Source organism: Rhipicephalus microplus, chromosome 4, assembly GCF_043290135.1.
Source record: "Rhipicephalus microplus isolate Deutch F79 chromosome 4, USDA_Rmic, whole genome shotgun sequence".
NCBI classification, from domain to species: Eukaryota; Metazoa; Arthropoda; class Arachnida; order Ixodida; family Ixodidae; genus Rhipicephalus; species Rhipicephalus microplus.
Window position 1 is genome coordinate 155,607,179 of NC_134703.1, and position 72,089 is coordinate 155,679,267.

At 46.7% G+C, this 72,089-nt stretch overlaps 3 non-coding genes across 3 annotated transcripts; 1 reads left to right on the forward strand and 2 right to left on the reverse strand.

Annotated features, from left to right (window-relative positions):
- Positions 1 to 13,778: 13,778 nt before the first annotated feature.
- TRNAT-CGU (transfer RNA threonine (anticodon CGU)) lies at positions 13,779 to 13,850 on the reverse strand. Its single transcript has one exon. It is a non-coding gene; the product is annotated as a tRNA-Thr (tRNA).
- Positions 13,851 to 65,381: 51,531 nt separating this feature from the next.
- TRNAT-UGU (transfer RNA threonine (anticodon UGU)) lies at positions 65,382 to 65,453 on the forward strand. Its single transcript has one exon. It is a non-coding gene; the product is annotated as a tRNA-Thr (tRNA).
- A 3,795-nt stretch (positions 65,454 to 69,248) lies between these two features.
- TRNAT-UGU (transfer RNA threonine (anticodon UGU)) lies at positions 69,249 to 69,320 on the reverse strand. Its single transcript has one exon. It is a non-coding gene; the product is annotated as a tRNA-Thr (tRNA).
- Between the last annotated feature and the right edge of the window lie 2,769 nt (positions 69,321 to 72,089).

A 72,089-nucleotide genomic window follows, 5' to 3' on the forward strand; every position in this document is an offset into this window, starting at 1 on the left:
ACAGACAGTGATTACTAAATGTGTAGGTGACCACCAAACATGTGGAATTCGTGGTCGCTCTGTACAGACAAACATTCATATTGCACGTTCAGTTCTTGATTGTATAGATGGTAGCATGGACCAAGTAGCCCTCCTTCGAGTAGACCTTGCAAAAGCATTTGATAAGGTACAGCATGCTTTTTTGTTCCGGCTCCTAAGACACCCGCAGTTGGGTGATGTACTACACAATGGTATCTCACTCTGTTATAAGAAGTGCAGAACTAGGCTAATTGTAAATCGCACACTTTCCAATATAATAGAGTTAAATTCATCTGTACGTCAGGGATGTCCGCTGTCACCTTTGCTTTTTGCAATTTATCTGGAACCATTATGTTTAAGTGTGCTTTTAAAGTCCAGCGTAAGAGGCTACTGATATGATGCTGGGGAAGTTAAAGTTCTAGCTTATGCAGATGACATTGCCTTCTTTCGCGCTGATAAACCCAGCGTTCAAGAAGCGGTCAACGATCCCGGCTGCGGCGGCTGCATTTCCGATGGAAGCGGAAATGTTGTAGGCCCGTGTACTCAGATTTGGGTGCACGTTAAAGAACCCCAGGTGGTCTAAATTTCCGGAGCCCTCCACTATGGCGTCTCTCATAATCATATAGTGGTTTTGGGACGTTAAACCCCACATATCAATCAATCAATCAAGAAGCGGTCAACACTACTTTACGTTTCTGTGAAGTCGCTGGCGCCAGCATAAATTTTGATAAATGTAGTGGATTCTGGCTAGGCATGTGGGCTACAACTCCTTGGGTTTTCGCAAATATTCATTGGAATGCGACTCCTATAAAATACCTTGGTGTGCCTCTCGATAACTATCATAACAGCGGCCCACACTGGACCGCTGCGATAACTACCATCCGCCGAAAGGTGGCAACATGGCACGGACGGGAGCTTTCAATTTTTTGCCAGAGCGAAAGCGTGCAATATATTCCTTGTATCGAAGCTTATTTATATTCTGCAGGTGCTGCATTGCTCTCGGGTACACATTCAAGCCTTTCATAGGATATTTTCCTGCTTTATTTGGAGCTCTTCCTGGGAACCCATAAGAAGAGACAATCTTTTTCTTCCACTTGAAAAGGGTGTATCGTAACAGAATAGAAAGTTGGGCGAGTTGGAGTATATTCATATTAAAAGAAAAGCGGCGCACAAAAAGACAGAGACAAAGAAGAGAACCACACACAGCGCTGCACTCACAACTGAAAGTTTAATCCGAGCAACAAGAATTTAAAAAGTAATAGCCGCGCATGACAAGTGAGGTACAACGAGATTAAATGATGCGCTCATTAGTAAAAGTGAACTCTTTTTTGTGCAATGTAACCGAGGTCTGGCTTACGCAAGCATCACGTGACTTGTTAATATGATAGGCTTCAGACACCTCACGGGTGAATTGATCGTGGTGCTTAAAAATAATAACAGTGTTAGACAGATCAGGTGTGCACCCACACGTGGCACAATGCGAAGCCAAATGAGAGGGCGTGCCGTTATGCAAAGAGAGATAGTGCTCCCGCAACCTTTTATTGACACAGCGGCCCGTCTGTCCCACATAATGACGGCGACAAGATAATGACGGCCACAAGAGTGTGGTTCTCTTCTTTGTCTCTGTCTTTTTGTGCGCCGCTTTTCTTTTAATTTGAAAAGGGTGGCCTCGGCTTTGTGCATTTGTTCGTGCGACAGTTGGTGTTGCGATTTTTCTACCTTAAGGATGTGTGCCACCCATTTCTATTAGCGGTTCTTCGTAACCGTCTATGTTACCACCTTCCTTTTATTCATGTCGCAACAAGCGTTGCTAAGGAATAGCCGTTGAGGGGATTCCTAAAAGAAATTGTTGATACTGTCAGTTTTTTGAAAGACAGCTTTACCTTAGAGTTTTTGTATACTATTGACAGAACAAATTTAACCGCTGCACTTGTGAATAACCTTTTCCCCGAACCTGTTTATCGAAAGCCATATTCGCTTCTGCCTGGTCACCATGTATTATTTCGTGTACGTAGAATGTGTATATCTCCTTCAGCGAAAACATTTTTTTTTACTGCACACTTCCACGCTGCCAGTGCAAACATGGCTGAATGAAAAATCAATATACGTACCCTGGACAGTGAATTGTAGACTCTGCAACCAACCTGAGACTATAGAGCATTGTTATATTCATTGTCGCGATGCTTTTTATTTTTGGGACACTAAAAAGAACGTTAAGAAAAGAACTTCCAATCACAGCCCATGGTATTAGGTTCCTTCCGTTCAAAAAGAGTCTGACTGATAGTACTCCTTACGACTTGTTTGTGTTGTTCGGACTTTATTCATTATGGAAAAGTCGCATTATCAATAGACACGCCGAGCCACCACGGTCGACGAGATCTGTCTTCCGAGAAGCAGCTGCTCAAGTGCGCAGTGTTGTCGAGACTTTTGACCCCGTTCCGGAGTGGCTTCCCGTTCTTGACGCTTGTGGGTGTTTGTCTGACTTCTGATGAAGTATGTTCTGTGTACTTACTGGTGATGATCTCATTCATTAAAGAAAAAAATTAGTGGCGTGGCTCAGTGGTAGCATATTGGCTGGCACCCAGCCGACTCAGGTTCGAGCCCCATGGTATCATTGGTACTAATATTTTTTTTTACTAATTTCGTGTGATGTGGTTACGGGCACCGGCGGGGGCGGCGGCAGACAACTACGGCGCCACGCGTGACCCGAGTTTTGATCTCATAACAGCTCTCGCGTTAAAAGCACGGTATTTAATCTTCTCCTCGGTCCTGTGGGTCAAGTTGTGGGGCCAGCTTAAAAGCTGGGCTTCTCACTGAACTCGACTTCGCTGTTTATTCGTGGCCACTTTGCAAGATACCGCTATGGCTCCCGGTTACCATAAGCAAGGCTGATCAGGTTCACCATTGACTAAAAGGAAAAAAATGTTTAGCCTTTCAGTAGAGACAACTTAAACACCAAAAACGATTCGTCACACTCATCGGCTTGTAACCGCTTCCACAGAGCAGCGGTGACGGTATATCCTTTTCGAAGAAAATTATTTTGCGGAAGCAGCAAATGCTTTCACCGGTCCACAAACAGTTTGCTAGTTCCCATCGTTAACTGCATCAACAAGTGATATCAGAATAAAAGCATGAAGTAGAGATGCAATAATATAGAGCCTCTGTTCAGCGTTTGCATGCTCTGCAATACTACAGCACAGGTCGCGAAAGCATCGCACAGGCGACCCGCACCGCAAAGAGCCTACAAAGAAAATGATCACAGTGGAAATGTTGTCGAAATTTTAGTCTGTTGGAACATTGCCTCGTAACATCTTTATTTTCCCTTAGGAACGAAATTGAGTGATTACTCTTTTGACGGAAGACACCGCCTTATCTGTTAGTTTTCCCAGCGTGCTGTCAAGAGTGACCATGGGGCACTGTCGGTAGTGTGGGGGGAGGGTGCTCAGCCCCCCCAACTTTTCTCAGTAGGGAGGCTAGCACCGCCCCTTGCCCCCCGTCACACCCGGCTGATACGCCTATGCACAAAAGCAATCGTTCATGTAACGAAGAAAGCGTTTGGGTCGCGGCGAGAAGGAGCTGAGTGCATTCTCCTCTATGTGCTCCATGGTCAAGTTCACCATTGTGACAGAGATGGAGGCAGTGTGAACGCAGATCGATGAAGGCGAAATGCAAACGGCGCCCGAGTACTTAGATTCAGATGCACGTAAGAGAAACCAAGGCGCTCGAAACTTAAGTCGGACACCCCCGCTACGGCGTTTTTTTTTTTGTGATCATATCCTGGTTTTGGTGTAGATAGAACCACGGTTAACAATTGTTGGAAGTTGAATAAAGTGTACAGGAAAACTAGTGCATGAATGATAAACTTCATTTTGTAACTTAGTTGCTTTTCGAACAGAAAAATAATGTCATTATTTAAGTCGGCTGTCATTTCTAACCAGAGGTAAATTTAGCCAAGGGGTGGCACACCGGGTGCGTGCTCCCCCCCTCCCCCCCCCCCATGTTTTTTTTTTCGCTATGGCGCACAGAGCACAAAATGACACCCGGCTACATGTGCCTGCCCAGTCCCCACTTCAAAACGAAATGGCCACCACCCCCCTTCTAAAAAAATGCCTACGTCGCTGTTTGTAACAATACTTACATAATACATATATAAAAGAAGTGTACAGTAATCTTGCTACTGTATGTCCGTCACGGTCAATCAGTGGATACGGTTTTCCGCTGCGCACTGACCCGAATATCGCCGGTTCGACCTCTCCGCGGCGGTAGCATTTCGGTAGAGACGGAGTTGTACAGGCCCGTGTACTGTTCGATGTCATTGCAATACAAAGAACACCAGATGCTCCAAATTTTCGAAGCTCTCCACTACGTCTTCCCTCATAATCACGTTGTGGTTTTCGGACGTGAAACCCCGGATGTTATTGTTATCATTATTAATATTGTTTGAATACACTTCTTCATTTGGCCGTCTTTACTCTGCATGTGTTCCTCACCACAAAGTCACACACAAATCTGAATGCCACGAGCCAGAGCCACGAAAGATGGCACGGGGCAAAAAAAAAAAAAAAAGCACTTGGCCGTAAATTCCAGTTCTTGCTAGTCGTGGTGAAAATAAAGATTCTCTCTTGAGAACTCCACCAGCATTGTTGGAGTATATATAGAAACAGACGTCCGGCTGTGAAATCGTCAGTTCGCATTTAATATAGCTATATTGCGCTGCATAGGCTCGCATGCAGTAATAATTAATTGATGGGGTTTCACGCACGAAAACCCCCACACGGATATGAGGAACGCCACACTGGCGGGCTCCGGAAATTTCAAAGAATCTTTATAGAAGCCACAAGCACTTAGGTTCCATCAAAATGAATGCGCCGCGACTAAGATTCGACTTTGTAACCTTTGGGTCAGCAGCAGAGCTACCGTAAACACAGGATCGCTATAACAAGTTTAGGTGGACGCGGTGTTTTCCGTTAAAAACTTAGGGATGTGGGAAGGGGGGCAATTTTCTAGGGCAGAGACCACTGGACGCAGTGAATGCAAAAATTAAAACGAAGTGCTGATCACACCGGCCTGTATTATTGGAACATCGGCTTTCGGAAAGTAAAGTTTAGGGGTAAATTCCATCGAATGATACACCAGGAGACTACGGCCTCCGCCATCACCCAAAACGTACATTTTCAATAAAACAGCTGCAGTGGCGGAGAATAAATGATTAGGGGAATGAGTGCTGAGGGGGAGGGGGGGGGGGGTTGCTCACTTGTGTCATGCTGAGTTGTGCTGTAGTGCGTGTAGTGAATGTAAGAATTCTTTTACTTACTTGGTCGCATTTTGTGGGAATTTCTTGCCCGTTTGTACTGATTTTTCAAAATTATAAACTTGTGCCCGATAACTCCTGTTCCGGCACGTGTGCTAAAGTATGGATAAATGAATAAATAAAATTAAATTACGGAGTGTGCGCCGCCCTCCTCTCAGTTTCAAATGTAGCCGTTACAGAGTTCTTTAAATGACAACAGAAAAAAGTCATCTACCGCACTTAATAACGTATTACGGCCAATGACGCGTGATTATGAGAACAGCAAAAGTAGACATTGAAAATTTTACAAGGCACTTCGCGTCTTGTGAAAGACATACGATTCGGGATAGTTCGTGATTTCAACGGGGCACACATAAGCTTACATATATATTCTCGTGACTCGACAAGCTATAAAATCTAGCGTTGCTCGTCCCCGCAGCTACTCCAACGAACTCTGGATATACTTGCTCCTCGTTTCAGTGAATGAAATAAGTGGCGTCTGTGCCATAACGTAAGTGATGCAGACATTGCAACGGACAATGACGTATATTCTTTGCATGCCCGAGTAGTCAACGTGTATGTTAAGCCCACGATATGAACACACGAGTTCTGAATTTAGATGAAACCGCAGACTCGTCAGACTTGGCTTCCGCCTACGCAACTACTCGCTGTTTCGCATCAGATTGATTTCCACTGTGCAAAATGAAGCAAAATTAGATAATTATTTATTTATTAAATTGCAAGTTCTTAGCTAAAAACACCAAAGTTAGACACACTTGCGAAGTGATGATCAGTCTCGTAATCTAGATTTAAAAATAAGTTTTTGAGCTTTTGAACGTCTTCGTTACCACTTAAAAACAATGTAGAGTTAGATCACCTCATGCTCGTACTGATCTAAAATGCACGCCCCGAAATAAAATAAGTTTAGATTTTCTGAAATGATATCACATATTTATTTAAAAATGAGATATTGCCTATCTTTGATGGTAACCCACATAGGTCGCTATAAAAAACAGTAAACATTTACGATCCATAGCAATATTTAGATGAAAAAGTACACTTGCTCCCCGTATAATTAATTAGGGCAAGACAAAAACTTTGTGGATTCAGAATTTTCATTATTAATTAAGACTAAAAAACCAAATTCACTCATGGTGGCAAGAAATTTAATCGTAACGCTAAATTAGTTTGGTAGATAAATTGTTGCCTGACCGCTTTGTTAGTGTTAGTTTAATTGACCATCATGGTTTGTTTTCACAAGAGAAAATTAAGACAACTATTTCCTTCCTTCAATTTCGCACCGAAACCCTGCAGCATGACGTCTAAGATCTGAATGTGTATGTTTTGGTGTTACAGCCGCGTTGCCTCGAAATTTCTATAGAATTTTATTTCATTATCTGATATTAGTTCCTCTACCACGAACAGTGGTAAATTTTTATGCCGATATGCCTAAAATTGCAGACGGAATTCGTTCGCGACCCATGACTCCACAGCAAGTTCATGCTGGAGGCCGAGGTGATGTCACCAGTGGCATTATCTATTTACGCCTTGTCTGATTTGTCAATAGGGTTTTTGTGGCAAAAGTAGAGCGTTTGGTGTTGCGGAGGGCGATTAACGAATACGGGTGAAACCATTTCACGTTAGTGTGCCTTTGTGCTGCTTGTTCATGTCCCGCGAAATTACCAACCGCCTCGCTGGATCACTCTAGCGATGCTATTTGGACGTCGCATGCACTGTATGGGCCGGATGAATGGATAGATGCTATGATACTCCCCTTTATAACGGAGCAGTGACATGTGTGCCACCAGCACAGGTAGGCAAAACTTGTGGAGCTTACTCCGACTCACTCATGAAATATATTTTGCGCTTTAGACTCACTCGGACTCTGACTCAACGAAAATTTTCCAGAGCCGGACTCACTCGGGTTCAAACTCACTGAAGCACTACTCACTCAGACTCATGAGTACGTTGGCCTAGAATTGGCTTTTTGGACCGTGGTGGGAATGCTTAACACTAATATATCAATTATTCGGTGCTCTTCTAGGCACCGTTTGACATTGTATCTTCGATAACGAGTCCTGAGTGCTTGCAAACCAGTAAGATCATTTATTTTTGGAAGAGATAACAGCATAAGATTATATATTTATGAATAATATACCTTGAAGTGTTGGTGGGGGAGGTCAGAACAACCCCCTATGGTAAAAAAAATATTGATATAGCGCATGAATGACATGGCTATTGAAATACCGGTCAGTGGACGTGAGTATAATTGTGAATAAAAAAAAGGATCATAGTAATGATGAATATGACTAGATAGGAGGCCCACCAGGCTCGCAAGAAAAAAAAAACGTAAAGAAAGCTTTCTTTTTGTTTTGGCCTAATGCCTTATCTACTTCGATTAAATCGATCCAATTATAAAGAAATGTATACATTCATGTTCCATCTCTAGGCCGCTTGTGGTAGAATGACCTTAGTTTCTGACTATCTCTGTCCTTTATCTCTACTTTTCTGCCACCTAACCGTCTCTCACTTGCTGCAAGAGGTGTTACTGTCAGCTTTAGAACTGACCACTCCACGGCGTCTACAGCAGTAGATCTAACTGCTTTGTGCACTGCACTTGGTGTGGTCAAGCGGGGACCACGGCAACAATAGTTGATTTTCAGCGACTCAAATGCTGCCCTACAATCTGTGCTCTCAGCACTGCGTCGCGGGCCGTATGAACAGCTTGTATTCGAAATTCAATGCCTTCTCCACACTTCATACGAGAAAGGGCACCATGTGATGTTTCAGTGGCTGCCAAGTCACTGCGGCGTCATGGGGAACGAACATGCCGATACTGCCGCACGGGCAGCTCTTGAGGGTACACGAGAAGGAGCCATACCACTTTCACGGACCGATGCTGCAGTAATCTTCGACGACTTGCGCAAAAACTCACGCTCTCAGTACGGTCCCACCAAGCAACCAGACCACCCAGACGAATCGCCAACACCACCTGTCCTCTTTGATGGCTCTCCGCATGCCCACAGGGCTCGACCGAAGAGAAGCCACCCTTCTTCATCGCTTATGGCTAGGGGTGGCATTTACAAAATCTTATTCATTTATCGTAGGAATGGCCGACAACGCTGTCTGCGATGCCTGTCGTTGCAAAGAGACGCTTCACCATGCACGTCCTGGGCGACTGTCTGTTGTATGACATCCAGAGACAGTCACTGACGTCCGTTCTTGCGGCGCATCGACAATAGCCAAATATCTGTGGACACTATGTTTTCAAGTGCCCGAGAGAAGACATTGCAAAAGAAGGCGCCAAAGCACTGTTGAAATTCCTACGCGACATGGACTTGAACAAGCGGCTGTAACATCAATGTCACACACCACGAAAGAAAAAACTGGACTATGACTGAGTGTGCGCGCGTGTGCTGCTTAATGTGCTGTGTTTATTTCTCTCCCTCTCTCCTCTCTATCTTTCATATCCCCAATCCCCCTCCCATGCGCAGGGTAGCAAACCGGCTGCCTATAGACTGGTAACCTCCCTGGCGTTCTTTTCCTATTTTCCTTCTTTTCCTCTCATTTGCTTCTCTCGCGAACGTGTTCAGCTTTCCATGGTTTTCCCTTAATCGCCATATTCAATAAAAAAAAACTCCGCCATATCCACGAAGTGAATGATGATGAGTGGGCGAAGCTCCGGAGGTAAACCTGGTAAACCATGAATCCTCTGTACATTTTCCCACTCGATTTTATTACATCGCTCCCCCTAGCGTACGTCGCCGCACTAAATCGAACAATTGCCTTCAACCAATGACACGCGCCATATGTGACATCATTCCTATTTTATAAGATCTCGCGTCTTTCATCAACTACAAGTACCGCTTTCTAGTTTATAACATCTTGCATCTTTTCATCATCAGCTACAAGTACCACCATCTAGTAAACACTACAAGAACTAAACGAGAGGTGGCTACATACAGGAGACGGTACCGCCATCTAGTGAACACTGCAAGAACTAAACTAGAGGTGGCTACATACAGGCTACAGGGGACGCACAGCCCACGCCCTAAGGAGCTTCGCCCCTAAATATGGCAGCATATCCACAGAGTGAATGATGGAGAGTGGGGCGAAGCATCCGCCCGTCCATTCTTTCTTACTTCTGTCCGTCCATGCGTCCGTCTGTGGGACCGTCCGTGCGTCTGTTCATGCGTCCGCACGTCCACATGTGCGCCCGTCCCTGCGTTCGTCCATGCATCCGCCCTTGCGTCCATCCGTCGGTGCAGTCATCCATGAGTCCGTCCATGCATCTGTCTGTGTGTCCGTTCGTCCACCTATTCAACACTCCAAGTACCACCATCTCGCATCTTTTCATCATATACTCCTCATATAGAAGCACCGCCATCCAGCGGACATTCCAAGGACCAAACGAGAAGAGGCACACGCATACTTTCTTACGGCTTGCGCTTCGTGTCTACTTCCCACCTTTAACCACCTCGAGTTCATGGTATATACTAGTTCACTGTTTCATGGCACTGCGGCGCAACGCTCGCTAAACCTTTCTAAAACCAAGAAGGTTACGCCCAGCGAGTATAACGTAGCAACCCTTTCTTGTCAGATAGTGCTCAATGTACATGCCAACGGCTGTTGAGGGGGAATAAGAGACAGGATAATTCAGCTTTTAGTTAATGCGCACGCTGCGAATTTTTTATTGTTCACAACGCACAGAAGAAATCTCTCACCGGCACCACCTTGGAGGTCAAAATGTAAGACTGGTTACACATTACGACTACTACTCAGACTAAGAGGGACGAACGGGTGCCGCTATAAGGAGCTTCGCCCCTAAAACCGAGGAGTTACGGAGTCACTCTCTATCGAGCGCGACTCATAGAGCGTTTGCTACCGGCGCTTAAAGAGAAGCTAAGGGGATTTTAGAAATTCAATCGAAGTTCATGTTTAAAAAAGACCGACATTATTGTTTACGATGTCATAATTGTTCTCGCGGTTGTAGCAGCAGGAGCTTTAGAATAGGCGAAATAAAAGCTGGTCTTGCTCCGCCCCTACGAGCGCGCTGGAAGTTTTGCTTGCTTGTTCCTTTCTTTTGTGGCTCTCACCCACTGAGGGGGATTGGCCAGGAAGCCGGTGGTTAATGCAAGTCAATACCTTTAGGTTTTCTAGACTAGGGGAATATGATTACTGTGTTTTGACTGTGAAACTAATTTGGCGCAATGTAGAAAAAAAAGGGGGGGGGGGAGGAGAAAAATAATAAAATTTGTTGAATATCTGAGGTGTAATCTCTATATGAAATTCTTCTGAAAGTGTGGGCGTGGAAACATACGTCATCTTCATTTCCTCTGGCCCCCAGCAAGCTCTTTCTTATCTTCAACCACGGCCTCCGTGACTAACCCATCACATGCCATTGCCGGAACTAATCGAAGAGGCCACACTTCAGCAGTGCTGATGTTGCAGATGACGCGTCATATCAAATAACGTCACCGTGTTCGCTCAGCGTCTCAAGATGCATGGTGGCCACAGCTACCGGGCACCTGTTTTTTTCACCGAAAAGTGCTATTTTTTCATCATGTTTTTTTTCGCCAAAAACTGCTATTGTCGTTCACTTTTGAGAACTCTCACATCGCTTTTCTAATTGAGCAAGGATGAAACTGTCCTTACACGCTCCTAGGTCACTTTTTTTTTTAGAAAAGTGCTTCAGCTTCCCTTTAAGAAAAACGCATCTCGGAAGCGCTACAGAAGATTTCTGTAGGTACTTTCGAAACAAAATAAGTGCTTTAGTGTTAAAATAGTGATTTTCACTGAGTAGAAAGAACAAGGTAGTTTACAGTCAGTCACTGTCTCTTCGCGGAAGACGAAGCGCCCGTTTCACGTGGTCACCGCGTTGGGGACTCGTCAACTTGCTTCTTGCCCGAAAATACAGTCAGCCGCTCAGTGTAAACTGTGCGAAATATGTCGTTTAAGGAAATCACGAGGCCGCGATCGTGCAAGGGCGCGGCCACCTATGGTGCGTCTGAGTCTGAATATATATGAGCGTCTGCATGATGTCCATATCGATGGCTTCACTTTCGCCACAAGCGACCGCCCCAGAAGGGCGTTCGTCCTGAGTTTGAACCCCGGACCGGGACGAATTTTTCGGCCACAAAGAGGCTTTCCTTTCTGAGAAATCCGAACGAATTTCATTCTAGCTTCGTGCTGCAAACGGGTAGTTGTCTTCTTTTCCTTTCTTAATCGGGCATGCTGTGAAGTTTAGACCACAGAATATGATGATTTCTGAGTATACACAGATAAGTACGTTTGTGGCTATGTGCTATTTCCACTAAAAAAAAAGAAATCAGAGGGCTGTTCACGTAACTATTCAAACTTGCTTTTTGTAAGAATGGAACATACACGTGTTTTGCAAATTATTTTCATTTCATTATTTATATACTCTGCATATATGTCTATGTCTATCATACGTGAATGCATATTTGTATTCGTTTGTGCATTTTAATTTGTAATGCATACTTGAAATGTTTAGCATCTTTTTGGTTTATTCTTTGAGATCAAATGCTGCACCCTCTCGTTTCACCGCCGATGGATGGCTGGGGCTTTGTCAAGCTGTAATTGGACAGCTTTTTTCCCAGCCACCTTTTTTTTTTCAATGCAAGTGTTAGATTTTTGGTGAAAATAACGTTCCTATATTGATTGATTGATTGATTGATTTATTGATCATAGCAAGTCAGAAATCATTTTTTTACCACTATAAGCGTTTGATGTGCCTATTTGTGATGGGCCGTGACGAAGACTCAATGCCTTTTTATTTTTTCTTCTGTTTAAATCCGTGTACATTTCAATGTACTTTGTCAAGTTGCTTCGCACTATGTAGTGTTAGGTCCTCTCGGTGGGCAATTTTGGCCGAGTTCTCCTGTTTCTCAATTCAGTGCGTTCGCTTTGTCTTGTGCTCGCACAAAGCGTGAGCAAAGTGGCGATGCCTTGTTGAATATATTCCGTAATTATAGTTCCCTTTGCGTTCCTGGAGTGAACTTGCTGCGCTGTTTACACTCAACTCATTCGCATGCAGATGAAAGCCTCACGACTTGGACACGGTTGGTGGATGAAGAAGTGGTCTACGAGACCAAGCATGTAGATTCATGTAACGCCAAAGACAAGAAAGAAAATACAATAACGTTCGCCAGACCTGTACTGCAAACTTTGGGCTGTCCACATGTGGACAGCCCAAAGCCCATTCACAGCGACTCAAAGTCGCTGTGAATGAGAGCAAAGCTATTACAGCAACCTGCAGCTGCAAAGCCGGGTAACATCAACGCGTAAATTGCAAACATTTTCATGCGCGTCATTACAGTGTGCCAGCAAGGAAGCGCCTTTTCCGTCCTGCGGCGGATGAACCCCATTAGCCGGCGGGTAGCGCACGCGACCGATGGTGTGCTTCAAGCTGCTCGTCGAGCATCGCAGCACCGACGCAGTAACGAAAGTCTTCGTCGCAGAAGTGCTTGCTACACGCACGACTCGTAGCTGATGACTGCTTGCCAGTTCTGAGATCCACAGCCCGTGCACGCTTCACGAAATTTTTTGTTGGGTGGATCAGGGGCGGATCTAGTCCCTCATTTCAGGGGGGGGGCAGTCGCTTGAAGTAACAGCGAAGAGGGGGGCGGGGTTGTTACTTTTTGTTTATTTTCACTAGTACAACCACAATTTAGTATAAATACTGTTAATGCGTGTTTACAGTGGTGCCACTCCATAGTACTATTCGGTGATAGGAGGTATAGGCAGGAAAGACTCAAGAATAGGGAGAGGGGGTGCTCATGACACAGGCTTTGGGGAGTGGGGTGATCGCCCCTACCGTCCTCACCCCCCCCCCCCCCCGCGCCCTCCTAGATCCGCTACTGGGATGGGTAGGTGTAGGCAGGGGTTCTGTTGTATAGATCCGGCACACCGGCACCGAGAAGCGCCATCTTCGTCACCTTCGGAAAGCCACTCCTGCAACGATAGCTTCCATTGTGCTCAATATGCGAGAAAGGAAAAAAAAAAGCTCCGCATTTGAACAGACAGCAGCGCAGGAAGAACGTGAAAGTTTCGTTTTCAAAGCACGTGCGCAGCGCTCCAAAAAACAGCGGATGCAGCAGCCCAGACCACGTGATCCTGCAAAGCACGTCACGCCCATGGTGGCGCCGCCATTTACGGAGGTGGGCCTCGAGGCCATTAGCCCCAACTGCAGTTGCGTCAAGTTGTGCTTAATATAAGGTGCATTACCGGCCAGTTTCTTGCGCACTCAGGCTTACGTAACCAGGGGCGCTTCCGACAATGGTCGCGCTCGATCGAGATCAAATTTCTCGATTGTGATTGACTTAATTTATGCCTTGGCCATTGGCAAACGGAACCAGTTGCTATTGAGAACGTTGATTTTGAATGGATGATCGTAACTTGATGGATAGATAATAAAAAGAAAAGAAGAAAGTGAAAAAAAAAAAACGTTTGCCGCCAGTGAGGATTGAACTCACGACCGCTGGTTTACGAGACCAGCGCTCTACCACTGAGCTATAACGGCGACGACTGAAGGCTGTCGTTGCTTAGAATTTTCAGGTAGTATCCGAACTGCTCCCTGCGTGGCGCACTGATGGCCCTTTGTCTCGTTTTTTTAAGTGTTTAGTTAATCCAGTTGAACTTTACGAAAGCGAAAAAAAAAAGACAGGAGAAGGAAACCATGGACATAAAAAGACACAGTGAGAGCCTACGTTCAAGAAGTAGAAAATTTTTACCCTTTCTTAGTCAACTTTCTTTATGAAGAACCGTCGGCTAGTCAGTTACTTCACTGAGCGTCACATTAATGAGAGTGCAAGAAATAAATCATCGCGCCTTCTTTTAATGCGGCCAGTTCAAAAAGTGCGCCGGTGTTCGTGCCTGCTTCGGATGCAAAAACGGGAGATTTGTTGCGTCGTAAAAACATGTTGTGGTGGTCTTGTGGCACTGCGATGACGTGTAAAACATACACGAACACACGCATGAAAATGCGCCTACCTTTTTTTTTTTTACAGACTACGTTCTGCTTGGAGCTTTCTGTTTACAAACGACATTATTAAAAGATGCTGCAATAATGCATAACCGGGCTCCTTGGTGAACGGTGATAATATATCGCAGCACAAAAATAAAAGCCAGAACTTCAGGAACAAACCAAGTTCACCCGCACCAGCATGAAGTACTACTTTTGTCAACCGTCCAAAAGTTTCACGCAAGGACGAGAATATGGTATCTGAATAGTTACGAGTGGCGTTCTTTGCAGTAACCACAAATGAGTTAGGCGAGATTATTCCTCTCGACCGTGTTTTCAGCTGGAAGCGCAGAACCCAATAAATAATACAATGATGATGCAACTATGCAGTTTGTTCAAGTTCAATCTACTTGTATTACAGGTCCAATATGAAAAGCTCACGAGGCCGGCGGCCCCGTACGTCCACTATGACTGGCTGAACAACGCCAACGTGGCGTTCTCAATTGTTGGTTGAGTGTACCGACCACATGACCATAGTAAGACAGCCGAATGTCTCCGTGTCGAAAGAAATCATCCCGTTCATGTAATTGGCTGCTGCCCTAGTGCTCTCCTAGGTGGGTTCACCCATGGCCTCCGAGATGCCGGGCGCACGGCGTGTTTCTGTCTGGCCGTCCTATATTCTAGTTTAATATAGGCCGTCCCAATCACTGCGCTCCCCAGCTACAGTGGCTAGAATAGGGTATTCAAGCCACTGTACTCCAGCAAAATGAACGTGTATTGCCTCGCGTGCCTATCTACCGCGACAGGGCGCGGATTCCGGCGGCGGCGGAGACCGCGGCAGACAGCAGAGATGCGCAATGTTCCAGTGAACGCGGGGCTGTTTTTTCCGCGTACCTGCAATAATCACCGCCAGAGTTTTCTTGCTGAACTAAAGGAAAGCATTTGTTTCTGTTACTGCATTTATTTCGCCCCAATTCACGAAAAAAAAAAACACACCGACTGCTGCATTTTCTCGATAGGATATTGTAAGAAGGTTTCAATGCGTTTGTGGCAGTATTGCTTTTTTTTCATTATAGTCCATTTTATCTCGGTGCTCAATACCTCGATTTGAGAAATATAGAGGCATTCTGACATTCTTCTTTTCTGTAGACTTGTATGGGGGAAAACTGTGCTAATTATTGTAGTTGAATCGTATTGCTCTTTTATCCTGACTCATAGTTTTACTATTATATCGCGTACGGATATTTATGAGGTGGTCAACCGAAGTGCAGTTACGCTCTAGATAACTGAGTGCACTGGTCATGTGATTGAAGTAGGGTACGTGGGAAGTAATTTTGCCGTAATATTGTAGAGCTGTGCTTCGATTAGCCGTCGTACATTCACTCCCCACGTCTCTCACAGTGAAAGTGCCTGACTTTGCATCGTATCCTACTTCATCTTCTAAATTTTGATAATGTTTTGTTAGCACAATCGCAATATCAGTGTCATGTTCACTTATTGTACGAGAAGTGCATCCAAATCGGCGTCTTTCTAATCAAAACTAAGTGTTCCCTGAGGTAGCTATACTACTGAGTAAAGAAAAATCTGCGAATTGTCACTGCTATGTAACGTCCCAGTTTTTCATACCAGGAGCCTTAGACTGTGAAAACGTGTTGCGCACTTCTTGAAGAAGCAAAGTATTCCTATGTTCATTCTTATATTGCCCGACGTATGCACATAAAACCTGTAAAATTCACAGTGTGAAAGGGCGATCATAAGTGACCAAAACGCGCCTGTAACCAGCCCGTAGTCGTCGCAGAACCCGCGACGTTCAGTCTAGACCTATAGTCTAGACGCATGGCGACCACCTGCACACTCTTTCCTGTATCCTCCTTCTGTGACTCGACGAGAGGATTCTTTAAACGGCGTCACAACGAGAAGGAGCGCTAGTTTGTTGACTGGAAAGAAAAAGTAACCATTTTAATCGAGTGTAAACCGTGAGCGTAGAACGCGGCATTCTTCTGTCTTCGCTTGGTGATCGGGCTGTCCTTTTTGTTTTATACAGTCTGCAAGTTTTGAAGTACAGTAAGGTTCCAGCACATCCGGATCTCTTTCAAAGGCATCCCAATTATGAGTCCTCTAATATGGGCGGTGCACATCTACAGCAAAAAAAAGCCCATTTGAGAATATATATGCCCAATCACTGACTTTGCCTCTCGTATACCTTGGACAGATATTCCCTAATGATCGTGAAGTAATGTAAAAGCGCAAAACCTTTTTTTCTCGCCACATGCAAGCTTTGTCAACAGCGCAGCAGCCTTTTGGATGGATGGATGGATGGATGGATGGATGGATGGATGGATGGATGGATGGATGGATGGATGGATGGATGGATGGATGGATGGATGGATGGATGGATGGATGGATGGATGGATGGATGGATGGATGGATGGATGGATGGATGGACGGATGGATGGATGGATGGATGGATGGATGGATGGATGGATGGATGGATGGATGGATGGATGGATGGATGGATGGATATGGCTGTACCCTTTAGATCGGGCGGTGGCTAGCGCCACCAAGCCGTAATACTTAATGAAGTAAAAACTATATTTATTTTTTTCTTAAACAGTAAGTTTGAGGATTCGTACTTTGCAGTGAACGGTTTGATTTTCACTCGTGCCTTGACTTTAGCCACCAATCAGATAACCTCCTTCTAATTAATTCTACCCGTTTAAGGTCTATTTTGCCCTCCCTTTTCCTAAACCCCAGTGCTTTGAAAAACTCTGCGCCATCATCCTGAACTTTAGGGTGAAGCCCTTTACAGAACATTATCAAGTGTTCGGCAGTTTCCTCCTCCTTTCCACATGCACTGCATACCGTGTCTACCCCTTCGTATTTGGCCCGATATGTCTTGGCTCGCAATACTCCCGTCCTGGCCTCAAACAGTAGAGAACTACCCCGAGAATCATCATAGATCCTTTCCTTGGCAATTTCCTGCTTAAAAGTTCGATAAAGTTCTTGTGCAGACTTCTTAATCATGCCAATTCTCCACATATCGGTCTCAGCGTCCTTCACCTTCTTCTTAAGCGATAATTCTTTTTGGCTTGGCCCCCTTCTGTTTTCCAAGCATTTACCAGTCAATTTTCTGGTTCGCTTCCTCCATTTTGTATCGACATTCTTCATGTACAAGTAGCTGGAAACCTTGCTAGCCCAACGCTCCTCAACCATTTATCTCAATCGCTTCTCCAGTTTTATCTTGCTGATAGCTTCTCTGCCCTCAAATGATGTCCATCCCATATCACCTTGTACTCCCTGATTTGGTGTATTCCCGTGAGCTTCTAAGGCAAGCCTACCTATTCCACGTTGCCTAATTTCTAATCTTGCTTGAACTTATGATCTCATGCACAAGACCACATTGCCGAACGTCAGACCAGGAACCATGACCCCTTTCCATATTCCTCTCACAACATCATACCTATTGTAATTCCACAGTGCCCTCTTTTTCATTACCGCTGCATTCCTGTTACCTTTAGTCGACACGTATATTTCGTGTTCCCTTAGGTACTCGGCCTAAAGGAACATGAAATATATGCGCTTGACCATACGAAGGAGCGCTGCGGAGCGGAGAACAGAGCTGGCCACTCCCACCTCTGAAAACACGCTCTTTCCGTGCAATTGGGACGGCCGGAGAGAAAACCGCCGCGCGCCCGCCATATCGGAGGCCACGGTTCACCGACGTACTCGGCTGCTGACCCGCAGGTTGCGGGATCGAATACTGGCTGCGATGGCTGCATTTCCGATGGAGGCGGAAATGTTGTAGGCCCGTGTGCTCAGGTTTGCGTGCACGTTAAAGAACCCCAGGTGGTCTTAATTTCCGGAGCCCCCCACTACGGCGTCTCTCATAATCATATGGTGGTTTTGGGACGTTCAACCCCACAAATCAATCAATCAATGGTTCACCGACCATGTGGCTCATGACGCGCGCGCTGATTGGTGCACTCTTGTGGGCATCCGCCTTCGAGGTGAAAATGTCGCTATGTGTTCACTCCAGTACCGGGTGCGTCTACAGTGACGAGTGGTGTAAATACAGAAATATCACAAGGAGGGACACACATGTTGCCATGGAAGACATATTAGTTTTTTTTTTCATTCATATAAAAATTACAACCGTGCTTTAAAATAAAAATAAAAACGAGCGTGGTCCTCCAACCTATGTAAATGCATTCTTCTTCTGAATCCAATGATTCTCCGAAAACGGTCAAGTGGCAGTTGCATTATAGTGTCTAGAATATTCTAGGCACTATAGTTTGAAGCTTGAAGTTTATTCGGTCGTTCTTTGTGCATGTATTTACACTTTTAGGGACCAACCAGGTTTTTTAAAGGGTCCCAACGTCATTATAACATAAAAAACACTTAATGGCACTTGTAATTGATAAGACACTAAATGGTAATTAATATCCCAAACACAAGAAATAAAGAAACACATCACAGTCATACCGCAACTGGTATCATTACTAAACTCTCAAAGCATAAATGGCACGGTAAATTTTTGTAATGAATACAAAAAGATGCAAATATGTGATATGCACAAGTACGAATTTGAATACATGTGAAATTTCATACTAGAAATATCTATAGTAGGACGAATTACTACGTTGCATTATTAATAGACACGTTCAGCGGGGGGAGAGGGGGTGTTGAACCAGGCCTACTCGAGCCATAAATATAAACAGGCACATACAAAAAAATTGATTGCACTATACTTGTACCTCTCCATTCAATTAAAATGTAAGGCGTTTGAAAGATAAATCTAAAATGGCGGGAAATTGCAGAGGTTTCCCCTCCCCTGCAAACCTAAGTCCAAGGGGAGTCACGACGGAATTTGCGCCAGTGACACCGCAAACCGGAGCACATCGACTCGTTTAGCGTCAGTGACAAGCCAAGACTGGAACCCCTTTTCTAATGACTATACACTTTGCGAGATGTATCTGACTCTTGGCCACGTGGCCAATAAGAAGTGTGTTGAAACCTTTCCGAAATATTTCAATTTCGTGTGCACACGAGAGGGAGAAAGAAGAAGCCGAAGTGTGCGAAAACGCTTCTACTGCGGCTCCTGCTTTATTCAATGTTTTCGCGACGCTACTTCGTAATTTCAACGTTATATTAGTGCAAGGACTTCCAGGAGATACAATGACTCTGCCGATACGATTTGGGTGCAGTGAGTGCTTGTTTCTTGCATTTTATTGTGCCTCCGCCATCGTCGCTCGCCCGCCGACAGCTAGCCCTTCTTGGCTCTAACGTGGAGCGGGCTCGCTCGCGCGCCCCGTAGCTGCACTGTCTCGCTTAGTGATAGAGTACCAAGTGACAGGGGAAGACATTGACCCAAAGGAAATTACGGCAGACCAAGGCTAGCAGACCGCCTCGTGTCGCCGAGCGCTAGCCCTAAATGAAGGCTCCAAACGTGCGCCGTCATATAGCGCTTCGAAACGCAACCAGCACAAGCCCCACAACATAGAAAATGAGAAGAACAAAAATATTCGAGCAAGCCGAAGGCCTCAACTACCAAAGGACGACATCCGCATCATTAATATACCGATAGGGGGTCTTAAGATCGCTAGGGTTGGCCCAATTACGAACGCTGAAGCCAATTTGACTTCGGCAGGTATCAGCTCAATGGAACAGCAAGCAGACATGCTCAGTCCCAATATTAAACAGACTATCTTAGTGGCAAGCACGCCGAAGAGAGAAAATGCTAATCGCTACGTGCACGTTAAGGAAATGTGCATTGCTGACAAGACCTATGAAATTAGTGCCTATCGAAGAGGCACCAAATTCTACATGCACAGGCGTCATTCGAGGGATTCCCGTGCAGGACCGTTCGGCGGACATTGATGCGAAGAATGTCAAAGACCGCAATCTGCTAGCCCTGGCTGCCAAGAACATGGGAAGTACCACCTCAGTGATCATGGTCTTCGATGGACATCGCGTGCCCAATTTTGTGCGATACGGATCGGTGCTACTTCAATGTACACTATACCGTGGACAGATATGTAATTGCTACGCCTGCGGTCGGCTCGGCCATCGAGTGGACGTTTGCCCGAACCCTGGAGACGTTATCTGCCGAGGCTGAAGTGTGCATAACCTCGAAAAAGAACACCGCTGCACATCAACATGCAAGCTTTGCGGAGGAGCCCACCTCACGTACTGCCGACGAGGAATGTAAGGAACGCTACCACATTCCATACGTGGTGCGACGACGACGATGAGAGTGAGCACACTCGACGCGACACAACAGCGGTCTCGAAGCAATGAACAAGTTCAACGCAACCGCTGATGACGACCAAGCCTCGAAGCTTTCTACAGATGGTCGATCTGATGGCAGCCGATCGCGGTCCCGATCCCGGAGTCGTCCCAGGAACCGCACCATGCGTGCATGAAGGTCCCGGAGCCACCCTCGGACCCACTCCCGCAGCGCGCGAAGTGGTACCCCAACCAGATCTATATCACGAGGCTACTCCAGGTATGTTCTAGTTCACGTCATGGTTCCTGTCCAGGTTCCCGGCCCGAGTCACGCTCCAGCTCCCACTCCGGTTCCAGGCCTCACACCAGTCTCACCGGGCTCTCCCATCAACGATCGCCGAGCCCGTCGGCGCCAACATCGCCAGGCAACGCCAACAGCGGGGAACTCTTACTTGGGCGGACACCGTCCGGGGGAAAGCAAAGATCATATCACAGGCAGGGTAGGGTTGACTCCCAGAGCATGATGACACACCACATCTGAGATAGCAATTTCTAAGCACGAAAATGCGCTGATGAAAGAAGCAATACGCAAACTCATAGTCGTAATTTCGAACTAAAAATTGAGAGAAACGCACGAGCTGCTACGCCCACCACCGACAACGACGACTATGCAGACACCCCGTCGCAGCCGCAACCCGTAGGCGTCGGTAACGACGACTAAGAGAGCGCACTCAAGAAACGCGCAGCCGCCTATGACCAGCCAGCCTTAAAGGCAGACGAAATTAAGAGCACGCTATCGGTGATTAGAGAAAGCCTTCGCTTTCTTGGCGGAAGCATGGCTCTCGTGCAGTCTACCCTCAAGGCCCACGGTAATTGGTTTGGCCAAGTGGAGCAATACCTCGATCACGTCGTCGCCCCTGCCGTTGCCGCCGGTAAGCCGTTGTCGCAACGTACAACCGTGTCCAGTCCACCACTTGACGGGGCCCTTATGCTCAGGCCGACTCCTACACGTTTCAAGACGGCCAGGCCAAATTACGAGTTGCGAATCTGGCAATCGAACTGCAGGAACTTCGCCTACAAGAAAGCCTTCCTGCAGTAATACCTCCGTAGCCACGAAGCCAGACCACACATCATGCTGTTACAAGAGACTGTAGTACCAACCACCACGTTTTCCGGATACCAGTGGTTGTCCGGCCCCTCGGGAGGACTTGGTACCGTTACTCTGGTCGCTAACAAGATTACCTGCACAGCGCACAGTCTCAATGTGCCCGAAATTGAACATGTTATGGTCGAAATTCTCCCTGGCAACATATCACAACAAAGCCTGTACATGCTCAATGTATGCAGTAGTCCGAGCCACCATAGACAAATGTTCACACGCTTGTTCCAGTAAGCCATCCGTCTGGCGGGGCCAAACCCGCTAGTGATTGCAAGTGATTTCAACGCCGCCCATAGCGCCTGGGGCTGCGTGTAGGACACACCCAAAGGTAACGAGCTTTGCAAAAATGTGAATGACATGGACCTTATTCTCATTACGGACAAGACCTTCCCCACTCGCACCGGTACTTCCACTTAAAGGGACACTACGCCGGATCTCGGCTTCGTCAAGAATATCACCGACGCCCGCTGGTCCAACCTCGCGGTAGATTTCGGTAGCGACCACTTCATATTGGCCGTACACCTCCCCACAGTCGGCAGGAAGACCAAGTCGTACACGTGGGTCGACTGGGACCTTCTTCGTAAAACCCGCGCAGAACGATCTCCTCTCAATACCCCACCGAGCCTCGAGACGTTGGCGACCCCGCTCAAAGCCGAAGACAACAAGACAACCAAAAATATCAGTACAAACCTTCCAACCGAAAAGATGGATAGTCGTCTCACCCACGCACTAGAGACCAAACAGTCTCTATTGGGCCGGTGGAAGGGCCAGCACCTTAATAGGAGGTTAGGCAAACGCGTATCTCAGCTGAACAAGGCCATGATGGATCACTGCCGCATCCTTTCAAAACAGCAGTGGGACGAAGTTTGTAACTCGATTGATGGCCAAGTTCGTAATGGCAAAATATGGAACTTACTCAAACCCCTCCTAAATGAAACCAACACCCGCACGAATCAGCGTTATTCGATCGTGAAGATACTTCATCAAGCTAAACGGACAGTATCTTCGGAAGATGTTGTCAAGAACCTCGTGGAAAAATATCTCCCGCTTCCCACGCGCCCTGTGACCCCTCACCCTGATTACTCTGGTAGCGACAACACCAACTTAGACGCCGACTTTTTTATTGAAGATGTGCGCCGAGCTCTCAATGAGCTCAATGGCTGCTCAGCCCCTGGCCCCAACAGCATCACCAACAAGTTCCTACACAACCTGGATGATCCCTCCGTCACTTACCTCATGTACACTATCAACGAAATATGAAAAAAGAGTGAGATACCCGATGCCTGGAAACTAGCTCACACGGTCCTCATCCCCAAACCGGGAAAGATGCCGAGCCTAGATCACCTACGCCCCATATCTCTCACGTCATGCGTGGGCAAGGTGGCTTAGCACGTTGTCCTCAACAGGGTTGGTTGATACCTCGAAGATAACAATTACCTCCCGCACCACATGATCGATTTCCGACAAGGGTAATCCACTCAAGACGCCATGTTACTCCTAAAGCATCAAATTCTAGATGGCGAAAACACTCGGGAAACTCATGCAATACTGGGTCTCGATTTAGAAAAGGCGATCGACATCTTAACGCACTCGTCAATCTTGAAAGCATTCGCAGCCCGGGCATCAATTCTACTACTTTATCTGCTCTTTTCTCACTCGACGTAGAACCGTCTTCCGCGTGGGAGACCTAGTGTCCGAAGAAGTGGAGCTCGGACAGCGGGGCACTCCTCAGGGATCCGTCCTCTCGCCCACTCTCTTCAACCGTGTGATGATTGGGCTTTCCGAATGACTTTCGAAAATTGACGGGCTAAACCACACTATCTATGCGGACGATGTAACCATATGGTGCTCCGCAGGGTCGGATGGCTTCATAGAGTCCGCCCTGCAAGAGTCCATCGACACCGCCGAGTCCTACCTCAACCACACCGGTCTCAGGTGCTCACCCGCGAAGTCGGAGCTGTTGATATATTTGCCCAAACATCGGGGGGACAAGCCCAACGGGTGGAAACCTCCGGCGGAACGCCCTCCACACTAGAGATGGTCATACAGTACCCAGGGTAGACACCATCAAGGTCCTCGGCATGATCAACGAGTCCCGCGGAACCAACACCCAAACAGTACACAAGCTCAGAATTAAGACTTAGAATGCCATATGACTCGTACGTAGAGTAGCCAACCGGCAGCATGGCCTCAAAAAAGACAACCTGCTGCGTGTTGTACACGCGTTTGTTTTGGGCCATTTTACCTACGTTGCCGCTATCACAAATGGCTACGTGCTGAGCGCGATCAACTCAATGCGCTTATTCGCAAGGTGGTCAAACGAGCCCTTGGCCTCCCTATCACTATTCCAACGCACAAACTCCTCGAGCTTGGCGTACATAACACGCTAGGAGAGGTCGTCGAAGCTCAGGAACGCGTGCGATTGACCCGACTCACCACCACCAAGACGGGCCGCCATAATCTGCTCGAGCTCGGCTTCTTCTCCTCGAGGGCCAGGGACCCCCCAGAGTTGTGCCAGGGTCTATTCCATGAATTACTCCCCGCAAGGTGCCCTCAGGGGCCGCCACATAGGTATTGAATTCGTAGGTCTTCCTCTCAAGCGTGAGGGTGGTGATCCGACGAAGAATTTTGGCCGTCTCAACATGTGGCATGCAGCCAATAATGATGTTCAAACGAGGGTGAGTACGCATAATGAAATGATCACCAGTACAATGTGGTCGAGAATTGCCCGCCACTGCTACGGCTCGGGAGATTTGATGCGTAGTGAAGTTCCGAATGGCCTGGCCCTTTTTCGGGTGCATGACGATCTTTATGTCCGTGCATGGAAGCGGTGGCGGCTTCCGTCGTAGCTGGCGCGGCTTCATTACGGGTGGTGGTGTTCGCACCGGTGCGACGCCGGCCACGTCTGCCTGCGCGGCAGGAGCGCTCACAGCCGCGGCTGCCCCGGCGTTGACGTGACTGGGCGGAGTGCTTGCAGGACCGGCCGGCTGCATCCATTCCGCTCGAGCTTTGTCTTGACGCTGGCGACGGGAAATCGCCAGTTTCCAGTTGGCGTCGGTGTCGCTCGCCGGTCCCAGCGATGCAGACGATGTGGGATGGTGCACGGCAACTTCCTCTTCGCTTGCTGAAGTGAGCTCGTCGAGGTCGAGAGATTCCGTGTTAACAAGGATGTCGTTGGGGCTGAATGCAGGTTGAACGCATCCGGTAGTAGTCACGTCAGCAGTTGGCGTAGCGCTAGCTTTCATATTGTTGTGGAAGGGGTCCCGCCGTTAGGCCAAGTCACCCGTACTCGCACAGGCGAGCTGGGTCGACGCTTAGGCCCAGCGGCCCAGCGCTCACATTGGTTCTTCTGAAGGCGATAGAGAAAAATGGAGATGCTCTACAGCCTCGGGAAGGGTGTGCGGTTCCCAGGAAAGGTAAAACTTGATGATCCGACACAGTGCCAGCGGTGATATCGGAGTAATCCGGTCAACGAGAGCACACGTTCGGCGGAGCGTATGCGACGCGCGTCCGCTCGCTCCGGCGTCCAAACGCCGAACCTCGGGGCAGGAGAGAACGTACTTGCTTACGTACGAGGACACCTTCGCCTAGAAATATTGGCAACGAACTTTCTCCCATGTGCGCTTGATACCAAAGTGGCCTGCCGTGGCGTCGTCATGGCAGTACCTTAAAACCTCAGATCTCAAGCACTTGGGGACAACGAGCGCCGCACGATCCTCCTGAGACCCTTTCGCCTTTCGATACAGAAAACCGTCGACCAACCGAAAGCTCCGTGCCATTCTTTTAGTTCTCCTGACAACGGGCGCATCCGGGGGCTCGAGGTGCTGCAAAATTTCTTTCATCCATGGGTCTGCCCTCTGCTTTTTTCCAACATCCACCTGATCCAGAACCAGCAATGGTAAGGGGTTTTCTTCGCTTACAGGCGCGGGATCATGAGGAAGGCGGGAAAGCGTGTCGGCATTTCCATTCATGAGGCCAGGGCGGTGTCGCAACGTTATGTCGAATTCCTGAAGCAACAGGGACCATCGCATAAGACGACCGTTTGGATTCCTTACTTTCATTAGCCAAGCCAGGCTGGCTTGGTCAGTCGCGACCGTGAACTTAGCACCAAAGAGGCATGGCCGAAACTGTCCGCAGGCGTACAAAACAGCGAGGCATTCTTTCTCAGTGGTACTGTAGTTCATCTCAGCCTTGTTAAGGTGGCGGCTGGCATAGGCGACGACTCTCTCTTGAGTTCCAATTTTCTGTACAAGCACGGCGCCAATGCCGTAATCACAGGCATCAATGTGCACCTCTATCAGTTTTCCCGGCACAAACTAACGCAAAATTGGGGCTGTGATCAGCTTCTCTTTGAGGGATTGCATGGCCACTTCGCATGCCGCATCCCAGACGAAAGGAACATCCTTTTTTGTTAAGTTGGTCAGAGGTCGAGAAATACGAGAGAAATCTTTGATGAATTGCCGATAGTAGTTACAGATTCCGAGAAAGCTCTGTACACCTTCCTTGTTTCGTGGCTTGGAGAATTTTTCGATCGCTGCTACTTTGCGTGGGTCCGGCCGGATGCATTCACCTGTGAGAATGTGTCAAAGATATTTGATCTCCTGGCGGGCGAAGCTGCGTTTCTCGGACTTCAGGCGTAAGTTTGCCGCGTCGAAAGCCGAAAACACACTTTCAAAATCTTGCAAATGAGTTGCCATAGTCTTCGAGAAAATAACGATGTCGTTCAAGTAGGCCAAACAAACTCTCCAGAGAAGACCACTGAGGACTTTGTTAATCATTCTCTGGAATGTGGCAGGGGCGTTGCACAGGCCGAAAGAGACAACATTGAATTCGTACAGGCCGGGTCCACAGGCAAATGTGGTCTTTTGCTTATCTTTCTTCTTGATGCCCTTTTGCCAGTAGCATGATGTTAGATCAAGTGTGGTGAAGTATTTTGACCCCTGTAGCACGTCGAGAATGTCATCAATTCGTGGCAGTAGGCGCAAATATTTTTTAGTGACCTCATTGACTCTGCGGAAATCGACGCAGAAACGCCAAGTCCCGTTTGGCTTCTTCACGAGGACGACAGGTGATGACCAAGGACTGTGAGACTCTCTAATTATCCCATCACGCAGCATTCCTTCTATTTGTTGCTCAATCTGTTGCCTTTCAAAAGGGGAATGATGATATGGGTGCTGATGAATTGGTCGAGAATCGCCTGTGTCGATTACATGTTCAGCGACATGAGTTGGCCGGATGGGGTTGTCACTGCTCGTAAATAGATGGTGGTACTTCTCAATGAGCGACAGCAGCTCATCTCGTTTAAATGGCTGTAGGTGATCCCCAGTCTCTATGTCAAACTCTTGAGACACTCGATCGTTCTCGGGGGCCGTGATTGCCAGCTGTGCGTCATGAATAGATGAAGCCTATCCAAGCTTTGTTCCGCTGAGCAGGTTTACTGGCGACATGGTAGAATTAGCTAGGCGAATGAGGCCTCTCTCATGCACGATCCTCATTATTGTGCGTGCAACCTGAAGTCCGTTTCTGAGCGTGCTGTTCGGTTAGACGAGGTGAATTCTGTCCCTTGCGACCTTTACTTCAATAGCGACTTCTGTGCGAGGTTCAATGCGAATTTGCTCGTGGCACCGCACTGTGAGTACATCATTATGTTCGGGGGCACTTGAGTATACGTAGTCGGAAAATTTCACCGTTAAGTTGCAGCTCTTTCTTGGAGAAATCAATGAGAAGCCGGGCTGCTCGACAAAAAGGAAGACCACTGAGTAGCTCGTACGGGCAATCCTTCACCACTAAAAACGTCTCGTGAACTTTGGTGGTGCCAAATTGAAGTTTTATTTCAGCTTCACCATTGGGGGTGAGCGTGCCTCCGCCAATTCCTCGGATGAATATATCTTTTCTCGATTTGGATGGAGCACATATTTTGATAGCTAATTCTTCTGAGATGACATTTACGGATGAGCCGGTGTCAATTACATGTTTTGTTCCTGTACCATTGGCTCGTGTAGGGACTGCGAGAAGCTGACCTTCCGACAATGTGCCGATGGGGCGGCCGGGCTGGCCCCCTAGGCCCGGCCGTTCTCGTTTCCCTAAGGATTAGGCTGCCCATTCTGATTGCCTAGGAGCTCCACCTGATCGTTCCTGCCGTCTCGGAACCGCTGCCAGCACTGTTGTGCTATGTGACCTATGCGGCGGCAAATCTGGCATCGATGACGCCCGTCGTTGGTGCGGGAAGTTCTCTGAGGCCAAGGCATTGGGGGGCGACGCACCTCGTCTTCGATGCTTTTTAGCCGGTCAGACAGCAAGGCGATCTAGTCCGCAATCGCTTTCAGGTCTCTCTCGCGGTCGGCAGCCTCCCGCGGGCAACACAATTCGGCCGCGGCGCAAGTGGCGACACACGTAGGAGGAGGGTGCCCTGTCGCTGCGGCGGGTGCGAACCCTACTGGATGCGCGATGTTTTGCATCCACGACTGCGATCCGGTAGAATACTGGATGCCAATCGGTTGTGGCCCCGACGCATGGCTCATCAAAGCTGCCTGATTTATGCGTTACAAAATTTGGAGGAATGCAGCGTAGCTCTCCGGGTTTGCGATTATCATTTTCTCCAGAACATCCGGACCCAAACTGTGCATAAGGTGCCGCAATCGATCATCTTCCGTCACGGACGGGTTCACTCTTGTACACAGCTGTACGACGTCATAGTAGTACTGCTCGGGGGTTTCAGGCAGCAATTGGGTGCCCCGCCACGGTGGTCTAGTGGTTAAGGTACTCGGCTGCTGACCCGCAGGTCGCGGGATCAAATCCCGGCTGTGGCGGCTGCATTTCCGATGGAGGCGGAAATGTTGTAGGCCCGTGTACTCAGATTTGGGTGCACGTTTAAGAACCCCAGGTGGTCAAAATTTCCGAAGCTCTCCACTACGGCGTCTCTCATAATCATACGGTGGTTTTAGGACGTTAAACCCCACAAATCAATCAATCAATCAGCAATTGGGTGCGGTTTTGTAGCCGCAAATGGGCGATCTCGACTGAGTGGGGACTCGTAAAAGACGTTTTTAGTAGCGTCGCCCATTCTTCACATGTATTAGGGGCACCGGTTAGAATTTGAGTAGTGTGCCACTTTTTCGCATCTTCGTCTGAAGCCAGATATAGAAATTTCACCTTCGTGGCTTGTTACCAATTGTTAAGCGACGCTACATGTTCGTAGCAAAGTAGCCACTCGGAAATAGATTCCTCCGGCGTGCCTCCAAAGACTGGTGGTACGACGAAAGGTTTAGCTTGGGAGGTAGACATAGCAGAGAAGAAAGTAGGGGGTTCCGTCATAGTAGAGCAGTCAGAGGTAGGTTCCTGATATTTATTGTTGACTCGGGGCATAATTTTAGATCGAGACTATCATTACCGAGCAACCTCTACCACTTTGTAGCGAACCGTCGGGGTTGTTCAAAGTTAGGCGCATCGGAAGACCAGGGAGACGAGTAAGTGTGGGTGAAACTACGTGGAAGCAATCGATGAGAAGTCAACACGATGATTTCGGTGAGCACTCATTGGGCGTTTATTTAGCCAACGCAACTTCAATTTACAAAATGCACTAGGTCACAAAGACAAAACATAGAAAATTGTGGCATACCCCTCGGCTTGCATGACTGGTCTCCGGTGGTGAGATGCGCTGTAGACCCCGACTCCGCTCCCTTCAAAAAGAGCCCGTGTCGCTGCCTAAATAGGTTTTTTTAGCGTCCCCGGTTGCGCGGACCAATAAGGCAAGCCGAGGATAACCAAATACACATGAGTTTTCGTGGTTGCCTGAAGCTTGCCTCGCGACAAAACCAGTTCAATTTCTGTACACACCACATTCCGGCAAGCAGAGGCGACGCGCACACATGGTCTCAATTTTGGCCTCTGGTCGTCCCGCGAAGCACCCCCGCTGTGTGCCTGCAGTCGTTTGCGCACGGGGCGCGAAGGAAACGACTCGATGTAGCTTCCCCCCCCCACACCGCTAGAATTGTTCTTTGGGGGTTTTTCTTCAAGAGCAGTCGAAAAAGAATGTAACACCATTGGAAAAAGAAAAAGCATTCTGCTCAACTCTGCCTTTCGCGACAGAGGGTTGCTGCTCGGTGCCGGAAAGCCGATGCCACCAGGCCGCCGTGTCAGTCAGTGCAGCTGGGCGATGCGTCCGAGCACTTCCTGGTCGTCTAGACCCTTGGCTCTCTGATAACGTGTGAGGGAGTCCAGGTAATCTCTTGCACTTTGCAGATCACCGTACCCGCTGTAGGTCAGAACGGCCAACATGACAGCGGGATGAGGGCGTTTCGGAACGACCGAAAGCGTTTGGACTGCCCCCGTGAGTGCCCGAATCATTTGGGCGGCATTTTGCAGCAGCGTCTCTCCGCCCGCTTCAAAGGAAGCTGTCGGTGCATTAGCGGCGCGATTTCAAAATGGATACCGCCGTCGTGACATTGGGAAGCGCCTGTTGTTTACAGCTGCCTCTTGGGGCAGCATCACGTGAAATTGCTAGGCCGCTTGCGGCTAGCGGTACGGGCGCGGGCTCGAAATGAGCCTGGCTGCTAGATTGCGTAGTAGCCAGCGGGCGAAATTCGGCAACGGCTGAGGCCGCCTTGCCGATCTGCACCCCGGAGGCTCCACTGAAAGCCGTTTTAGAGCGCTGTGACAGGGAACTGCCGTGCATTCCAAATGGAGCAGTAGTAGTCCTATTTGCCCGTGTGCACTGTTCGGGGTGGACTATGGCCCCGGACCCATAACACGCTACCTCTCTAGGGGAGCTGTTATGTAGCGCCTCATGTCATCTCGACTGGGGCTTGTGACAATTGAGGGTGCGCGATTGTGATACTCAAGGGAGGTACTGGCCCTGTTCTCGAGCGATGTGGTATCTGCTAATAGCATCAGCGAACAAAACTCACGCGGAGCAGACATAACGCGGGTAATTACGGCGAGCCTGATTCGCAAAGGCGGGCTGACTCGGCTAAGAGTAATCAAAAGCTTAACGAGCCTTTGATACCGCGTTGGGCGCCAGTGTGGTGACCCCGCTACTCACCATAGCGTATGTTCACCGCGGGTTCACGCGTAGCGAGCCACAGGGCCGCGACTCCGTCACCTGCTCACGTGTAGCGCACCGCTCCACACGCACTCAACTAATAAGGCGTTTAGCGAGGCGCGGCAAAACAGACAGTGTTCCAATCCAAAAATACACAACACTTTATTGCCCTGGGCGGCACCCCGAACAACAGTACAACGTCCGCTCCCAGGACGCGGAGAGCAAAGGCACCCGCGCGCGGACGTTCACGATAAGGGCAAACCGCGAGCACGTCGCAGCCAGCAATGGCGAGCTTTAACCCACCGGTCGAGAAAAGGTCCCTCTCGGCTATGCTGCGCACTCTCACGATGGCCACTGCTGGGCCTTGTCGCGAGTGTTAGGGCAAACCTCGTACGGTTGGGCCTACGGCAAGTGCGGCTCGGTGTGGTACGACCACTCCAAGCACTAGGCACCGCTGTGGGCTTAGCGTACGCTACCGAAGCTAGCACTCAAGTAAACACGCCTGCCGAGGTGCCAAAGGCCACCCCAGGCAGGATACAGTCCGGCGATTCCCAAAGAGAACGCGGACCAAGGAAAATACGTGCTTACTTGACGCCGACCACGGAGCAGAGAGTTCCCTCGCCGCGCACGTAACCGGAGCATAAAAAGCAAAAGGGTGCGGCCGTGCGGCGGAATGCCCGCGAAATGGTCGCGGGCGCGCCTCAGATCCCCACACAGTCAGAAGTAAATACAAATAAAGAAGAGCAAAGGCGCATAGACAAACTGAAGTCAACAGGAAGAGGGAAAAATGAGACAGCAATATAAAGATTGAAGTGGAATGAAAAGTTATACCGCGGCCATGCGGAAGGCTGGCGGAGGTAGGAAGAATTTGTACATTGAGCAAAACTCGGTTAGGACAACGCTAACCTCGGATGAAATAAATGACTCTGAACTGTCAAAAATGTGAATATCAATAAAGTTAACATTATGCAGACATTGTATTCTGTAATTGATAGAGTGTTGGAAGACGCAAGCTGGTACACCGAACGCTCAAGTCTCACAGGTTAGTTTACGCTGAATTAAAATATATATATATATACATATACATATATATATATATATATGAAAGTAGATGCGCTTTCACATAACAACTGATTATTGTGCCGACGTTTCGACAGGAACCCCGTCTTTTTCAAGGCAGTATTATGCCTTGAAAAAGACGGGGTTCCTGTCGAAACGTCGGCACAATAAACAGTTGTTATGTGAAAGCGCATCTACTTTCATAGTTATAACCTTGTGGCAACCGAAGTGAATCTTCTGTATATATATATATATATATATATATATATATATATATATATATATATATATATATATATATATATATATATATATATATATATATATACATATATATATATATATATATATATATATATATATATATATATATATATATATATATATATATATATATATATATATATATATATATATATATATATATATATAGATATTGAAACAACTGAGAGCTATAAGGCCCGGCACTACGCCCTGCACTAGCTTGCAATGAAGCATACAGATCCGTCCAATTTTCTCGGCAGTAAAGGCGTGGCATTGTTGAAAAAACAGGCCAATCACTGATTTCAAAAGAAAAGAAGAATACGTTTTTTTCCGGATTTGTTGTTCACAATGGCTGAGCAACAGGTTCTTATGCATACGGATTTGATCACATTACGCAAAGTCCGGGAGCACGCGTGCTTCAATGTGACATGTGATCTATTCATTGTGTTACTCGTTGTCTGAATAACAAGTGATTTGAGGTTGAGTCTGGTCATCGAATTCTTCTCCGTAGCCATAATGCGTGCGGTGTCCCCGTTTAGCTCGTGGCTCGTCTTCTCGGCATGCTCTGCGAGGGCACTTGTCAGTGTGTGGCCCTTGGTGACGTCTGCAGAAGCCAACAACGTTGGCAAAAGCTGCCACTTTTACCGATTCACACCGATTCGGAACCGGCTCATAGGATCTTGTATAGATCACACCAGGAGATTGTTGCCGAGGCAACAGGATCCTCTCAGCAGCGCTTTCATGGTGTGTAGAACAACAACAACAACAACAACAACAACAACAACAACAACAACAACAACAACGACGACGACGACGACGACAACAACAACAACAACAACAACAACAACAACAACAACAACAACAACAATAATAATAATAATAATAATTAATAATATTATTATTATTAATATTACTGTAAAGATGCCTCCGAACACTCAAATGGGTTGAATTCTCGAGTGCTTTCTAGTGGGTCTACCCAAAAAGGACGCCACTCACGCTGAGAGTCCGTGCTTGGCCGTTACTGTCGCCATTGTGTATGCTCGCTGTGTGCCGGTAATAAACACCCTAATAAATTGGTGGAGAGAGCTGAAATCCCTTTAAATGCCCTTGGAACTACGATCACGTACCCTGCCATCTACCATGTCCCACGACACCTCTCAGCAAACGCCTCCTCCCATGCCACCCCCTTGTCCCGGTGTCCCCAGGATCCACGATCCACCCATCTTTACGGGCATCGATGGCACTGACGTGGAGGACTGGCTCGCCATTTACGAGCGCGTGACGGTCGCCACCAAATGGGACGAGGACGGCAAGTTGACAAGCTTGGTGTTCTACCTTGCGGGCGTCGCAAGTTTGTGGTAACACAACCACGCGTCCGATTTCGCTACCTGCTGGTCCGATTTTAAGACCGCTATCACCAACGTAATTGCCACCCTGAAGTTCGTAAGCTGCAAGCGGAGCAGCGCTTACGCGAACGCGGTCAGAAGGCCGGTGAATCAGTCACCAGTTACATCGAAGATGTCCTCGACTTACGCAAGAGATCCAACAACAGCATGTCCGAATCAGACAAGATCAAGAACGTCATGAAAAACATTGACGATGATGCCTTAACAATGATGCTCTCCAAAAACCCAGGCACAGTGTCTGAGGTCATCACGCTGTGGCAGAGCTACGAGGAGCTCCGTGGGTAGCGTTCGATGACCCGTCGCTCCACACCATGAGATGCAAGGCTTCCTGGCTTGGAGGCGAGATGTGATCAGGTAGCGCGGCTGGCAGACCTCAAGTCCTTCATACGTGAGGCAATCGCAAGCCAGTTCTCTCTCCTGTCCTTTGCCCACCCACCGGCTGTTCAACAATCGGCCACTACCCTTCTCCCTCCTATCCGTCGGGCGATTGAGCAGGAAATAGCCGAGGTCATGCCTGCGTACCACCCTCAACAACCTCCGGCTTCTGTGCCCCTCAGCTACGCCCAAGTTGTCGCCAGGCCGTCTCAAGTCGTTCAAGCACCGGCCGCTCTCACTTACGCCGAAGCTGCCTCTCGACGTCCGTCCTTTGCAGCGGGTATTCCCGCTACGTATGTTGTCCCAACCCCTCAGCCTCATCTTCAGCCCACTATGCAGCCTTTCCAGCCACCGTTCCGGGCGAGACCCACCGCGGCGAACCGATAGCGCACACCCGACAATCGGTCTATATGCTTTGCTTCCGGTTACGCCGGTCACGTAGCTCGTTATTGCTCTCGAGTACAGCCGGCTTTCGTTTCTTCGCCTGTTGCTGATCAGCTTAGCCGTCCGTATAACGACGAACTGCCTTCTATGCCACTGTAGTCAAGCCAAGGTCCATCTCCTCGAAGGTCGCCGTCTCCACGACGTCATTTTCTGTCCCCCATGCGGCCAAGTACGGCTGCTCATGAGCGGGAAAATTAGTCGTAGCAGTCCCAGAGGAAAGGACTGCGACGCTATCGCATTGTGAAAGCCCTCAAAGCCACCCATCTAATGTCATTGACCTGCCAGTAGACGGTGTTCATGCATCTGCTCTTATTGACACTGGAGCCGCCGTATCAGTCATGGACGAAAACCTTTGTCGCTTTTGTGACGACGCCAATTTCTGCGTTGTCCTTCGTACCTCTAGCTCACATCGTATTCATCCTACAACAGGGTGCACAGCTCGCGTTGTCGTTCAGGGCGTTCTGTATGTCGCCTAATTCATCATAATTCCTGCATGTTCTCATGACGTCATCCTGTGATGGGATTTTTTCTCCCGCAACGACGCCGTCATCTATTGTGCCACCGCCGACTCTCACCCTTCTCGCATTTGACGCCAGAAGACAGTCCCTTGACACTGAGCAAGATTCTCGTCAAAGACGATACCTTAGTGCCTCCTAGCTTGACGATGGGTGTATCTGTTTACTGCCCTGGTCTCTCCGACATATTTGCACTCGTTTCGCCATCCGACCATGCTTCCAGAAGGAAAGGGTTGCTAGTACCTTTCGCGACCGTGCAAATCACCGAGGGTAAGGCCTCTATTTTCGTGACCAACCTATCCCCGTACACTGTTACTTTGGTTCGAGGGGAATGTCTCGGCAGAGTGGAATCAGTCGACGATGCACAAGTCTTGGACGTACCCGATGACTTGCGTTGTCCAAATTCGCGTGCCATCAGCGCTGTTTTCACTTCTGATCCATCATCTCCTGATGTATTTGGCCCCTACATTGATGACAAACTACGTATACAGCGTTCCCAGCTTCTGGACCTGTTGCAAGAATACCGTTCTTCTTTTGATGTCGGGCGAAATTCTCTCGGTCGCACGTCCGCTGTTACGCATCGTATCGACACTGGTGCCCATCCACCAGTACGGCAACGTCTATACCGCGTGTCGCTTGCTGAACGTCGGGAAATTAACGAGCAGGTTGACGATACTCTCCGACGCGACGTTATTCTGCCCTCGGACAGTCCATGGGCGTCTCTTGTTTTTCTTGTTGCAAAAAAGATGGTTCTGTGCAGTTCTGTGTAAACTACAGACGACTCAATAAGATCACTCGTAAGAATGTTTACCCACTGCCGCGCATCGATGACGCAATTGACAGCCTTCACGGAGCGGAATTTTTCGTTCTCGCGATCTGCGTCGGGGTACTGGCAAGTACCCATGGCTGATGATGCTCGAACGAAGGATGTCTTCATCACACCCGACGGCTTGTACGAATTCAACGTCATGTCATTTGGTCTATGTAATGCACCTGCGACCTTTGAGCGCATGATGAACACCGGTCTGCGATACTTGAAATGGCACACGGGCTTGTGCTACCTCGATGACGTTGTTGTCTTCGCTCCAGATTTCTCCACGCATCTCCAACGTCTGAAAGAAGTTTTCGCTCGTGTGAGCAATGCCGGCTTGCAACTAAATCTGAAGAAGTGCCGCTTTGCAGCACGGCAACTCACCATCCTAGGGTACGTCGTGTCCAAGGATGGCATTCTTCCTGACCCGGCCAAGCTTCAGGCCATGGCCGAATTCCACAAACCTGCGTCCGTCAAAGAACTGCGTAGTTTCGTGGGCCTGTGCTCACACTTCCGGCGCTTCATACGAAACATTGCACCACCATGTCACCGCTGACGAAGCTCCTTGGAAGAAACGGGCCCCCCAATTCGTGGTCGTCCGAGTGTGACGACGCCTTCGCGAAGCTCCGCCATTTGTTGACGTCTTCTCCCATTCTACGCCACTACAACCCTATGGTCCCAACGGAGGTACAGAAGGACGCCAGTGGTGTAGGCCTCGGCGCAGTCCTGGCACAGCGCAAATCCGGATTCCCTGAATACGTCGTTGCTTATGCAAGCCGTACGCACATGAGAGCCGAGACAAACTACACCGTCATAGAGAAAGATTGCCTGGCAATCGTCTTGGCCCTTACAATGTTTCGACCTTATTTGTATGGTCCTCCATTCGATGTCGTCACCGACCATCATGCAATATGCTGGCTGTCATCAGTGAAGCATCCCACAGTTCGTCTTGCCCGTTGGGCTCTTCGCTTACAAGACTACGACATCGGCGTGCTGTACCGGAACGGACGCCAGCATGCTGACGCCGACGCCCTCTTGCGCTTCCCTCTGCCTGAAGGTGATGTGCTCTGCTCAGCATCCTCGGTTGCTGTTTCTGCCATGGATGTTGACATCATCGCTACCGAACAGCGAGAGGATAATTGAATCACCCCGCTTATCGAGTTGCTCTCTGATTCGTCCACAACGCCATCCACGCGTGCCTTGCATCGTCGAGCTCACCATTTCGCCATTCGTGACGGCCTCCTACACCGACGCAATTACGACGCCGATAGGCGGCAGTGGTTACTCGTTCATGATACCCCGCATTCTGTGGTCGGAGATATGTGAATTCTTACATTATGATCTGCAATGCGCGCACTCGGGTATTCAAAGCCTACCATCGCATTTCACAACGCTACTTCTGGCGTGGGATGTACCGCTACGTGCAGCAGTTCATTCACTCCTGCCTCGCTTGCCGACGCCGCAAACCGTCAACACACATGTCGCCAGCGGGTCTGCAAACGTTACCTTGCCCTGACCGTCTGTTTGGGCGCATAGGTATCGATTTGTATGGACCACTTCCTCTGACGTCGGCTGGTAACCGCTGGGTCATCCTCGCCGTCGATCATTTAACGCGATACGCCGAAACCGCCACTCTCCCTGCGGCTTCTGCACGTGATGTTTCGTCCTTCCTACTGAGTCGATTCATACTGCGCCACGGTCCACCCCAGGAGCTTATCAGCGATCGAGCCCTTGTCTTCTTGTCAGAAGTCGTCGAAGCAATTCTCACTGAGTGCCATTCTGTCCACCGCCAAGCTACTGCTTACCACCCGCAGATGAATGGTCTCACCGAACGCTTTGACCGCGCACTTAGTGACATGATTTCGATGTACGTCGCCGCCAACCACACGAATTAGGCTACCTTACTGCCCTTCGTCACCGACGCCTACAACACTGCCCCTCAGAGCACGGCCGGTTTTATATTTCTTCTTGCTGTACGGAAGGCACCCGTCACACACCATCGATACGACACTTCCGTACACGCCGGATTCATCTGAGTGTGCTCTTATTTCTGAGGCAGCCAGACTTGCTGAAGAGTGTCGCGAGTTTGCCAAGACTTTTACGACGCTTGAGCAAGAGCGGCAGAAGAGTATTCGCGATGGCTCCGCCACTTCTGAGCCCACGTTACTTCCTGGTTCCCTTGTATGGCTCTCAATCCCGACCTCTGTAGCTGGCCTTTATTCCAAACTACTCCCGAAATACGAAGGTCCCTACTGTGTGACCGAGAGCACATTTCCGGTCAACTATTGATCGAACCAATTGAAGAATCTGCGGACATGCACCGTTGCGGGCGCGACATAGTTAACGTGGAGCGCCTGAAAACTTACTATGACCCGCTCATAGTGAGAAGCTGTTAGGTCGCCCGGCGGCTCCCTCTTCGACCCCGGGGTAATTATAGAGAAGCCTCCGAACACTCAATTGGGTCGAACTCTCAAGTGCTTCCTAGTGGGTTTACCCAAAAAGGACGCCACTCGCGCGGAGAGTCTGTGCTATTTGATTTTGTGGGGTTTAACGTCCCAAAACCACCATATGATTATGAGAGACGCCGCAGTGGAGGGCTCCGGAAATTTAGACCACCTGGGGTTCTTTAACATGCACCCAAATCTGAGCACACGGGCCTACAACATTTCCGCCTCCATCGGAAATGCAGCCGCCGCAGCCGGGATCCGAACCCGCGCCCTGCGGGTCAGCAGCCGAGTACCTTAGCCACTAGACCACCGCGGCGGGGCGAGAGTCTGTGCTAGGACGCGTAACTGTCGCCATTGTGTATGCTCGCTGTGTGCCGGCTAATAAACGCCCTAACATTATTATTATTATTAAAATTATTATTATTATTATTATTATTATTATTATTATTATTATTATTAATATTATTATTATTATTATTATTATTATTATTATTATTATTATTATTATTATTATTATTATTATTATTATTATTATTATTATTATTATTATTATTATTATTATTATTTACTGCGACCTGAACAACGCTTATGACGTAGTCAGCTACTCATGTTTTTGCTTAAACTTGGAAGCTTTGATGTTGACTCGTCCGTTGTGAATCTCCTGAACAGCTATTGCTTATAGGTTGCCTTAAATTGCCAAACGTCTTCCTTGTACAAAGTGACTAGTGGAGTCCCTCTAATGGTCGGAATCAGGCCCAATCTTATAATTATTTATGTAAATGACGTTTCTTTTCCAATTCGTTATTCTTCTTTTGTCTTGTATGCTGATGACACTAAGATATTTTTGGAAATTTATTCAATTCACAGCTGTCGCTTGCTGCAGTCAGATTTGTGTTCTTTCTCTGAATTTTATGGCAATATTATACTTTCCCTGAATACCTCAAAGACCAAGTTGATGAGTATATCTCGCAAAACATCCTTTGTGTCATTTCCATACTCTGTAATTATACCGTGTCGTTATATAAAGCTGTGTGAACTCAGTGATCTTTGTGTTCTCTTTATGGCATGCTCCAATTTTCTCCTCACAATAAACGCATACTGTCACGCGAGGCCTTCGTTCTCTCGGTTGTGTTTGCAGAACCTCTATAGAAATCAGTTCAGCTATAAATTTTTAGAAATTGTACACCACAATACGTTGTACTCAACTTGAATATGCTTCCGTGATCTAAAGCGGCATGCCTAAATCCGACAGTGACACCACTGAGCGCCTCCACAAAAAAATTTATAAGCATTTTGCTAGAAAAAACTGTGGGCCTCGATCTAACACTGCCAGATTATTATCATTACCATCACTTTACGGCTGACGAAATCAGGCTGACCTCTTATTTGTTCATCGTATGATATACCGCCCTTTACTGCTGGGATGTGTAGACTTTCATATTCCGCGTAAGATAACTATAGAGAGTCGACCATCATGTACCTGCTAAATCCTTGCAGTACATTACCATTCACAGAATAAAAAGTCTAGAAAATTTTTAACTTTCATGATCTGGATGTTTCTGACAGTACACTGCCATTGTTTTTATCGCAGCTTTGAACTGCCTCAAGATACTTTTCCACAATGTACCGATTCATCCTCTTCCCGTTTTTCAGCAAGCCTTCCACATAGTTGTGTATATTTCCCTTTATTTTTCACTTCCATTCCAAGATTCTCATCTTGTCTTTTATATTTCCATCTTGCACGGCTTTCCTTTTGCTTGTATGTTTTCGCTTCATTATTAGATTTTTTTCTCTAGACTGCATTGTATTTATTATTTTGTTTTAAGTTTGTGTGCGCCTGCGCAAAGACTACGTGGCTGTTTCTGGGCACTTCAATAATTGATTGGCCTAGCACCAAAGACCCAGTGAGGCTCGAACCCGGGTCTACTGGGTGCCAGCCCAATACTCTTCCACTGAGCAACGCTGGTGCTTGTGACTTGATGGTAAAGTTTCCTCAGGCTGGCTTGATATCGGGAAATGCAATCGCGCTAATACGACTTTTAAAGCGTTTAAAAAAAAACAAAGTATCAAACAGTCGCCCCACAGTGTGAATAGCGTGAGGAGTGGGTCGTCTAACCCTCCAACCTATTACAAAAGCTTGCTGTTCAGTTATTAACTGTGGCGCATACCCACTCTGGGCATCATTCCTCATCGTCGTCAGCCACTACATGGTCAATTGGCACAAAATTCTATAGCAAGTGTTTAGCGGATACCATGGTTCTCAGAAGAATGACGAGAAATAGCATAGCGAATGCCGGCCTACTACCCAAACTTTTATTAGTAATGCCCTTCTTTGATAGCATGCTCAATTTTCTCCTAATTTTAAACGTACTGTGACGCGAGCAAGCATGCTTGTTACACAATGAGTGTTTTGAAAAGGCTCTGAAAGGCCGCTCTTCGAGTTTTCGCTAAGTGTGCTGTGCCTTTCGTGTAGGCCTGGCGTTTTTTTTTTTTTTTTGAAGACGATGACCTTTCTTGGGAATCTTCGACCCGAGAATTCGCCTGCCTGCCTGCCTGCCTGCCTGCCTGCCTGCCTGCCTGCCTGCCTGCCTGCCTGCCTGCCTGCCTGCCTGCCTGCATGTCTGCCTGTCTGTCTGTCGGCCTGTCTGTCTGTCTGTCTGTCTGTCTGTCTGTCTGTCTGTCTGTCTGTCTGTCTGTCTGTCTGTCTGTCTGTCTGTCTGTCTACTCTTAATGGCACTGGGTACTTGAAACGGCCGACCCCATCCGCAGTACCCACCATTGTTGCTCAAAATTTAGCGCTCATACCTGGGCAATTGTCAATAAAAAGCAATTATTGCGCATGTCTGGGGCACCATTACAACACGTATATGTTCTGAATGTGCGTCTTTTACTAGAAATTGCATACATAACTAATTTTAAGGGAGTAGCGCTTATCACACTGCGCTAACCATGCAACGCTTGCACGAAAACAACGTTTCTAGAACTAGGTAAGTTTCAAAACTGAGTGGTGTTGCGCGGCGCTGCCGCTGCCAGCGACAAATGTGGCGCTGCTGTCGCATCCGGATTCACTCACTGCATGCTCGCTCGTGTCATTCCCGTAACCTCCATCGCCTGTGCATGTTGCAGTGCGTCGATATCTGTGGAGGCTTCTTCCTGCGAAAACAGTTTTGTGTTCAAGCGTTTCTGTTCTGCTTTGTGTGTGTTGCGCGTTTTCATCATGCTTAGATGTTGCGTTCCCGGCTGTAGAGTACTTACAGGAAATAAGAGACACCACAACATTTCTTTTGTACCCACGTGTACCTGAGCAGCGAGAGGTATGGGACCACGCTATTCCTCGTGTTAACAAGAAACTGCCTGGCACCTCACGTGTGTGTGATATGCACTTTCACGAGAAGGACATCTTGAAGACTTTCACTGACGTCATATGGTAAGAAGGTACAAATCGCCAGAGCAAAGTGGGAGCTTGTCGAAGGATGCGTTCCACGAATATTCCCGAACTTGCCCGCTTACCTCTGTCGCGGGGCCCGCGACAAAGAAGCGAAAGCTGCCCGATAGGAGTGGGGTATTTTTCAGAATATCATCGGCAAAAAAATAGACTATCTCCGAGCGCTGGGTTCGAAGACAGTGAAATAAGTCCCGACATGCCGTCAACTAGTGGCGTCATTTTGCTTCAAGACATAGAAAAGGTTTGTTTGCCTGCTGCATGCTGGTGGAAAGTTGTTGGGAATGGCGAGGCAAGCCGTCTTGTGGTGTTTCTAGTGCTAAAAAAACCGCCATTTGTGGAAAAATGTGTTGTCGTCACAGAACACATGACAGTCACCATTAGAAGCCGTCACCATCGCTTGGCCAAGTCGCCGGTCAATGCAGATACCATCACCCAATTGGCCGAACTTCTGGGGGACATAGAAAAGCTGTAAGTTTGTTCATGTTGTCCCAGTGCGTCAGCAGACAGACTCCCGAGTAATGACTACGAAGGGCTCACCGATACCCCAAAGTGCGGTCTCTGCTCGAAGCTTTGGCTGAAGCTGTGTTAACAGGTTTCATTAGAGGAACTCAAGAAGAAGCAGAGGGAAGACATGCTGAAGATAATGGCCGCACGCGCAGCTTTCCGACTGTCTAAATTGCTAAAGGATGTGAGTGACATGAAAAAAAAAAGTTGTTTACATAACCAGACAAAAGCCACGAGATTGTGCCATATAGTTGTAATTTATTTTCAAGCACGAAAAACACAGCCACAGGAGACGATGCAAGACATTGTAATTGGGTTTTTCGCGTGTAAAAATCTATTGCAAACGTACACCAACTAGCAACTAACCGAAGGACTCGTGTATGTTATGATATATATATATCAAGCATTGTTTATTGTGGGCTGTTCGGAAAGCCATAATTATACTACTTTTGCCCTACACCGCTAAATATTACGCAGTATTAAGTTTCTGTGGCAGCACAACAAATCTCGATAATATACTGTTGGCAAAGCTCTTTCAGAACGGCCGCCACGGCATCTTGCCACGACGACTACGCGTTTTCGTCTGCTAGCGGAAGCTTGTTGCGCCGCCAGTGCCACCACACCGGAAGCTGTCCTGGCGCCGTGTGCCAAGTGGTCTGACGCGGGGAGTTTTGCAACTTACCTAGTCTAGAAACGTTGCACGAAAAGACGAGTGTTTCCAACGCTTCGCTAAGACGAGATGGTGGTGACACCTACCCGTCGCCTTGCGTTCTGTACACCTTAACACCTCTGAGACGGGCGCGCACACCAGTCTGAAAGCCCCGCGCTTAGTTTTTCAAGAAATCTGCCAGATGGCGCTCATGTCTCATGTGTGACGTGACTTGATACGTTCGTTTGCCTCCGCTGCACGCTCGAGGTACTCTAACGTAGCTCCTCGAGAATACCATTCACCGATTTTCTTGCGCAGAACATCAAATAAATGTTTTGTTCACTCTCTCCACACGCAAGACTATCGTCTTCCGACGACATTTGCAGATTAACATGCAGATATGGGGCCAACTTTTTTTTCTGAATACATTATATGCATAGTTTATCGTTTCCTTATGTATGCCAGAGTTTTTCTTTTAGTGTTGTTCACTGAAACAAAATTTCGGGCATCAAAGTGTTAACAAAGCGTCTGAAATAGGACCACAACCCCACAAAACTGTGGGTCATCATCATCATCAGCAGCGGCGGTGGCCGCAATTCCGTGCGCGAGCCATCACATGTTACCGCGAGCACGCACTGTGCGAGCCGAGCCCTCGTGAGCAGGAGACTCGAACGGTAAGCTTGCCCCCGTTCCAGCCGAGGCCTAGCGAGTGGACGACCCTCAAGGCTCCACCGATCGCCTCGACGACGTTGACTTAGGAATAGGACTGAACGTAGACTCGGTGAGTTGGCGTGTTTTACGGCTTCCCGACAGCGCAGGTCACATCGTGGGTTGAGTTCGCGATTTGACGACTTCGACGCTTCGATACAGCTCGGATTTGGTAACGCAGTATGTGGAGGCGGAGGTGATTTTCGCGAGCGGCGAGACCTCCGAGACGAGCTGAATTTCATGAGACGACACCGTCTGGATCTGTCACGGCGTAAATTCACAGATGCTCGCCACGCACGGCCTAGCTCCGGTAAACGCACCCATGACTCTGGAGAGCCACATCAACGTGAGATAGAAACTGTAGTTGACATTGAAGTAGAACACGCATGCAGCATCAATGCAGAAAAAGAAAGCAAACGGGAAGAGGCCGCAGCGTGTGCAACTGCTCATCAAACAAGCGCGGACATAGTGGAATCGGAAAATACTGCTGAAAACAGCTGGCACAGCAGCGTGCACCACCGACCGCAGCCAATGCATTATGAAGATGCACTCGCCAATGACAACCGGACGAGCAACAAAGTGCAAAGTTCTTGTAGCTCAGAAAAACAAAGAACACCAAAGACCAATGCCTCCGTGCCTGAAAAGTATTTCCCGCTTCACAACTAGGTTGGCTTCGAATATGCGCAGGGGCGTAACACTGAAGAGGAAAATGTTGTCAAGCAATTGAATACGGATGTAGACCGACACAACATGGTGCCCGAAATAAGAAACAACTTCCGAGTTTTGCATTCTCAGCGCCCTTCAATCCCGAATGCTATGCGTGGTCCCCCAGCCTTTGAGGTGCAAGAAACGAACCAAGACCGCCCACTTACGCGGAACCCGGACCATCCCGAACACAGCCATACGACTGTGTGCCCACGCATCAACGCCGGGGTCACTGGCCCCAAGGAGCAGAGACTCGAAGAACAGCAGAACGTCAAATCACCCCAAGATAGCCTGCAATGGCGGTTCTTGACCACCGGTAGATCAGATGCAGAACGTCCGGGCCAACAACACTAGCAGTACCGCACCTCCGCTAGGCGCCGCACCAGAGAGCAGGCGATCGACGCCGATACAGAGAGCGATGACAGTGAGCACGGCGGGAAAGGGACAAAACTGCTAAGTCTCGAAGGTGAAGAGCACCGACTGGACCAGTCCTCTGCTGGCCGACAGGACCTCTCTTCGGAGGCTCTATCTCGGGATGAATCGATGTTGGAAGACTTGATGGAACGTTTCGAGAAGGCATACAAGCAAGCTAAACTCCGACTGCTAATGCTGTGTACAAACAAGTGTGTGTGCACGTTTCTTTTTGTGAGACTACCCCGCACCGCCAACCCTTGTATTGGGTTGTCTGATAATAATTGTATTTACATCAACTGTTACAAATATGCTGACGTTTTCTGTACCCTTTTCTACGATTGTATAAAATTAGTAATGCGTCCACTACCACTTTATTGATGCATGTAGTTTACTTCCTAATTTGTACTTGTTCAGCAACGCTGCTCTGACCAAATTTTATTGCTACTTCTGATGTAGCTGTTTTTACAGCGAAAGTGGTTAGGAGATAGAAAGTCGGGTCTAGCGCCACGCCGTAGTTGTCCGCCGCCGCCGGTGTTCGTAACCACAATACGCGAAATTAGACAAAAAACCAATGACACAGTGCATGGGGGCTCAAACTCGGGTCCGCTGGGTGCCATCCCAGTTTTCTACCACTGAGCTACGCCGGTGCTTGGGACTTGTAGGCAAACTTGCCTTAGGCAGGCTTGATGTCGGGGAAAGCATTCGCGTTAATACGACAGATAAAGCACTTTAAAACTGCGGGAGATCAAGCAGTCGTCGCACAATGCGAATAGCGTGTAGTAGGTCGTCCAGTGCTCCAAGCCATTAGAAAAGCTTGTTGTTGTTGTTTCCCTGTGCAAATGGCTCGTACCCAAAGAAGGGGATTGGCCGAATTTAAGGTGAATTTGCCCTAAACTTTCAGCAATTCGTCATTCCTACAAATGTTTCGTAACTTAATTTTGATTTGAAATACCGATATCAAGTTTGCAGAAAAAAAGAAAAATAGTGAGACAGTAATTTAGCAAGAAAATCGTTTAGTCTCTGTGATGTATTCTTGAACGGCGAATAAAACATCCCTGTGGCTGAAACCCAGTGTAGAGGCTCCAAATGAAAGAAGATCTGGTTGTGATAGTTGCAAGCCCAGTCTTCGAAGTCGTGGTGCTAGTATGATTTGCCTGAATAAATAGAAGCGGCGACAATGTAATAAAAAAATGACTGATCGTTTCCTCTTATTTACAGTAAATGTACATAGGGGAATTCAATATGCCTGATCTATGCAAGTAAAAATTGAGGGAGGTAACGCGGCAACGACATTTCGTGATGACAACTTCCATCATCCTTGAATTAGTCAGTTCATTGCGCCAGGGAAATAACAAGTGTCTGTACTCTGGAGAAGCCGTCAGTGCAAGGTCAGATAAATTTTGCCTGATTTTAAGTGTGCGAAATCGCGCCACCGTAATGTATACTGTATGAGGGAAAATAGGAATAATCGGTGTTGAAAGGGATGCCTTCGCAAGAGAATCAGCTGTTTCGTTTAACAACAAACCTTTGTGCCCTGGTGTCCAGATTAACTGAATACTTCGGAGATGACAGGGGATCAACGATTTAAAAAGTTTCACTATAGGTGAGTGACCAGATGCGGACAGAGAAGAGCACACTGATAATGAATCAGTTATGACTGCTACGACTAGAATTTAAATATTTACCTTTCGCAAAGCTAACATTATTGCCATGAATTCAGCCAAAAAGACAGGAAGAAAATTCGGTAAGCGAAGTGAAAATGACCAATCAAGTTCTGGGCAATATATTCCAACGCCTGATTTTTCATGTGATTTAGATGCATCCGTTGCTATAATGACATTTGTTGGCAGAGTACTTAAATGGTCCTGCTATAAACCATTTAAAATGCCTGTATGTAATAGCTTAGCGTGAGTTGGGAAGATATCATGGTAAACAATTGCTGGAGAATTTTATTGCTCAGTTAAAGGAATCAGATCACGAACGTGTACATTTATAGGCTCAAGTAACGATTGAACAAATACTATTTGTGATTTGTAAAATCTGGGCCAATGCACGGAGAACAATAGGTCAGGATTAGAAATAAAAATAATTTGTTCAGGGTTAAACGGTGCTTCATATAGTCGTAAAAAGGTCTGCACAGTAAGAACGTTAAAGCGACATAATAAGGTTGGTATTCGTGCTTCAAAGTATAACACTGCATTTGCAGTATACTTTGGAAATCCTAAGCAGAGCCGTAAAGCCTCTCTTTCCAACATAACGAGTGGCCAAAGTTTGTAGGCTGGCGCACCAGAAAAAAGAATGCCGCCAAACTCCAACACAGGTCGGACATACATTTTATATATAATCAAAAGCGCCTTTCTTCTCATACCTGATCTACAATTGCTCAACCTCCGCAATGCGCCCATCGCGCGTACTGCTTTTGTCGCGATGTATTCAATGTGAGGGCACCAATTTAGATGTTCATTATACATAACTGCAAGATATTTCAATGATTGTACTTGTGGGATATCTTGAAGCTTGTAATTAATTTATATGTGCACGGGATCTTTGATAAGAAAAACCAGAATAGCACATTTACCGGTATTCAGGTTCAACATCAATCTACCCAGCCAATGTTCTATTTCATTAAGATATGCTTGCAAGATAGTGTAGAGACAGTGGAAGTCATGTTCCAAAGCAAAAAAAAAAGCAATGTCATCGGCATAAACATAGGTTTTCACATCTATTTATTCATTTATTTATTTAAGACATACTGCAGTCCGAAGACCAAGTAAAACTTCTTTTGGGCCTAGTTGATTCATAGCCATAGAATATACTTTTACAGCGCAAACATAAAACGATCCACAAAGAAAGCGACGACACACACCAGCGCTGACTAACAACTGACTTTATTTCGGGATATGTCAATGCATAAATACCTCCTGGGCAACCTCACCGCACATGCGCCACACATCTCGACAGATAACAGACACTCAGAGGAACAATCAGAGTTGGCAAAAGAAATGAAACCGTGTATTACATACGTGATGAAATGAACTGATACTCAGATGGGAGCAGCGTCAGAGACGTGTCACTTATACAAAGCTGAGCCCTTTTTCTGATATGATAGGCTTCCAAAGCCAGCAGCGCATGTTCATTGTTACTCCTGCCAAGGATCGACGTCCCTTCAAAACGTGGCTCACAATTGCAGCAAGAATTAATATGAGCCACAAGATGGGCTCCTTTATCTTCGTTCTTGTTAACTTTTTGAGCGTGTTCCCTGAGCCGCTCGTTGATACATCTTCCAGTTTTACCGACGTAGAACTTGCCACACGAGAGCGGGATGGCATAAACCACGCCGACGGCACACGGGACATAAGTCACACCGTGTCGGATTTTGCAACCTCCTCTGTTCATACCGCAAGTGCGGGAGCACAGCTTGGAAAGCTTGTTCGGGGCAGACAGCGCCATAGCGACCCCATGTCTGCCTGCCACTTTCTTGAGCTGATGGGATATCCCATGCATATACGGGACCACCACAGGCCTCGCTTTGTCCTGTACGGCGTCCGCCCGCTTGGCAGTTTTCTTTTTCTGGAAGAGCGTTTCCGCCACTGCAATCAAAAGCGACCTTGGGAACCCCGCAGCCAAAAGTCGGCTGATCTGATTTGCGAAACTATCGTGCATCTTGTGAGTGCATGATTTTCTAAGCGCCGCTTCCATGGCCCCCATCGCAATACCTCTTTTCACAATTTTCGAATGCGCCGACTTAAAAGGTAACAAGTCCTTAGTTGCGCGTGGATGATAGGACCAACACACATGACGTTCACAAAACTCGAGCCTTAATTCTAAAAACTGTAAAACACCATTCTGTGGGAGCTCAAAAGTAAACACCAGACCTCGTCCTTCTCTGCTAAAATCACCTAAAATCTTAGTCACCGAGTCCTGGTAGGAGGAGTCTATAGATAATAAAACCAAAAAATCATCGACGTACCTAAAAACCTTTACAATCTTTCTCGCGCTAAAACCTATGCTTAAAGAGCAATCCACATTTGCTAAAAAAATATCTACAAGCAGAGGCGCCAGACAGGAACCAATACATATGCCATTACGCTGCAAATATGGCTGGTCATTAAAAACGATAAAAGTGACCTTAAGATAAAACTCTAAAAGGCTCAAGAAATTGCTCAAAGAAACACCGGCAAAATTCTGAAAAGGCACAGCCCCATAGGCCTCAATGCACACTTGCACAGAAGACATAAGCTCATGCTGGGGTACAGAATAAAACAAATCTTCTATGTCAACTGAGAATCCATAACCCACATTGGTATTCCTACTCAAGAAGTGCACTACATCATCTGCATTTTTTGTACGAAAGGGATCATTGTACACCAGTGACTTCAATTTTTCCTGCAAAAACAGGCTGACATTGTGTTGCCAGCACCCCTTTTCACTGACGATGGTTCTAAAGGGTACCTCTGCCTTATGAGTCTTCGCCGTGAAAAACACAGTCAAAGAGTTCCCTCTGCTATTCTGGATGCTCTTCGCAAGCAATGTTAATTCCAGTTTCTTACAAAAATCCACGAATTTTGTTTTCACACGCACCTCCCGCTTCCCAACAGGAGCAAAGTTTTTTGACACAGCCTGCAGCGCTTTTTCGCTAAAAATGCCTTTTTCCACAACAACAAAACCACCCTCTTTATCCGCCTGCATGAGGCAAAGGTCGTTAGCCCTCAGAAAGGACACCGCGCGTCGGACACAACGATCTGAACGCCGGGGTGGGCCTTTTGGCACCGACTTTTCTAAACTTACTACGCCCTCAAGTAGGCATTGATCGCGGGAATCTTGCTTCGCTTTAGACGCGATGTTTCTATTCATTGCAATCAGATCATGCGCAGGAACATGCGAAGGTATACAGAATTTTGGGCCTTTCGCCAGCAATTGTTCTACGTCATCAGGCAGGTTAGCATTTCCAATCACCTTCACCTTTTTCTTTACAACCGGGGCAGATTTTTCACCAGAGCGGCCCAAAATTCTCACCATACTGTTCCAATTTGCTTCCGTTAGTTGAGCCGCTAGTCGAACACAAGAGCGGAACTTCTTCAGAGCCAGCCAATCAGGATCAGTTGAATGACAAAGCGCCCAAATCCAGTCCCTGAATAGTCGCACTTGCCGCCATAATTCTGAACGTAATAATTTGCATAGCCTCTTGACATGGGACCATGACGGGGTCACAGGGCCGAAAAACGCTCTCACATCTGTCGGCACAAGCCCCTTACGCAGGCAGAATCCATACAGTCTAGACCGGCACGTCGAAAGTACGATGTGGCTGAGGAGTGCATCGACGACAGCAGAGGAAGAAACACAAGTAGAGGACACACAGAAAGAGGGACCCACTGTACTAGAAAGGAACTTAAGTAAAACTTCTTTTGGGCCTAGTTGGTTCATAGCCATAGAATATACTTTTACAGCGCAAACATAAAACGATCCACAAAGAAAGCGACGACACACACCAGCGCTGACTAACAACTGACTTTATTTCGGGATATGTCAATGCATAAATACCTCCTGGGCAACCTCACCGCACATGCGCCACACATCTCGACAGATAACAGACACTCAGAGGAACAATCAGAGTTGGCAAAAGAAATGAAACCGTGTATTACATACGTGATGAAATGAACTGATACTCAGATGGGAGCAGCGTCAGAGACGTGTCACTTATACAAAGCTGAGCCCTTTTTCTGATATGATAGGCTTCCAAAGCCAGCAGCGCATGTTCATTGTTACTCCTGCCAAGGATCGACGTCCCTTCAAAACGTGGCTCACAATTGCAGCAAGAATTAATATGAGCCACAAGATGGGCTCCTTTATCTTCGTTCTTGTTAACTTTTTGAGCGTGTTCCCTGAGCCGCTCGTTGATACATCTTCCAGTTTTACCGACGTAGAACTTGCCACACGAGAGCGGGATGGCATAAACCACGCCGACGGCACACGGGACATAAGTCACACCGTGTCGGATTTTGCAACCTCCTCTGTTCATACCGCAAGTGCGGGAGCACAGCTTGGAAAGCTTGTTCGGGGCAGACAGCGCCATAGCGACCCCATGTCTGCCTGCCACTTTCTTGAGCTGATGGGATATCCCATGCATATACGGGACCACCACAGGCCTCGCTTTGTCCTGTACGGCGTCCGCCCGCTTGGCAGTTTTCTTTTTCTGGAAGAGCGTTTCCGCCACTGCAATCAAAAGCGACCTTGGGAACCCCGCAGCCAAAAGTCGGCTGATCTGATTTGCGAAACTATCGTGCATCTTGTGAGTGCATGATTTTCTAAGCGCCGCTTCCATGGCCCCCATCGCAATACCTCTTTTCACAATTTTCGAATGCGCCGACTTAAAAGGTAACAAGTCCTTAGTTGCGCGTGGATGATAGGACCAACACACATGACGTTCACAAAACTCGAGCCTTAATTCTAAAAACTGTAAAACACCATTCTGTGGGAGCTCAAAAGTAAACACCAGACCTCGTCCTTCTCTGCTAAAATCACCTAAAATCTTAGTCACCGAGTCCTGGTAGGAGGAGTCTATAGATAATAAAACCAAAAAATCATCGACGTACCTAAAAACCTTTACAATCTTTCTCGCGCTAAAACCTATGCTTAAAGAGCAATCCACATTTGCTAAAAAAATATCTACAAGCAGAGGCGCCAGACAGGAACCAATACATATGCCATTACGCTGCAAATATGGCTGGTCATTAAAAACGATAAAAGTGACCTTAAGATAAAACTCTAAAAGGCTCAAGAAATTGCTCAAAGAAACACCGGCAAAATTCTGAAAAGGCACAGCCCCATAGGCCTCAATGCACACTTGCACAGAAGACATAAGCTCATGCTGGGGTACAGAATAAAACAAATTGGCAAACAAATATGGCTATGAACCAACTAGGCCCAAAAGAAGTTTTACTTAAGTTCCTTTCTAGTACAGTGGGTCCCTCTTTCTGTGTGTCCTCTACTTGTGTTTCTTCCTCTGCTGTCGTCGATGCACTCCTCAGCCACATCGTACTTTCGACGTGCCGGTCTAGACTGTATGGATTCTGCCTGCGTAAGGGGCTTGTGCCGACAGATGTGAGAGCGTTTTTCGGCCCTGTGACCCCGTCATGGTCCCATGTCAAGAGGCTATGCAAATTATTACGTTCAGAATTATGGCGGCAAGTGCGACTATTCAGGGACTGGATTTGGGCGCTTTGTCATTCAACTGATCCTGATTGGCTGGCTCTGAAGAAGTTCCGCTCTTGTGTTCGACTAGCGGAAGCAAATTGGAACAGTATGGTGAGAATTTTGTGCCGCTCTGGTGAAAAATCTGCCCCGGTTGTAAAGAAAAAGGTGAAGGTGATTGGAAATGCTAACCTGCCTGATGACGTAGAACAATTGCTGGCGAAAGGCCCAAAATTCTGTATACCTTCGCATGTTCCTGCGCATGATCTGATTGCAATGAATAGAAACATCGCGTCTAAAGCGAAGCAAGATTCCCGCGATCAATGCCTACTTGAGGGCGTAGTAAGTTTAGAAAAGTCGGTGCCAAAAGGCCCACCCCGGCGTTCAGATCGTTGTGTCCGACGCGCGGTGTCCTTTCTGAGGGCTAACGACCTTTGCCTCATGCAGGCGGATAAAGAGGGTGGTTTTGTTGTTGTGGAAAAAGGCATTTTTAGCGAAAAAGCGCTGCAGGCTGTGTCAAAAAACTTTGCTCCTGTTGGGAAGCGGGAGGTGCGTGTGAAAACAAAATTCGTGGATTTTTGTAAGAAACTGGAATTAACATTGCTTGCGAAGAGCATCCAGAATAGCAGAGGGAACTCTTTGACTGTGTTTTTCACGGCGAAGACTCATAAGGCAGAGGTACCCTTTAGAACCATCGTCAGTGAAAAGGGGTGCTGGCAACACAATGTCAGCCTGTTTTTGCAGGAAAAATTGAAGTCACTGGTGTACAATGATCCCTTTCGTACAAAAAATGCAGATGATGTAGTGCACTTCTTGAGTAGGAATACCAATGTGGGTTATGGATTCTCAGTTGACATAGAAGATTTGTTTTATTCTGTACCCCAGCATGAGCTTATGTCTTCTGTGCAAGTGTGCATTGAGGCCTATGGGGCTGTGCCTTTTCAGAATTTTGCCGGTGTTTCTTTGAGCAATTTCTTGAGCCTTTTAGAGTTTTATCTTAAGGTCACTTTTATCGTTTTTAATGACCAGCCATATTTGCAGCGTAATGACATATGTATTGGTTCCTGTCTGGCGCCTCTGCTTGTAGATATTTTTTTAGCAAATGTGGATTGCTCTTTAAGCATAGGTTTTAGCGCGAGAAAGATTGTAAAGGTTTTTAGGTACGTCGATGATTTTTTGGTTTTATTATCTATAGACTCCTCCTACCAGGACTCGGTGACTAAGATTTTAGGTGATTTTAGCAGAGAAGGACGAGGTCTGGTGTTTACTTTTGAGCTCCCACAGAATGGTGTTTTACAGTTTTTAGAATTAAGGCTCGAGTTTTGTGAACGTCATGTGTGTTGGTCCTATCATCCACGCGCAACTAAGGACTTGTTACCTTTTAAGTCGGCGCATTCGAAAATTGTGAAAAGAGGTATTGCGATGGGGGCCATGGAAGCGGCGCTTAGAAAATCATGCACTCACAAGATGCACGATAGTTTCGCAAATCAGATCAGCCGACTTTTGGCTGCGGGGTTCCCAAGGTCGCTTTTGATTGCAGTGGCGGAAACGCTCTTCCAGAAAAAGAAAACTGCCAAGCGGGCGGACGCCGTACAGGACAAAGCGAGGCCTGTGGTGGTCCCGTATATGCATGGGATATCCCATCAGCTCAAGAAAGTGGCAGGCAGACATGGGGTCGCTATGGCGCTGTCTGCCCCGAACAAGCTTTCCAAGCTGTGCTCCCGCACTTGCGGTATGAACAGAGGAGGTTGCAAAATCCGACACGGTGTGACTTATGTCCCGTGTGCCGTCGGCGTGGTTTATGCCATCCCGCTCTCGTGTGGCAAGTTCTACGTCGGTAAAACTGGAAGATGTATCAACGAGCGGCTCAGGGAACACGCTCAAAAAGTTAACAAGAACGAAGATAAAGGAGCCCATCTTGTGGCTCATATTAATTCTTGCTGCAATTGTGAGGCACGTTTTGAAGGGACGTCGATCCTTGGCAGGAGTAACAATGAACATGCGCTGCTGGCTTTGGAAGCCTATCATATCAGAAAAAGGGCTCAGCTTTGTATAAGTGACACGTCTCTGACGCTGCTCCCATCTGAGTATCAGTTCATTTCATCACGTATGTAATACACGGTTTCATTTCTTTTGCCAACTCTGATTGTTCCTCTGAGTGTCTGTTATCTGTCGAGATGTGTGGCGCATGTGCGGTGAGGTTGCCCAGGAGGTATTTATGCATTGACATATCCCGAAATAAAGTCAGTTGTTAGTCAGCGCTGGTGTGTGTCGTCGCTTTCTTTGTGGATCGTTTTATGTTTGCGCTGTAAAAGTATATTCTATGGCCGAAGACCAAGCAGGTGGGCAGGGATTAATTACATAGAAAGCATCAATCCGCATGGTAAATTGGTACACAATTCTGAAAAGAGTCGAACAAGTATAAAAAAAAGATAGCAGTACACAAAGAAACATAGCGGCACAGTGTATGTTTAAAATATATCAGAAAGTACACGCTTTTCAAAATTCGACACACCACGCGCCGAAAACACATCAACAGGCAATCTATTCCACTGCTCGATTGTGCGGGAAAAGAAGGAGTGCTTAAAAAGATTAGTGCGTGCAAAAATTGGAGTTAGATTGTGCTCATGGGTGCTTCGAGTTGAACGAGATAAGCGGGGCTGAATATAAAGTCCTGGATTAATATTGAATTGTTGGGAGTTAAGCAAAAACAGAAATCTTAGACGCGCAACCTGCCTCCTGTGTTCCAGGGTCATTATATTGTTGTTTTCCATGAGAAGCGATGGAGAAGCTCGGCTATGATAGCTGTTAAAGATGAACCGGACTGCCTTTCTTTGCACCATTTCTAATTTGTGAATGTCTTTTTTAAGGAATGGGTCCCATGCTGCGCTTGCGTACTTGAGTTGCGGCCTAACAATGGAAATATAAGCTAGCAATTTAACACGTGGAGGGGCGGCTTTTGGTTTGTGCCTGAGGAACCCGAGTTTTCTGGAGGCCGATGCGCAAATTTTGTTAATGTGACTGGACCAAGTTAGTCGGCTTGTTATAGTAACTCCTAGATATTTATATTCGTCTACTTGTTTCAGCGTGTGGTTATTGAGCCTGTAGGAGGACGTGAATGCATTTTTTGTTAGTTACCTGGAGCAATACAGATTTGTCACAGTTCAGTTCCATGGACCATTTTTCACACCAATCAGAGACAGCATCAAGGTTGCATTGCAGGTTACTTTGGTCACTTGAGGATGAAATTCGTTTAAAGAGTACACAGTGGTCCGTAAACAACTTTAAACCAATCGACGATGCGTCGATAACGTCAGAAATATCATTGATATAAATTAAAAAGAGTACGGGTCCCAGCACGCTGCCCTGAGGAACACCGGAAGTTACAGGGAAAGTATCGGAAAAACAGCTACCGATTTTAACAAACTGCTTGCGGTTAGACAGATAGCACTGGATCCATTTTATGAGTGTTATTGGTAAGCCAATCTTTGAAGCTTTAGGGTTAGTTTACTGTGAGAAACGTGGTCGAATGCTTTGCTGAAATCTAAAAAAATGATGTCGATTTGTTCAGCCTTATCAAGTGAAGACGCAAGTTCATGAATAGTGGTTACTAACTGGGTAAGCGTAGATAAGCGTCTCCTGAACCCGTGCTGACAAGGTGTTAGAATATTGTTGGCTTCTAAAAACGAGACAATAAAATCTGATACTACATGTTCGAAGAGTTTACAGATGCTAGAAGTCAGGGAGATAGGGCGGTAATTGTTTGCAAAGAGGCGGTCCCCTTTTTTGAAGATTGGTACGACACAGGCCATGCGCCAGTCGTCAGGAATTTCGGTACAGTCAAATGATAACCTAAAAAGGTGAGTAAGAATATGCCCTAGCGGCTCAGCGTATCGGTGCAAGAAGGCATTGGGTATGTTGTCGGGGCCAACGGAAGATCTAATTTTTAGGTTGAGTAACATGTTAATAACACCCTCAACAATTATAAATTCTGAGGACATATTTGGGAGAGGCATGTTGTACGGTGTACTATCTTGGATTGGAGAGAAAACGGAGTGAAATTATTGGTTAAAATGGTTAGCGATAGCGACCGAGTCACCGGTAACAGAACCGCTAATTGATATCTGTTGGACGTCTTTAGGACGATCACCTAAGTAACGCCAGAACTCCTCTGGACAGCTTTCTATAAAACTTGGAAGGGCTTGCGAGAAATAATTAGCCTTTGCATCAGAAAGCTTGGAGGCAAGAAGAGTTTTCAATTCGGTTAGCTTGCTGGGAGGGGAGTGGCGCCGTTTGGCACGCTTAAGCCTGCGATGAAGGTGAATGATTTCTCTTGATATCCATGGGTTGTTTTGGTTAGTACGGACACTCCTGGTAGGAATATATCTGTCAATGCGAAAGTGAACGGTAGACTTCAGGGTATTCCACAATGTTTCAACGGAACTGGGCAGGCTGTCACAAAGATTCCAAAGTGTGTCTGAGATTGATTGATCATCGGCATTAGAATAATTTTTCACTACCTTATTGACTTGTTTTCGGTGTTTCTTAACGCCCCCTAAACGAAAAGACAACAAGACACTCATGTGGTCAGAGATACCACTATTGATAGAGACACTATATTCAGGTGTGCTTGAATTAACAAAAACAAGGTCTAATATTGAACTGGCATTTCCGGCAACTCTTGTGTACTCGGGAACTGTCTGAACTAAGTCACACATGAGCATAACATCAAGAAGAGGGTTAGTAAGAGCATCAAACACTGATTTCGTGTTAAGCCAATTAATTTGGGGAAGATTAAAATCACCAGATAGAATGAGCCGGTTGTCTTTATACATACATAATTCATCGTGAAGTACTTGCAAATAGCTGGACGGAGCATTTGGAGGCCAATACACCGCACATATTGTGAAATTATGACCCCAACAGTTTACATTCAAAATAGGCTCTCGTGGTCTGGTATCTCCGGTAAGATAACATGCGGAATGGAACTTTTTAAGACAATAGCTACACCGCCCCCACAAGAAGGGCGGTCGCGGCGTATGATTTGATAGGATGCAGGAACTACAATAGAATCGGGGATGTGATTATGCAACCATGTTTCTGTTATAACTGTTATGTGTGGGTTATGTTCTAAAAGCAAATATTCAAGTTTATCAGTTTTGTTGACAAGGCTTTGAGCGTTTAGGTTTAATATTCTTAGTTCTTTGTCGGCGCTCCTTACCTCCCGTAAATCTGCCGTGGTGCCGTTTGACGCATTTTGTGCCGCTGCTGCAGTTGCCGCTGCTGCAGTTTCTGGTGAACGCTGTCTTTTCTGTGCTGATGAGGCAGGCTGTGAGGGCAGCACAACTCTACGATTCCTTTCGTTGTCCCAGATGTACACTTCTTCGTCGATTTTAAGCTTATCGTGAACTAGCAGGACGCGTTTTTTACTATCACGCTTGGGTTTTGCGCTTTCCCAGAGAAGCTTGCGTTTGTGCAAAGTGCTTTGGCTGTAATCATTCTGTACAAAAATATTCGTTCCCTTCAGTTTATGCGCAATTTTCAACACAGCCTGCTTTTCTGCAAAATCCTGAAAGTAGGCAATAACTGGTCTCTGACCTTCTTTTCGCCCAAGGCGGTGGATGTGAGCAATGGATTTGCACTCAACGCCGAGTTTTTTCTTAAAAACATTGCTTATAACCTTTGTTTTCAGTGACTCTTCCTCTTCACAAGCTGATTCCGCGATGCCATGTACAACAAAGTTGGACCGTCGGCTGCGGTCCTCCAAGTCTACTAGCTTGCTGTTCTGCCACGCCATCATGGTCTGTAGAGAAGCAGTCGAAGTTTCGAGAGATGTAAAGGCAGGTGCCTTCAAGTTAAGTTCCTGTAAGATCTTGCTTATAGACTGAATTTGCGAGCCGTAATCCCGCAATACTCGTTCAGTGTCGTTGAGACTCTTTTTCATTTCCGAGAGTTCATCCCGTATCGTAGCCTGACCACACAAGAGTTTTTCACACATTTCCTCAACAGTCGGACCAGGATTTTCCTCGATGTCGCCGCAAAGCAACAATTTGCATACAGCATAACGATCATAACATATACAAGCAAGTGTGCGTGGGCAGGGCACAGCCAAAAGGAAAATTTCACTTTTCGTTCTGATGTTACAGTTGGAATAACTAACCTGTGCAGTGAAGAAGAATTTCGTGGTAAGCGACATGGTCCCAGCCGTTTCACCGTGCCCACTGCCGAAGAAGCACTGGAGCGAGTCCTTTATAGGGTTGACGATTGGTGACGTCACTAACACGCGCAACCATGCAGAGGGGTGGTGGTGAACCTGTCGGGGAACGATAGCGGTGCAGACGGACACGTGTCGAATGAGGCGTTGATAGCTGCTGGTCCTCGGCACGCATCGCTTACGGTTGATGATCCGGCGATCACTGTCAGGAGAACCTGTGCAGTGAAGAAGAATTTCGTGGTAAGCGACATGGTCCCAGCCGTTTCGCCGTGCCCACTGCCGAAGAAGCACTGGAGCGAGTCCTTTATAGGGTTGACGATTGGTGACGTCACTAACATGCGCAGACCATGCAGAGGGGTGGTGGTGAACCTGTCGGGAAACGATAGCGGTGCAGACGGACACGTGTCGAAGGAGGCGTTGATAGCTGCTGGTCCTCGGCACGCATCGCTTACGGTTGATGATCCGGCGATCACTGTCAGGAGAACCTGTGCAGTGAAGAAGAATTTCGTGGTAAGCGACATGGTCCCAGCCGTTTCGCCGTGCCCACTGCCGAAGAAGCACTGGAGCGAGTCCTTTATAGGGTTGACGATTGGTGACGTCACTAACATGCGCAGACCATGCAGAGGGGTGGTGGTGAACTTGTCGGGGAACGATAGCGGTGCAGACGGACACGTGTCGAAGGAGGCGTTGATAGCTGCTGGTCCTCGGCACGCATCGCTTACGGTTGATGATCCGGCGATCACTGTCAGGAGAACCTGTGCAGTGAAGAAGAATTTCGTGGTAAGCGACATGGTCCCAGCCGTTTCGCCGTGCCCACTGCCGAAGAAGCACTGGAGCGAGTCCTTTATAGGGTTGACGATTGGTGACGTCACTAACACGCGCAGACCATGCAGAGAGGTGGTGGTGAACTTGTCGGGGAACGATAGCGGTGCAGACGGACACGTGTCGAAGGAGGCGTTGATAGCTGCTGGTCCTCGGCACGCATCGCTTACGGTTGATGATCCGGCGATCACTGTCAGGAGAACCTGTGCAGTGAAGAAGAATTTCGTGGTAAGCGACATGGTCCCAGCCGTTTCGCCGTGCCCACTGCCGAAGAAGCACTGGAGCGAGTCCTTTATGGGGTTGACGATTGGTGACGTCACTAACATGCGCAGACCATGCAGAGGGGTGGTGGTGAACCTGTCGGGGAACGATAGCGATGCAGACGGACACGTGTCGAAGGAGGCGTTGATAGCTGCTGGTCCTCGGCACGCATCGCTTACGGTTGATGATCCGGCGATCACTGTCAGGAGAACCTGTGCAGTGAAGAAGAATTTCGTGGTAAGCGACATGGTCCCAGCCGTTTCGCCGTGCCCACACATCACATGTACACCTGGATGAACGGGGATGATACTAAGCAATATGTTGAATAAAACCGGGGAAAGTACTGACCCCTGAGGTGCACCTCGGGTTTGCTTGTGCTTACAGGAAGAAAAACCGCCTTGATAACAATAGAATTCTCTTCTACTTAAAAATTCCGTCACTTATGCTACTATATAAGGTGGAAGTCCATGACTCCATAACTGATTAGTCAAGATAGAACACTCTACACTATCGTATGCTTTACATATGTCTAACATTACTAAAGCCGCAAAGTGCTTTTTGTGACGGGCAATATGAATACGACTTTTCAGATGTACATGTGCATGCCATATGGAATATCCAGATCTAAAGCCCGTTTGGGAAGAACTCAACAGTTGTTTCTCGTTAATAAACCTAATTATACGACCATGAAGTACCCTTTCAATAAGTTTTACTACATTAGATGATAAGGCTATCGGTCGTATGTTGTCTAAACTATAGCCTGCCCCCTGTTTCTTAAGCAATGGTATAATTTTCGCAATCTTCCATTCAGAAGGGATCCATGCTCTTCTAAGGGAATAATTGACGAGACCTAATAGATCATTCGGATATTCCCTGGGAAGTATTTTTAGCATTGTATTTGTTATTCCATCGGGGCCTGGTGCTGCATTTGGCAATCTTTCTATAGCCTGATTTAATTCGGAAGTCGATATTTCTGTGTAGTCATAGATGGTTGTTGTGTAAGCCGAATGAGGAAGATGCGTTGAGAACCTGTTTTCTAATTCTTTAGCCAACTGATTCAATGATTTCTGTAGTTCCTGTGAGGTGTGAACTACTGAGTCAACGTTTCCTGGTATAGGGGTCTTCTTCCTACCACGAAGGAAATTGAATAAAGCACGTTTGTTATTTGATTTAGACAGGTACTCGAAATGTTCTTGGTCATATTGCTCTTTCGCTCACGATACAGTGCGTTTAAATGTTGCCGCAATGAACTGATCATCCTTCCAATTTTTCGGGCTTTTCTAATTTCCTTCCAATTTTCCATGCAGCTTTTCTTCTTATATATTCTCGTGTGCACTCATTATTCCACCATCTACTAGGTTGGGCACGTTTCGATGACAACGAAGTAATTACAAATTATGAAGTGTTCTTAGAGATTTTTAAAGCAGAACAGAGATTTCTGCCGAGGTCTTCATTTTGACCAATGAACACTGCCCTAATGTTGGAACGCAAGCAGTCTTTAAATTTTTTGTAATTGATCAATGTTTTCTCTGTGCTTTCAATAGATTTCACAGCAAAGGAGATTTCAAAGTATACAGGAAGATGGTCACTGTTTGAAGAGAAATCAATTGTTTGCCAAGACTTTATTGAAACACTTGGGCAGCAAAACGTGAGATCTAATACCGATCGTGTCCGTCCGCGAATAAATTTAGGCTGTCTATCGTTTAGGCAGGTAAGGTTTTTATTAATCATCCAATCCCACAGAAGAGTACCAAAAGGGTCTGTACGAAATCCCCAAGAAACATGATGTGAGTTGAAATCACCAGTAAGAAAGGAATCATTCTTGCAATTAGCTAAGGCAGTATCTAATTGTTGAGTATTATGCAAACCCGTTGGAAATATGCGTTTATAAGTGAAAAAGGGTGGTGCCCTGACAAACAGAGGTCTATTGCCAAAATTTCACAGTCCGTGGACATAAGCTGAAAAGCTATGCTCGCTGTGCGGCAAAATTTATTCGAGACTAGTATAATTAGACCACCTCCTAGTGATTGACGGTCTAACCGAAATGCTCTAAAATTGTTTAAATGATAATTCTTAACAGGGTTAAGCCAGGTTTCTTGTAATAAGATTATATCCGGATATAACTGATTAATTAAGCAAAGTAAGTCAGTAGAAGCAGAAATCAAAGACCTACTATTCCACTGTAGTACTTTCAAGGTATCTATGTTGACGAGCGAAACACTTCAGCAACGGCACCTTCTAAAATACTCTCCTTAATAAGTGCACTGGTATTTTCGCTGCCCTTTTTGGGTTTTGTGTTTGGGCAAGGAGATTTTAAAGGATATCCAGTGCGCTTCTGACGCCTGAAATCTTGGCATACATTCATTTCATTCTGATCCTCCGCGTGGGTCGACGTAGAAGGTACGGACGAAATTGGGGTTTTCTCCTCTCGGGATTGCCGCTGTGGGGCTAAATTCGGTATCTCTTCCACTACACAAGGTGCCTACTTGGCCATCGGTACTGCTACTGCAGAAGCCATCTGTGTCATCCGTGAGCAAAACACTTGAGAGATGCCCTCACTTACGCTCGTAACTATGTGTTCCAGCGCTTTCGACATCGCCTTTTCTACTGCAGCCTCAATAAGATTAAGAATCTTCATCTCACTTAGTTGTTCGTGCCTCGACGCGACTCCGGCATATCCAAAAGCCCTATCCTTCACAACTGTTATTGCTTCTCGCCGCGAGCAACGACGTCTGTTCATGATTTCTAGAAGTTGCGTTTCATTAGTCCTTGCGGTGCAGTTCAGATAATCGGCCGCGTGATTTCCTGTACAGAGGCAGCACTTTTCGGTTTCGGCGTTGCACTCCTTCGATGGGTGGGTATCGCCACAGATGCGGCAACGTGAATTTGAATTACAGCCTCCTGCCCTGTGACCAAAACGCCAACAGTTTTGACATTGGAGAGGACGAGAAGCGAGACGTTCGACTCTGAAAATGAGCGGCCATAGTTTTAACTCAGATGGACAGGAAGTGCCGGCAAAGGTAGCAATAACCGACTCAGTGGGGACTTTCTTACCGTTAACTAATCGGTTGCATCGGTACACAGCTACGACCTCAGTATCAGACAGCTTTTCCAGAGTCTTAGCGGGCGTTAATGTAGAGTCGACTCCTCGTACAATTCCCTTAGTGCGCGCTAAATGAGGCGGGATAAATGCACTCCCCGGGACCGAAGCAAATTTCTTGCATTTTAGTATGTCAGAAACGCACGAAGGATCTGACGATCTGCATACCAAACCACCTCTTCCGAACTGACGAACATCACTTATCAGCTGAAAGTGCGGCGTCATGGCCTGCAACTCCACCTGGATCGCCTTCGGGTTGTTGAGCCAAATGAATCCACCACTCGAGGGCACCAGCGCAACAGGGATGCTGCCAACACCACTGCGGAAAAAATATTCCAATGGCAATTCATCATTAGGCAAGGAGGCTGACGAAGGGCTGTGCCCTTGGCCAGGAGATGAATTAGACATTAGCACTAATTCGATTGCTTAAAGAAGTAATATGCAACGTCAGCTAGTTTCAACAGGTCAAATTCACCCAAAGCTCAGCCAAACCACCGTCCGAAAGAGTTCGAAAAGACGAGTCCGGCTTCAGGCACGGCGCAGGATGCGTGAACGCTTGCTTGTAGGATCCGTGGCTCTCTTCAGTTCTTCAGTTATTCAGTTATTAACTGTTATTAACTGTGGGGCATACCCACTTCAAGCATAATTCCTCATCGTTGTCGGCCACTGCATCAGCAATTAGCACAGAATTCCTCGCAGTATTTTAACGGATACGACGCTTCTCAGAAGAATGGCAAAAAATAGCATAGCGAATGCCGGCCTACTACCCTAAAATTTTTAATCATGCCGTAGTGGGCATCAAGCAAGTGTGCTTACACCATGAAGTTACCCAATGAGTGTTCAGAAAGGGCTCTGAAAGGCCGCTCTTCTTTAGCTTTCGCTGTGACGGCGCTGCGCCTTCCGCGCAGGCCTGGCGTTTTTTAAGTTCGGGCTGCAAAACTGATGTTTTGTAACTATCGCCCGATTTCTCTACTATGTGCCACATCGAAGATTTATGAACTGGCTATTCACCACATACTGTATGTTAGCGTGAATAATACATTGCTTCCTAATCAACACGGGTTTGTTCCTGGCCGCTCAACCACCACTAATTTTGCTACTTTCATGACGCAAGTCTCTTCACCTATTTCGCAGAGACACAGAAAAGATAGGTTGACGTAGACTACTGTAACCTGAGCAAAGCTTTTGACGTTGTCAGCCACTCACTGTTTCACAGCGAAAGCTGTTATGAGATCAGGACGTAAGTCACGCGCAGCGCTGTAATTGTCCGCCGCTGTCAGCGCTGGTGTTCGTAACCAGTATCGAACGAGAAAAATCTAAGTAAATAAAAACACCAATTCTATACCACTGAGCCACGCCGGTGCTGGGAAGTCATTTCTAGACTGGCCTTAGGCAGGCTTGATGTTGGAAAAGTATAACCGCTTTAATATGTGTAATAAAGCATCTTGAACATCGAAGAACCAACCAGGCGTCACAGAATGCCAATTGCGTAACGAGTGGATCGTCCTATGCTCCAAACCATCAGAAAACTTGTTCTTTGTCATCTATTAATTGTGGCGCACACTTCAGACATATTTTCCCATAGTCGTCAGCCACTGCATAAAAAAAATCACAAAATTTCTAACAAGTGTACTGTGGATACCACGCTTCTCCAAAGAATGACGAAAGATAGCCTATAGTGAATTCTGGCCTACTACACAAAACTTATGATTGTTTAAGGCGTAGCGGGTACCAAGCAGTGTGCTTGTAGCAACCCTAAGAATGTTTATAAAAAGGCTCTGAAAGGACGCTCTGCTATAGCTTTCGCTGTGACTGTGCTATGCGTTCCGCGCAGGCCTGGCGCTTTTTTTCAGTTAAACAAACAAACTTTTGTGTTGACTCGTCTGTTGTGAATATCCTGCACAGCTATCTGCTTAATACACCATGTTATGTTGCCGCAAATGGCGAAACGTCTTCCTTGAATGTGAAATTGTGATCTGGATTGACATTTCTAAATCTGGCAGTGACACCATTGAGCGAGTCCGGACAAAATTCATAAGCATTTACAATCATCGTTTCGCTAGAAATGACTCTAGATCTCGTTTTAACACTGTCAGATTATTATCATTGTCACCAATTCACTGCCGATGAAATCGCGCTGACCTATTATTTGTTTAAAAACTATAGTTCAGGGTATACTATCCTGCCCTTTCATTCTCAGATCTGTAAATTTTCGGATTCCGCAGCTAAGTTATCCAGAGGTAATCGACCACTTCAGATACCTTCCAACTTCTTTCAGGATTGTAGTGTTCACGAAATACAAAGTCTATATAATGTCAATTTTTATGATCTGGGTGCTTTTCACAGTGCACTCTCATTGTTTTTATCTCAGCTATGGACTGTTTTAACATCACGGCTTCTTCCCTTTCTGTCCTTCAGGAAGGTTTTTACATAGTTGTGTATATTCCCCCTTTTGTTTTCTACTTCCTTTCCGGGATTCGAGTCTTGTCTTTTTATTCTTCCCATTTGGCGCTGAATTCCTTTTTTGTATATTTTCGCTATTTATTTGATTTTTCTGAAGAGAGCCTGCTCTGTATTATTTATTTGTATTGTTCTATTTTTGCGTTCGCCTGCACTAAGACATCATGGTTTTCGAGGGCATGTTAATAAGTGAGTGATTATAATTAATATTACATTAGTAATATATACTATTACTAATATTTTATTTTATGTCCTTAAGGTAGTTTTTCGCATAGTTGTACATAGTCTACATTTTTCTCTGCCATTCTATGATTGTCGTCTAGTCCTTTTATTCTTGCCATTTTGCTGTGATTTCTGTTTGCCTTTTCGTATTTTTTCTGTATATTTCATTTCTTCATTTAAGACTGTCTGCAATGTACGGGTGATCTTTATTGTTTTAATTTTGCGTGTTCTTGCGTTAAGAGCTTATGGTTCTTTCGGGGCACGTTAAATAAATGATTGATCATTGCATGATTGTATAATGTGTAGGCCACTGTCTGACCCAACGCCACCCACCATATTTAATTCCTTCGAAGAATTAATTGCTGCCTTTACGTAGACGCAAGGCACTTACGTAGGTAACTAACGCGTATATACTTTGTACGAGGTGTACCATGAGAGTGGTTAGAAATTCGCGGGCTTTCTGGCTGCTCTTAGAATACAATAGTACCTTTGTGGCGGCAAACTGCCATGCAGCTGTCCACGTGACATTTTCAGAGGCAATGAGTGCGTCGGAACACTCGACGATATTTCGTCATAAGACAATACGAAGAAAAAAAGAGATAAAGAACAGCGGCGATGACTCCGGCGATAAGCGACGCGCCGTGAACGTGGCCGCTATAGCTCAGTGGCAGAGCGCTGGTCTTGTAAACCAGCGGTCGTGAGTTCGATCCTCACTGGCGGCTGATTTCTTTTTTCCGCGTTACCTATTCCTTTCTTTTTAGATATTTTTGCAGGACCATTTCACGCCGAGGAAACAAGAGAGACAGCGAGAAAGACGACGTGATTCCGGGATGTGGGGCGTGCTCTCACTTGCCATCACGGCTTAGGCTTGATGGCAAGCATAAGCCGCGATGCAACAGAGCACCTGACCTGCCGAGTTCGAGAAACGTATGGAAACACTGTAGTAGAACGCAGCTACGGACCACTGCTGACGTTCGTATCGGTGGCCATCTTCTCCCCAGAGGAGCTCGACTATCCTCTCCACCGGACTCTGCCCCTCGCCCTGCGAAGTGTGCAAGTAGTGGGCCGGGTGCGTCATTGTGATGTGCACTCGTGTTATCGATTGGACATTCGCGCCCGTGTTCTTCGTTAGCCGAGTGGTCCAATATCTGCACCCTTTCTGGTGGGTGGAAAACTGACACTTAACGTCACCTGATTCGTGACAACAGTGGGCTCCACCTTCTTCGGACTAATGTGGACAGGAAACGAAGTCATTTTGTGAATAGGAGCTCAATCTCTGCTGAATCTCTGTACTGTTTTATGTTTCTCCTCATGTAAATAAACCTCCGTTCTATTACCTAAGAACGCGTCTCCTACCTGGTGAAGATCGGCTATGTGGACGACGACGGGGAGCCAGCAACCATGAAGAAACTCGCCGTTCCGCCATCGTCCTCAAGCCCTTTACAACTGGTGGCAGTGGTGGGATGCCAGCGTCAATCTGCGTACCCCTTTACAGTGCCTGGCAGTGGGGGCGTCATGGGGCTGACCGATAACACTCAGGCGTAGGTGAGAAGGCACCACAAGGAGCAGTTCTGACATTGTGACGGTACATGGTGCCTTAAGCACAAACAGTCGAGTAGACGGATGGGGTGTCAGGGAGTTCCGCTTCTCGATAATGGCACGCAAGACGGGATTGCGGCGCTGTTCATCACGGATGTTGCTCAGAGAGAGTGAGCACACATGACAGCGCTTCATCGAAAGTCACAGGGGGGGGGGGGGGTCCACTGAATGGCGGGACAGCCAATCAGCGTCATGGTGTAAGCGGCCAGGTTTTTAATACACTGAGTAGTTATATTGTTAGAGCAGTAGTGCCCAGTGACCTTTAACGACGAGAGCCTCCAGAGGGCGTGGAGATCAGTTGAGACGGTGAAACATCGACCAGTAGGGTCCAAATTTGCCAACCGCCCAAACTATGTATATAGAGCAAGACATTCCCGTTCGGTGATGGAGTAGTTCCGATGGACCTCGGAGAACAGACGGCTGGTATATGCGATAATGCGGGCGCAGCCGCTTTGATGCTGGGCCAAAGCAGCACTGATTTTGCGGCCGCTGGCATCGGTGTAGACTCCTGTTGGAGCGGAAATGTCAAAATGGGCCGGAATAGGTGGTGTTGCGAGTAACACGATTAGATAAGAGAACGCCAAAACTTGCGCTGCGCCCCAGGAGAATGGAACATCCTTCTTTCTAGCCAGTCCGTGAGAGGGCGGGTTTCCTCAGGAAAATTGTTCAGAATACGTCAAAAGCAGGAACAGAGGCTTAAAAAGCTTCGGACTTCATTTGTGGAGGTCGGGACAGGGAAGTTCTGCACAGCTAGAACTTTATCAGGATCAGGATGTACGCCAGATGAGTCGACAAGATGGCCCAACATGGTTAGTTGCAGGCGTCCGAAGTGGCACTTCGATGAGTTCAGTTGCAGTCCTGCGTTATGAAAAACAGAAATGATGAAAGAAAGGTAGTCGAGGTGTGTTTCAAAAGTCGAGGAAAATGCAACGACGTCGTCGAGGTAACACAGGCAAATTCACAACTTGAACCCTCGCAACAGAGTGTCCATAATTCACTCGAAGGTGGCTGTAGCATTGCATAACCGAAACGACATCACCTTAAACTGGTGAATACTATCAGGAGTCACAGAGAACACGACAGAGCACGTCATTTTGATGCGGCGAACGGTCTGGCGCGACCATTTTTTTTTTCACATTAGAAGATGAACTCACTGTCGAAAAACAGGCTTGCATGCAGTTTGGGTGACGAACATCATTGGGGGACAAAGCTGAGATGATAAAATCCTCAGAGGGTGTCAGCATGGCCAGGGCAATATTACACGGAAGCACATGCGAACACAGAGCAAAGTTCAGCACAGGGATACAAGAACGGTTCTCCCGTAACAGAATAGTAGCGTGCGGAAAAGTCATACTGTGATTCAGAAAGACGGATTTGACGGGCACGTAGTCTTCATCAGGCACAGGTGGCGAGGGCGTTGCGGTAATGCAGCTGGGTGACTGTTTGCGGGGATAACATAACACGTTCAGCAGAGCACAGGTGACCTTGGGGCGGGCTGGGCGTATCAGTCGTACAGGGCAGACCAAGTTGCAGCGTGCCAGCTCAACAGTCAATGGGAGCCGAATGGGCGGACAAAAAAATCTAGACAGAAGATTACATCAATGATTCAGTGGGTGAGAACAGTGAAGAGAATGGAGATTCGATGGCCGGCAGTAGTAACGCGTGCTGTGTAAACACCACCGACGGCAGCCGCACCACCGACTGACCTGAAAAAGCTCGCCAATGGATGTAAATAAAAACCCCCCTGGCACCATGCAAAAACCCCTACTGATGGGGATTAAATTTTTTACTCCCAACGGAGGTGTTTATAAAACTCCCATCGGGGCGTGCGCTAGAGGACAAGGTCATTTACTCCCATCTCGGCTTATTTCTGTTTACAGTGCAGCGTGAAGGGGCTGGAGTAAGAACTTTCACGAGTGTCACGTATGTACAAGCTCACAGCAGAAATTTGAACGCCAGTGTTGACTAAAGGTTTAACAGATATTACCATCCACTTTTACATGAATCAGGTTCTGGTTTTTCGGAAGCGTGAACGGAGGATGGATTGGACTGGGTCTTGATACCGAGGTCCTCACAAGTTGACGTCGCAGCAGTGTTAGGAAGACGGGTGAAGTGGTAGGCAATGCGACGGCTTTTAGCATCTTAAAAGCGTCGGCACACGTTAACGACGTCTTGAGCTGTCGAGCAGCCTTCAAATACAAGGAGGTTGAAAAAATCATCAGCGATGCCCTTGAGTACGAGCGCTACCTTGTCGGCTTCGGTCACAGTAGTATCAACCTTACAGTAGTGGGTCAAAACATCTTCAATATAGGTCAGTTAAGACTCCGTGGATGTATGGACACAAGTATCAAGTTATTTCTTAGCCTGCTTCCCCCCGGCAAATTGGCCGAACAATTCCCGCAACTTCATCTTACAGACTTCCCAGCTGTTGAGCTCTTCCATATTGTTGTTGAACCAGCCTTGGCCGTTCCTTTCAAGTAAAAGAAAATGTCTGCCAGCATGATGGTTGGGTACCATCTGTCATTTTCACTCCAGAGCTCGTACAGTTGAAGCCGCTCATCTGCAGTGACCACAGGTGAGGGGGACGCCATTGGTGCTCTGGGCGTGGCTGTCGACGCCGTATCCCTGTCGGTAGAAATGTTAGAAGTGGCAACTTGGCGTCCGCTGCGAAGCTCCATTGTGCTTTGCTACCCAGCACCTCCACCACAATGTTATAGGAGAGCACAAAGAGAAACCATGTGATAGTCTAGATATATTTATGCATGACGCCAAGCCTAAGCCGTGATGACAAGCGAGAGCGTGCTCCACATCCCAGAATCACGTCGTCTTTTTCGCTGTCTCTCTTGCTTCTTCAGCGTTAAATGGTCCTGCAACAATATCTAAAAATAAAGGAATTGGTAACGCTGAAAAAAGAAATCAGCCGCCAGTCAGGATCGAACTCACGACCGCTGGTTTACAAGACCAGCGCTCTGCCACTCAGCTATAGCGGCCACGTTGGCAGTGCGTCGCTTATCGCCGGAGTCATCGCCGCTGTTCTTTATCTCTTTTTTTTCTTCGTATAGTCTGATGACGAAATATCGTCGAGTGTTCCGACGCACTCGTCGCCTCTGAAAATGTTACGCGGACAACTGCATGGCAGTTTGCCGCCACAAAGGTGCTATTGTATTCAAGCAGAAAGTGCGGGATCCTTCAACCACTCTTATGGCGCGCCTCGTATGAAGGCCTCGTTAGTTATACACTGATAGTTTAATTATTTACGGGAGTGCCTTGCGTTTACGTGTGGGCAACAAACAATGTTTCGAAGGAAATAAATATGATGAGCGGCGTTAGGTCAGGGCTCCTTCTGCAGCCTAATAATAATAATAATAGTAATAATAATAATAATAATAATAATAATAATAATAATAATAATAATAATAATAATAATAATAATAATAATAATAATAATAATAATAATAATAATAATAATAAAAAACAATAATAATAATCTTTATTGTCTCCTCTAGTTGTACAAAACAAATAACAGGCCTGTCAAAGCCAGACGGTGGCTTGGAGGACTTGGCCCGGCACATCGACAAACGAGAGATGACATACATATCGAAAAGCTTTTCATGTAAACAATCAGAGAAAGAATACATGTTACTCATTTACGCTACATTTAAACACAATAACAGTCAAGAATCAAATTAGCCTAAGCAGTACTACCTAAACAGCAGAAATGTGAAGGTATGTATTGAAAAATGTTACACAGATTTTACCCATAAAGCGATAACAGATGCAGCATTAAAGAGACCTTAGGCTCTTTTGTAGACTGCGTTTAGTCGTTGCCTAAAAAACACTGTCGGGGATGTCATTAAAAACAGTAGGAACATAGACCTTTCTAGTAGCTTTGCCATATCGTGTTTTGATGAATGATACAGAAAAGCGGGAAGTTTTTCTAAATATACGAGGGGCAATGCATTCATTTTTGTCCCAGAAATGCCGTAATACAACAGTTTGGTTAAAGAACACCTTGAAAGACGGTAGGTGAACAATAATAATAATAATAACATTAACAACAACAACAACAACAATAACAACGATAATATTAATAATAATAATAATAATAATAATAATAATAATAATAATAATAAATAAACATTTCTTCCACGTGCCCAGAACAACTGTAATGTATTTGTACAGGCACACGAATATTAAATGATGAATAATGCAATACTGACAGTTAGAAGTATATACAAATAAAAAAAACAGCAAAAGCGCATAGACAAAGTGAAGTCAACAGGAAGAGGAAAAAATAAGACAGCAATATAAATATTGAAGTGGAATGAAAATTCATACCGCTGCCATGCGGAAGGCTGGCGGAGGTAAAGAGAATTTGTACACTGAGCAAAAGTCTGTTAGGACAACGCTAACCTCGGATAAAATCATTGACTCTGAACCTCAAAAAATGTCATTATCAATAAAGTTAACATTATGCAGACCTTGTATTCTGTAATTGATAGAGTGTTGGAATACGCAAGCTAGTACACCAAACGCCCAAGTCCCTCAGGTTAGTTTACGCTGAATTAAAAAAAAAATGTTGAAACAACTGAGAGCTATAAGGCAGGAGTACGCCCTGCACTAGCTTCCAATGAAGCATACAGATCCGTCAAATTTTCTCGGCAGTAAAGAGGTGGCATTGTTGAAAACACAGGCCACTCACTGATTTCAAAAGAAAAGAAGAATACTTTTTTTTTGCATTTGTTGTTCACAATGGCTGAGCAACAGGTTTTTATGCATACGATTTGATTACATTACGCAAAGTCTAGGAGCACGCGTGCTCCAGTGTGACTTATGATCTATTCATTGTGTTACTTGTTGTCTGAATGACTAGTGATTCGAGGTTGAGTGTGGTCATCGAATTCTTCTCCATAGCCATAATGCGTGCGGTGTCCCCGTTTAGCTCGTGGCTCGTCTTCTCGGCATGCTCTCCGAGTGCACTTGTCAATGTGTGGCCCTTGGTGACGTCTGCAAAAGCCAACAACGTTGGCAAAAGCTGCCACTTTCGCCAATGCACACCGATTCGGAACCGGCTCATGGGATCTTGTATAGATCACACCAGGAGATTGTTGCCGAGGCAACAGGATCCTCTCAGCAGCGCTTTCATGGTGTGTACAATTATTATCATTATTATTATTATTATTATTATTATCATTATTATTATTATTATTATTATTATTATTATTATTATTATTATTATTATTATTATTATTAATATTATTATTATTATTATTATTATTATTATTATTATTATTATTATTATTATTATTATTATTATTATTATTATTATTATTATTATTATTATTATTATTATTATTATTATTATTATTATTATTATTATTATTATTATTATTATTATTATTATTATTATTTTAGAGAAGCCTCCGAATACTCAAATGAGTAGAACTCTCAAGCGCTTACTAGTTGGTCTACCCAAAAAGGACGCCGCTCGCGCTGAGAGTCCGTCATTGTGTATGCTCGCTGTGTTCCGGCTAATAAACGCTCTAACAAATTGGTGGAGAGTGCTACAATCCCTTTCGATGCCCTTGGAACTACGATCACGTACCCTACCATCTACCACGTCCCACGATGCCTCTCAGCAAACGTCTCCTCCCATGCCACCCCCTTGTCCCGGTGTCCCCAGGATCCGCGATCCACCCATCTTCACGAGCATCGATGGCACTGACGTGGAGGTCTGGCTCGCCATTTACGAGCGCGTG